The 72,089-nt window shown below is 38.4% G+C and overlaps 1 protein-coding gene across 4 annotated transcripts; it reads left to right on the top strand.

Annotated features, from left to right (window-relative positions):
• The first annotated feature begins 11,526 nt into the window (after positions 1-11,526).
• Positions 11,527-54,631, top strand: LOC149782509 (tumor necrosis factor ligand superfamily member 6-like). Of its 4 annotated transcripts, XM_089933932.1 has the most exons (6): positions 11,555-11,657; positions 46,532-46,731; positions 50,105-50,781; positions 52,566-52,593; positions 53,042-53,155; positions 53,760-54,631. In XM_089933932.1, the coding sequence occupies exons 3-6, from the start codon at positions 50,659-50,661 to the stop codon at positions 54,140-54,142; spliced, it is 648 nt and encodes a 215-aa protein (XP_089790058.1). In that variant the 5' UTR covers positions 11,555-11,657; positions 46,532-46,731; positions 50,105-50,658; the 3' UTR covers positions 54,143-54,631. The 4 variants fall into 4 exon arrangements, with proteins under 4 accessions (XP_089790059.1, XP_089790058.1, XP_089790060.1 ...); XM_089933933.1 differs by lacking the exon at positions 46,532-46,731 and having other exon boundaries at positions 11,527-11,657; XM_089933934.1 differs by lacking the exons at positions 11,555-11,657; positions 46,532-46,731 and adding an exon at positions 46,769-47,891.
• Positions 54,632-72,089: the final 17,458 nt, after the last annotated feature.

Here is a 72,089-nt window from a genome sequence, read left to right as displayed (position 1 = left end):
CTTCTGTAAAATCTAAAATCTGTCGACTCGAGTTCATATGTTGTAAAATCAGCCCATGAAGGTTCAGGTGGTACCGAATGCGCTGGTGGAGCAACTTCAGGCCATCATAACACGGATCTAATTGATGATTAATCTATATCATCAGCGTAATCCAGTGAATTTATTTCTATCGCGGCTAATCGCGTTGACTCATGAACCGTTATAGCTATGTTGGATTCACGTCACGTTACAGATTTTATTCTACGCTGGAATTCATCATTGATTTGTTCAGTCTGATAATTCCCCGTGGGTATTCCAACAACCTGCCAGTCGGGTGTTTCCCTAGTGCCATCGGCACCGGGTTTACTTTTATTTGCAAATGCTAGCGAATGAATCCCAACGAATTATCTGGACCGGATATTGGGCCAACTGTAGTATACTCTCAACTGCGGAAGAGCTATTTCCTTTACTGGAATCGCGTTGGAAAATTAATATTCATTTCAGAGTAGGTTGAGCCTACTGATATCATCGTGGTTTTCAGCGGACTTGTATTTGCGACTATCTGCTGAATTAGTTCTGTCATTATTCAAATTTCCATTTTCTAAATCAATTACTTCATTGTATGTCTTAAGCATCGTGTCAAATTCAGAATTGGATATCGTTTCATCGTTAAGGCTTGATGATATCAACGAAGACAATTTAGAATACGCGTGTGTTGCCGTGTGTAATTTTACAGAATAATCTTGCAATTTTGTGCTCGTGCACGTGGATATCTTTGTCGCGATAATATTAAAAAAACCAACAATTGTTGCTGATGATGAAACATACATTGTCACAACTACTGCTGCCGTTAATGGTGTTATCGCTGATAATACTACGCCAGTACCGGCAGTGATAGCAGATACCGAGTATACAACATCAATGAGAACCGCACGTCTTCGATATTTTTTTACCTCCGTTGTATACTTGTCAACGATGACTTTTAGCGCTGTTTGCCATTCACGTACTTGATCATATCGAAATTTTTGAACGCCTGACTCTGTTGAGGCCATTATTATATTTTACACAGTAACCAACTGAGGCGTTTCAGCAACACATTTCAGACATCGCCAGTAAGATGCTGAGATTAATTTCTCAACATCTGCTTCCAGTATAAACGTTTCTTCGTCCCCGCTATTTGACACAATAGACACAACCATTAAACACTTATCGGTTGAGTGCCGCCAGGGATACGTAGTGTATATACTAAATTTTGCAGCGCTGAACACAGATAGTCTGTACACACCAGTGACTTCCGAGGTATGTTTAATAGTATTATTTTGCTGTGACCATGTTGAGAATCATGATGATGTCGTGTATACTACGTTGATGGTCTGTTTGTGGGGAATTTTAATCAGATCAGTTTTTTAACGATATCAGGAATTACACTTACGACATCTTCTTGTGTTTTCTTAATTGTATCAGTGTTTGTCTTAATATCAGAGAGTTTTACGTCAACAGTCAACGGACTTCCAAAGAAATCATCTGCAATATCATTAAGTTTTCGAAAGTTTCTACGGAGATTTATGAACGCTCTTACGTCATACTCGACCCGCAACTGGATAATTTACCATGTACGTTGTACACATATTTTTTTTTGTTGCGGCATCTCCGGCGGATGTTGAATCTCTTAACACGACTATTTTATTCCCGTTCATGCTAAGTTCACCCGTTATTGTGTCACCGGTATTCTTCAAACGATTAGCAACGTTCTTGCAAGTTCATTTCTGATAGCCGCGATTGATATATATGAGTCTCTGATCTTACCGTCGCTGGTAAACACTGGAATATTTTCCGTGGTAGTACCAAGAACTCTACGAGCTATGTCATTCCACTTGCCATTACTCGTTTTTAAAACACAGTATTTATCCTGAAAAACAACAACTTCATCTCGGTCAACTCCAGAGAGGTTCATAACATCAGCGAGTTAATCCTTTGTCGCGTAATTTGAAAAATGTATTTCGCCGATTTTTTTTTACTCTTAATAGTATCACCGCGGTATCTTCCGTCAATACCTACCATTATTCATTATAACGTCCACTTGTATAATTTTGCACGACTTTGTGAGGTGGCAAAGCTGATTTCGATACAGCGTCGAGTACAGCAATTGCTTCACGACCGCATGTTGATGGATCAGTTAGTGTTTGTGTTGGTAATGTTGAATACCAAACTGGGATTTTGTACGGCGTAACATCGTTGATAAATTCCTGCAGTGGAGCCAACCCATACGAATCGAAATAAACAATTCCACGGGGATCAATCGCGTATGCTACCCAATGAGTTCCTACACCGGCATTATTATCGAGATTAATGATAACTGTCTCAGTGTTGTACGGTCGTTGAGGTAACTGATCGCCCATAAAAACACCTCTAAAGTTTTTGATGCTTAGTTGTTTAACAGCATCAAGTAAATCAAAATTTGACATAGGTGATAACGAAGTGTTACTGGAAGTCTCAGACCTTTTCCGTTTCGAGGATGAGTTCCCGGAAGTCTTAGACCTTTTCTTGTCGCTTTGTTGATGCCATTACAGCAGCTGTTCCAACAGCACCTAACGCAGCTGCTTGTTCAACGGCTGGTGCTTCATCAGCTATTAATGCTGCCATCGCGGCGAGAAATGGAAATATACCGCCGGTTTTAGCACTATCTTTGATGACTCCGGCGGAGAGTTCAAGTCGTATTCCAGTTTTGGATTGTTTGGCTTTATTAAGATGTTTAAGCTGACGTTCTGTTAACGATAATTTATTTTGACCACCTGTAATCTGACTATTTTTAGCGTTATTGTGGCTCCGGATGTTTTTTATTGATGCGGATTGTAGTTATTTAATCTGACCAGGAGTCAGACTGACACTAACATGATGATATGATGACATTTATGACAATATTCGTATTTTTAAATCACTGCGCGATTTCATGTTTTCTACTGGTGCGTCAACAATTCTCAATTGGCCACCAGCACCTTCAAGCAACACCGTGGTGTCGCTGAGTATGACCGTGTTTGCTCTGTAATTAACACCACCAATTGTATTTACGCTGGCTCGAAAGTAAATATCAACAACAGATTGTCTGGATAAATCAAGTTGCTCCAGTGAAAAGTAATATATCGGATATAGATTTTTAAAATCTAGTTGTGATATTTGTAAACCAGTGTCTACGTTTTGATCGCGTCCCATAAACGTCATTAATCGATGATACACACGTTCTATATGATTTTATTCATACTAAAGTAGTATGTTTTCTGTCGGTTCTTATTGTCCGTTTATTCGTAGGGAAACTTCAGTAATACCAATTTTGTCAAATGTCATATGGCTACGATTTTGTGAGCCTAATCGATTATGATTCTGAAACGCAACAAATATGTATCGCGGTGCAGAAACGAGTTTCTGTGATGCTGTATGCCATTTAAATTGTCCGTTCACGGCAGTTTGCGCACTATCCGTGGTTACTGTCAACCATGACAGCAATGATTTACCACCTTGATCCATAAAAGACAGCAGTCGCTGTTCTTCGGCAATCGTTGGAGTCATTACCGGCATCCACAACGAAAGTTTGTCAGTATTACTTTACCAGAAGCACCCATAGGTCTCCAGAGTCCGTCACCGTCAGTGGCTTTTCTAACAAGATAAATTGTGTGTTTAGCTCCAAAGATAACTTTTCTGACATCTCTGCAAAACCCAAAGATGTGTGACAGTGGAATCCCGCATGAAAAAACTCTACGGTTTCCCACCAACATTGCTCGGCGCGTTAAAAATCCTAGGATGAATTCTGGATTAGAACCATGAACCACAGGCCACACATCAGTGTCAGCGTTATCGGCGTTGTTTCTTGATCGTCTTACAATATACTGTACATCGCTAGGATGGTCGGAAGTGTCCTTGGCGAACATCATTGATGGACCGGCTGATCTTGCAAAGTCGTCAGAGTATCTTGCCAATCCTATTATAGTTGTGGCAACGTCGACGTCATTTTGAATTACCTCGATGATTGTTCCATCAAATGAGTATGTAGCGCTCCCAAACAACGTCATTATGCCGTTATTGACAAAATCAATTCTAACATCATCTGCGTACACGGTATTGTCTGTTTTCATAATTTCACCTTCTACCTCAGTGAAAGCCTCAGCGAGTAGAAAGTATTTACTCGTATCATGGACCTGCAAATTAATTTTTCCTTGCCGATCTGGGTCTCGTGCGTAATAAGAATAAAATTGATAATCACGTACCGATTCATCCTTGAGAGCCGGCGCGTCATGTCAAATGCGGTATTGGGCGTGAGTTTGAACATTTTATTATAACCGCGTTGATCTAAATCATGGTCGTCAGGCATGAAGACCACTTCGGGAAACTCATCCTCCCGCTACCAAGCTTGAAGCAATATTTTTTTGCTGCTTCACCAGCTCCTTGATCCATCAACGCTGCTAGTTTTTTATTTGCGGCTTGATTTATTATTTTACTAACATTTGCAGGCATGGTTTCAGTGGATGGTAAAACCGTCTGGGGTAATTTTACCTGTTTTCGCCGTATTAATCGTGCTGTTCTGTCTTTGATTGCCATGAACGCTTTACCAGCAACGTCACTGATTGCACCAGGAGCTTTTTCACGAATAACGTCAATGGCTTTCATTGATAATTGTTTTGCAATTGGTGCTGCTTTTGGAGCCATCCTCGTAAATAATTCTTGAATGACATCACCAACTCCGTCTCCAAACGAGTAATCGTGAGTTTACTACTCTGACCATTACGGGTCTGCGTAGAGAATCGTGTATGATCATCTTATTTGTTATTTATTTATCTAATCACTGTAATCATCAACGAGTTCATCAACGAGAGATCGATAAACATTAATATCCTTGATACCACCTTGAAATAATCGCCGACAAATGTCAGCTGCTTCATTGATTATTTATGGAGAATTATTACCAGCAGGTTTTCCTCCTATGAGAACTTCTAGTCGATGCACGTCATCAAGAATATTATTAGGACCAGCAATAAGACCACTCACTGTAGGCGCAGTCAGGGTAGTAAACGCACTTCCAGTTGCACTGGTGTCAGATGCATCGTGAAATTCTTCTGGAGGTTCTCCATATAGTCTATAAAATTCCTCGTCCGTTTCTTCTTTTTGTTGCAGAGGTGGAGGAAGTTGATAGGAAGACTCTTGCCCTTGCTTTTGTACTTTTTGTCCTTGCTCTTTTCTTTTTGTTTCTGTTCTGTTTCTTTTTGTGTTTGTTCTCGTTTCTGTTTTTTTGTTGTTGTTGTTGTTTTTTGTGTTCTTTTATTTGCTTTTGAAATACATCATTGAGGCATCACTCTCTCTAAAACTTTGCTATAAACATAATCTTGTTTATCTGTCTGATTAATACTCTGTTTTATTTTAAACACCCAATCGATCCACATTTCACGACTTACACCTTTAACAAATTCAGGTTTTAAAAATGTATCTCTCTAAGAATAACCTGAAGCAGCAAATGAACCATGCTCGTCTAAATCCCTATTGGTTTTTATTAGCATATTTTTATTGTATGTGTATCGCCTTCAGTAAATTTCTCCGTAAATTTAATTATTTTTTCGTTTTTTTGGTTCTCCACCAGCAGTACCTTGACGTGTTTCTTCAAGTTGAAAAGATTGGGTTTGAGCTGCAGCTATATCAGCTGAAAGTTTTCGTTAAATCTTTTTTGTTTGTTAGTTTTTTTTGCCGTTTTTTTTCAGTTTGCTCAGCGGTTTGTTTTAATGCTGGAAAAAACCTCCTCAGTAGCTTTTGCGACTCTTTCAGTAACCGCTCTAACAGGCTTAAATAACGGTTCTGCACTTTCTGCGAATTCAACCTGGGATTCTTGACGAGCTTGTAATATTTCTTTGACAGACTCACGGACTGGAAGATATTTCTTAATTGTTTCTAATCGTTCTCGAGATAATCTAGCTGTGTGAGATTCCAAAGCTGGTGCCATTATCTGATAAAATTGTATTTAATTGATAGCAGCAGAGGGGGTGTAACCACAGATAAGCGTCAATGCAGTAAACGCCGTGTATACTTGAAAAAACAATCAACAAAAAAAAGTAACGAAAAAAAAATAACCCGTAAGAGAGACTCTTGTAGACACTCAGAGGGACTCTCTGAAAGTTAAAAGATTCGGTTTCACGTTATCGGCGTAATTTTTTTCATTTTCGTAAAAGCCTTAGTTTTCCAAAACGGACCTTCTAAAATGAGGTGGCTTCACCCTCTCTGCTGCTTTTCATGCATCCAGTCATGACATAGAGCAAGAATAACTCATCATTAAATATGTCTTATTCTTCCTCTTGCGACACAGAACTTCTATGATAATGTCTTCAAAACAACTGAATCGTCTCTACAAATTGACTTTGATTTCCGTTGGCTTAATCTTTTAATTACTCCAAAATTGTTCAGTGAGAAAGAAAGGGACATATAGCCAGTACGAAGATTGCTCTAAAATTTAAATCTGTTCCATTTTAATTCCCATGCTGAACATGTAATAACAGTTTGTTAAAGTTTCTTTTACTTTTATGGAAACTAACTTTCATGACATTTTTTGAAGGGCAGCAAGAGCGGAATGAAATTATAAACCTTTTGTGAATAGAAAATTAACCATTTTCTAAACGTAAATTGCAACTCATAATATGTATTTCCGCACACAGCAAACACAAGATGATATGTTTAATTGCTTCAGTTTTATTAAAGTTCGAATTGTCGTTCATGTTTCTATGGTAGAATTGAGAAATGCGAGGTAAAAACAGTCGAAATATAGGTCAATATAGCCTTCATTACGCTGACCGATTTCGAGTTACATTTTAATAATAATAATAATAAGAAGAAGAAGAAGAAGAAGAAGAAGAAGAAGAAAGAAGAAGAAGAAAAAGAAGAAGCAGAAGAAGAAGAAGAAGAAGAGGACGAGGAAGACGAGACTACACTAATCTCCCCTGATGGCTTCATTTACAATCAGATTATTTAAGAACAAAATGCAAAAACAAACATAAGCAAGGAATAATCATTCATTTACTATTTGCTATACCTATCTGGCTTACATACATAAACATAACATTTGTAACACATGCATTCACGTGCTTTTAGACCCATTTACTGTCAAGCACGTTTAACACTCACATCCAGTACAAGCATTAGTTTAACATAGCACTCCTGTTTCGCTTAAAATTTTTTTATACCTAATCCTACTACAATCTTTTATCTAAAATAGTCAAGAAACAACAGTTGCCCCAAGTGGACGAGTGGTCTAATGCGCTCACCGTTACGAATCACTGCCATCTCACCTCTGCGTGTGTTCGAGTCTCGGATTCGGCCAATGTGGGTATGTGAGAAAGTTTGCCGGTAGCTTCTCGTGGGTCGATGGTTCTTTCCGGGGTTTTCCCCGAGTTCTTCCTCCGCCATTTATACTGGCCGCCTATGTTATGCTGAAAATGGCGTTAAACTCAACAACAACTACCAGAAACAACACTTGCTGCAACAAATTGATCATTTTGTTTCTATGATGACAGACACACCCAAAAATAATGCAAAAGACATACATACATACATACATACATACATACATACATACATACATACTTCTGCACAATAACCATCCAAATGTTGCTATGCTGATAAACACATACAATCCAAGACCAAATGACAGATGAAAGGCGATTTCGTATTAGTGCAGTATCATGTTTGAGAATTACCAAAGAGAGGGAATAATTATAAATGTGGTTCGGCGTTAGAGCGAGTGGTCAAACTTTTATGCAGTATAATTTGCAATTCCAGCGTTTCTCCCCAAACACATATTCACTGTTCCATTAGCCCGGTCTAGAACTGAAATATGAGTCGATAGTAGGTAAGAAACTAGTATCTAATATTGAAGGTCATATGCGATACAATTTATTTCTTTTAAATTAATAATAGATGTCGGAATTTAGTATTGTAAGTCAGAAACTCCCTGAAAACCTTTATTTGTCCAATATTTTATGTATTTATGTTCTCCAGTACTGATTTTTCCAAAATGAATTAACAGAATAATGTCTGACTGCGTGAGAAACCCGCCCAAGATTTGACTGTCTTAGTTCTGATTGGATACCGGTAGTCTCTTTGAAAACTGCCTTGGGTAGTAGCACTGATATATTATAATGTCGGGTTTTCCAGTCTCCAAGCCTAAGCCGACAGTTCACATCAATGGCCGATTGCAAAGCCAGTGCGACAAGTTCTCTTTGAATTAACCGCGAATTTGACTGTGATGCAATGGCTAAGTCACGGACAGTCAGTTTTGTTTTCAGAATAGGTCTAAAGTCGTAATATTATATGACACGTATGGCGCTTGTACTTTTTACCTTTGTGAAACGTCACACGCAGTGATGTCAGTTTCTAAAAATAGCCTTTCGGACAAGGCGAACCGGTGTAATGGCATTCAGTGTTCTTTTCTGTGATATTGTTCGTATTATTGTTCTTACTGAAAACCATGTAACAGACGTTAAATTTGTACATCTGAATACAGATGTGCATTCCAATATTTTGTTACAGTGGTGCTTAAGCCTGCAGATGTATAAATCTGTATTCTTAGATTTGATTCATGTTTTAACATACACACAGAGAGGGATGTATGTAGGAAAGTGACTATTTCTTATATTTTGTTTAGCGCATAAAATTACACTCTGCTTAGTTGATGTGATATTATGCATGTAGAATCTAGAAATGTTTAATATGTATTCCATAAGTTTAAAAGCAATGTATCGATGTTTCGGGGGGGGGGGGAGGGTGTATTATGCATTAGTGATTTTATTAACCTTTTCTGATTCCGATGTGTTAATCGGTAACAAAGCTAAGACAAGAAGAGAGAAAATTTATATGTTTATTTCAATGTCCGTTTTACAAACAAATCCTAATTTTGAATGATAGTTTAGAACATATAAGAATGGATTATGTTCATTAGAGCTATGTTGTTGAAGGGAATAGTACTAGTTGATTATATTTATACTGTGTGAATAATACATTTCCTTAATTAAAGGACATATACAATTACATTTTCCATGAGAACTGCCAGCCCCCCCCCCCCCCGCCGTTAAATAATGTCAGTGAAGTATTCTTATATGTGATTCATGTTTTAAATAGAGAGGGGTGTATATAGTAAGTGACCATTTCTTACATTTTGTTTAGTGCATAAAATTACACTCTGCTTATTTGATGTGATATGCTTGTATACTCTAGAAATGTTGCATAGATATTCCATTAATTTAAAAACAATGCATCAATGTGTGTTTTGGGGTATTATTTGTTTGTTTGTTTGTTTTGTTGGTATTATGCTTTAGTGATTTTATTAACCTTTTCTGATTCTGATGTGTTAATCTGTAACAAAGTTAAGAAAAGAAGAGAGTACATTTATTTTAACTGTTTTACAAACAAATCGTAATTTTGAATGACAGTTTAGAACAAATAAGAATGCATTATGTTCGTCAGAGTTATGGTGTAGAAAAGAGCAGGACTGGTTGATTATATTTATACTACGTGGGTAATACATTTCCTTAATTAAAAGATATATACAATTAAATTTTGTCGGGAGGTATAATTTTCTGCATGTATTCATGGAAACAACAGCACAAAAACTGCTGTCCTTAATGACAACAGCCAACCTTAAAATAATACATATTTTACACACAAACACTAACTGAAAAGAAAACAAAGTAGATATAAATAAATATTATTGGTTTCAACACATTCCTTTGGGATACATACATACATACATACATACATACATACATACATACATGCACATAAAAGAGTTTTACTAAACGAAGATTGGAAAACAATATAAACGGATGACAAAGAAATGAAATGTACAAAATTATTACTGTACACGCTCACATATTATAGTTTAATATATGAAAACATTACATAGTGAGGGAAGTCAAATTTTTTTTTTTTAAATTGCGTATATGTCGCGATTTACTACGTGTTACTAAGCGTCTCTCGGTGCTTTGTTCAAAAACAGTATGGCGGCAACCGGGCATAATGATGTTATGGTCTATTTTTAGCACAAGGTAGAATTAAGTACAAGCGCCATTGACATTACCCAAAGTACCTTGAATTTAGAATTCTATCAGGAGACATGTATAAACATGAGGAAGGAATTGTTAGCAAATTTTCTCATACAACGCGACAGTAATGTTTAACCAAAACGGCTACTTACCGGCAGAAAGCTGCAATTAAAGAATGTTCAGTACTAAAATCCCAAAACATTTTTCATTCATCAGTTGGTAGTGGGGGAGGGGGTTGGGGGAAGGGAATTTTGTTGCAAATTTACGCTTAGTCATACTCACTGTTAATATGGTCATACTATTAGGTTTCTTAATAGTTCTCACTGTTAATATGGCCATACTATTAGGTTTCTTAATAGTTCTAACTTCTGACAGGAGAGGGGACGGTGAGAGGTAGGTCCAATTTCCTTATTGATAGACCCAGGGGTCAATGTCTCTTAAATATCTTAATAAGCGTATCTGTATATCTTGACACTGGCCAAGATACAACCCACTGATTATGTACCTGGAGTGGTGATGGTTGCTTTGTTGTTGTTGTTGTGGGGTTTAACGCCATTTTTCAGCACGATAGGCTATACATGGCGGCCAGTATTAATGGTGGAGGAAGAACCCGGAAAACCCCCGGAAAGAACCGCCGACCCACGAGAAGCTACTGGCAAGCTTTCTCACATGCCCACATTGGCTGAATCTTAGACTCGAACCGCCGCAGACAGAGGTGGGTGATGGTTGCTACATATAGACCTACGGCTCAGTACTTGTTGCACGTCTTAATTTTTCTTTCCATGGCCAATGAATTTATATATGGCTATAGGTTGGGTCCATCAACCGTTTCCAGGTTATGACCCAGGAGTAAGGTGATGTAAGGATAGTCCCAAGGGCCAATAACGACCGCATATCTGAATTTGTCTTTCATGTATGAAAGAACCTGTCCCTGGTTGTCACTTCCATCTGTATAAAATATTTAATTGAACGACATTATGGCAGAAATCGCACCCTTTTGACCTATCCAGATGGTACCGGAGATTTGGGGTGGGTGGAAAGAAGGCCATAGCGAGAAGCAGAAAATTTTTCCCGCCATTTGACATCATGAGGGTACTAATTCACCAATTTTATGAGATGCGTCTCAGAAGGATAGGAGATAGCGTGAGGGACGGACTTCAGGACAGAGACGATCACTATATACCTGAGAAAACATGGTAATAATGATCGCTTTTTTCCAGAGAAGTTCTATTATATAATTCAAGGTAACTGAATCGACACAAAGGACGATTTTCAAAATGTAAGGTTGGAAACTGGAATTATTTTAAATCATTAATTAAAATGCGGTAATATTAAAACATTTGTTAATCAAACTAATTTTTACCAGCCCAAGTTCTCTATACAAACTGCAATTAACTCTAGCCAAAAGGAATTCCCCTATTTTAACCAGGTCAGTAGGACGAGCTCGTTCTCTGAAGCTGTCAGTGATTCCCAGTAAATAGTAAACTGATTTACCGAGTAGTTTCAATAAAACGTTAGCCCCTTGTTTGCATTCGTGTAATGAAAAGAAGTAGAGAAAAGTGTGTGGCATGATTATGTCGAACTAACACGGACTATGCAACTTAGCTAGCGGTGAGTAACTTGTTTGTTTACATATAGAAAAGTAGGTCAGTCAAAACAGACGCGTCGTTGCATGGGTCAAGTACGTTTTCCAAAATCTACTACTTTAGGTACCTCTGCCTAAGTTGGGAAGAACGAAAGAATCTGTAATTGACCCCTGGGTTAAAGGAGACTAGAAATCAAAATTTTCCTTTTACGTATGTAATTCTCTACAGATTTTAATTCGACTGTCATGTTTGTAAATTAAATATCGTAAGCGGGTAGTGATTTTATTGCATGGAAGATACCACTATTCCGTAAATTGCCGAGTTTTTCCGAGTTTTGATGAGACGATAGATCACGTGGTACCGTGACGCAATACTAGCCGGTCCTCGAATACAAACATAAACATTGGCGAGCGAGGCAGACGGAAGGAGACCACGTTTGGTTTGCACATTCAAAACTTGAATCTGCAGTCTGATATAATAGTTTATGTACTGTACTGGTCAGTGCTAAAATAAATGTTTTAGGCACAGGCCCCGGGCTGATGACTTAAATAAACTCAAGCCCTGACTGAAATTCAACAAGCCCGGACAGTTCATACCTGTCAACTCTCAAGCCGGGAGAAAAACCTCCTGAAGCAGCAGAGAGGGTGAACAGACCATAGAATTCCGACAAAACAAATAAAACAAAGAAATAAATCATCTCGTAGAAAGGTCAAGATTTTACAAATGAACTTTTCCTTGAGATGTTTTATTTCTGTAATGGACGATTGTACTAATAAAACCTCAGTTCGAAATAGTATCTGAAAAAATAAAGTACTCTACGTGTTTATTTATTTCTTGTTTATTTTTTTGACGACCAACGTTGGTAGGTACCCTCTCTGCTGCTCCTCTTCTGCTGATATTAATTAAATTATTATGTTATAATAAAATGATACATCCAGAATCTCATACTGCAAGAACAGCACGAGAACGATTAGAAACAATTAAAAAATTTCTTCCTGTCAGAGACTCATTTAGAAAAAATCTGCAAGCGCAGCAAGAAGCAAAAGTTGAGTTTGAAGAAGACACTAAAAAACTATTTAAACCCGTCAATGCAGCTACTGAACAAGTTACAACTGTCATCAAAGAAGATCTTCTTCCGGTATCAAAACAAACTGCGGCGCAGACTGAAAAAATAGCAAGAAGAACTAAACAGGCAAAGAAGATTTTACGAGACCTTCCAACTGACATAGCTGCGGCTCAACCTCCACCTGTTGGTGAGGAAATACTTGAAGGTATTGGAGAACTTCGTACTGAAGTCGCCGATGTGAGAGAAAAACTTGCATCTAAATCCAAATCAGGAGGAGAGAGCTTAAAATTAATTGCAAGATTTAACGAAGGAGTTGTTGAGGAAATTAGAAAAACTGAAAGAGAGAAATTACCTGAGATGATATCAAAAAATATATCTAATAAATCTCATTTTTTAAAACCCTTTTATGGAAAAACAAATGATGATGATTTCATTAAATGGATATATCGCGTATATTACAATAAAAAACAAGCTAGAGGTCAAGAATTTAAAAGATTTAATGAAGAAGTAAATAGACTTAGAGGAAGACGGGAACAACCAAAACAAGGAGAGTTATCCCAGTATCAGCTTGCTCCACCTCTGCAACAAATAGAACAACAGCAATCTTCTTCGCCGCAGCAAAGGTTGAAGTCGGAAATTAAAAAGGCTAAAGAGTCACTTAAATCATACTCCTCGAAGAAAATTCCTTCACCTTTACGTAAAATTTCTGCACCGGATATAACATTTGCACCGATAGATTCACCACATGGATTTCGAGAAGGTGACTCACCCCCGGCCACCACTGAAGTACTTACTCCGGTAATGCAACCACCAGTATTTAAAACACCTCAAGATGAACCTAAAACAGGATCTGGTTTATGTCCTGATAATATCATCAATGACGTGTCACGGTTAGAAGTTCTCATAGGAGGAAAACGTGCCGGAAATAATTCACCAGAAATAACCAATGAAGCAGCTGATATTTGTCGGCGACTATTTCAAGGTGGTATCATGGATATTGGCGTTTACCGAGAACTTATTGATGAGCTCGTTGATGACTAGTTGTTAGATAAATGGTAAATAAAATAAGATGATTGTGCATGATAATCATCGTAAACCCACACAGGTTAGAGCGGTAAACTCACGATTACCAATCTATAGTGTTATTTACGGAAATGGACTTGGTGATGTCATTCGGGGATTATTCACGAGGATAGCTCCAAAAGTAGCACCTGTTGCAAAACAATTATCGATGAAGGCTATTGATATTGTTCGTGATAAAGCTCCTGGTGCAATTGTCAATGTTGCTAGTAAGGCGTTCTCGGCGATCAAAGAAAGATTAGCACGATTATTGCGACGAAAACAACAACCACCGGTGAAACTGGCAAGTACTGAGGTGATGCCCGCAGACGTAAGTAAAATAATAAATCAGGCTGCAAATCAAAAACTAGCGGCGTTAGCAGATCAAGGACTCGGTTAATCTGGAAATAATATCTCAAGTTTGATATCCGGAAGTGGAACTTCCCGAGCTGGAACTTTCCGAATGTGGAATTTCCCGAAAGCGGTGATCAACGTGTTAGACGAAAAATAATTATAATAAAATGTTCAAGCGCGTATCCGACACAGCATTTGACATGGAAGCACCAGTCCTTAAGGATGAATCTGTACGTGATTATCAATTTTATTCCTATGACGCAAAACAACCAGATCAACGTGGAAGAATTGAACTACAAGTTCATGACACAAGTAGATACTTTTTACCCGCTGATGCCTTTCTTGAGGTAGAAGGTACAATTATAAAAACGGATGATACTAATTACGCAAATCCAGTAAAAATTGGTTTTGTCAACAACGGGATCATGGCATTATTTAGTGGCGCCACATATATGATTGATGGAAAAAATATTGAATCAATTCAGAATGATGTCGACGTTGCTACAACAATAATAGGATTAGCAAGATATTCTGATGATTATACAAGATCAGCAGGTCCCACAATGATGTTTGTGAAAGATAACTCCGATAACCCTGAAAGTGATCCGTACAATATAAGACGACCAAGAAATTTTGCCGAAACGGGTGATGCTGACGTGTGGCCAGTGGTTCATGGTTCTATCGAAAATTTCAACTTGGGATTTGCAGCACGTAGAAATATGTTGCTAGGAGGCAATAGAAGTTTTTCATGTACAATTCCACTATCGCATATTTTTGGATTTTGCAGGAATGTTAAAAAGGTTATTTTTGGAGCTAGACACACGGTTGTTCTTGTAAGAAAGAACGATGATAATGATGCTCTGTGGAGACCCGTTGGTGATGCTGGTAAAGTAATATTATCGAAACTTTCACTGTGGATGCCGGTAATGACTCCAACGATCGCAGAAGAACAAAAATTGATTTCTTTCATGGATGCAGGTGGTAAATCCTTGTTATCATGGTTAACAACAAGCACGGACAGTATGCAAACTAACGTTAACGGTCAGTTTACATGGCATATAGCATCACAACAGGGTGTTTCTGCACCACGACATATTTTTATTGCTTTTCAGGGAACTAATCGTTTAAACTCACAAATTCACTCTCATATGATATTTGACCAACTAGGTCTCACAGATATTTCTTTACGGATAAACGGACAACAAGAACCAACGGAGAATATACAACTAAATTATGCACTAAATCACATAGGACGTGCATATCATCGTTTGATGTCATTTATGGGACGTGATCAAAATGTTGATACTGGGTTGCAAATATCACAACTAGATTTTAAAAACTTGTACCCGATTTATTATTTTTCGTTAGAACATCTTGATCTATCAAAACAATCTGTCGTTGATATACATCTCAAAGCAACATTAAATACCGGTGGTGTTGATTACAGAGCGATCGCGGTCATACTTAGCGACAAGGCCATGTTACTTGAAGGTGGTAGTGGTCGAATGAGGGTCGTTGATGCACCAGTGGAAAATATTTAATCGTGTTATTTAGAAAAATATTATTTATATAAAAATGTCGTACAGTCATGTTAATGTTACTCTGACCCCGGGTCAGGTAAAAAAGCTTCAATCAAAAACCGCCAACAAATGCGGCACTAAAATATCACTAAAACGAGATCAGATTAGTGGTGGTCCAAACAAATTATCGTTGACAAATAATCAGATTAAACATTTCAATAAAGCCCTAGAATCAAAAACTGGAGTTCAATTCCATCTCTCCCCGAGCGCCATCAAAGACATGGTTAAAACCGGTGGTATATTCCCATTTCTTGCGGCCATTCCGGCATTAATAGCTGCAGCTGCTCCAGTCGTAGCAAAAGCAGTTGCGTTAGGTGCTGCTGGAGCGGCGGGTAAAAAAGTTTTCGAAAAAGTTACTGGTGGACGATATAACAAAAAAAAGGGACGCGGTCTAAGATTGCCAGGATCTCGTTGGGGGAGAGGCCTAAGGCTTCCAGGGTCACTTCGTTAGACGTTCCAGCATCAAATTTTGATTTACTTGATGCTGCTAAAAAATTAAAAATATCCGCCTTTAGAGGTGTTTTTATGCGAGATCAATTACCGAAACAACCAAACAAACTTGAAACAGGTATTATTAATCTCGACGAACGTTCCGGACCCGGTACTCATTGGGTATCATACGCGGTTGACCCGCGTGGAATTGTTTATTTTGATTCGTACGGGTTAGCTCCACCTGTTGAATTTATCAAGTATGTCGCACCACTCCACGCAACAACCAGAGGTTCCAGAGTTTGGTATTCAACGCTACCCACACAAACAATGACAGATCCGCCAATATGTGGCCGTGAAGTAATTAATGTACTCGACGCTATATCAAAATCATCCAGGCCGCCACATAAAGTCGTGCACGATTATACAAGCAACCGATTTGTTTCGCGTAAGACGTTTTAAACAACGGGTCTTATTATAATGGTTGACATCTACGGAAGATCTTCTACTAGTAAGAAAATAAAATCCGACGTTGATCTGTCGAAGTATGCGACTAAAGATGACCTCGCTGATATTATGAACCTTGCTGGAGTTGACCCAGATGAAGTTGTTATTTTTCAAGATCGATATGGTAAACTAAAAACCAGCAATATCAAATGGAATGATATAGTCCGGCGAGTACTCGGTGCAGTTACAGATAATATTCCCGTGTTTACTGACGGTGGTAGAATCAGAGATTCAAGTATGTCACTTAAAACCATCAGAGATGAAATTGCAAAAAGTGTTGCTAATCGTGTAAGAAACACCGGTGACACAATGACAGGTGAACTTAGCATGAACGGGAACAAAATAGTAGCTGTAACAACTCCAAAATCTGACAACGACGTCGCAAACAAACTATACGTCGACGACGTAGACAGTAAACTATCCACGCTGCGGGCCGAATATGATGTTCACACGGGCGCGTTTACAAGGCTTCGAAGAAATTTTCAGAAAACCGAGGATGCCATAAATAAGTTCTTTGGAACTCCTCCCGTCATTGACATGAAACTCGTTGATATCAAAAGTAACCTAGACACGATCAAACGAACACAACTAAACATCGTAGCGGGAATTCCTGAGATTGTCAGTAAAACCGGTCTGATTAAAATTCCAGCTGAAATAACTCCCGGGCATATCACAAACATCGTATGCACGGTATCATCGGGATTTGCAACATGGTCAAAACAAAATAATACTATCAAATATACCGCAACAAGCACTGGCGTGTACAGGCTGTCTGTGTTTAGTGCTGCAAAATTTGAAATATTTACAACGTTTCCATGGCGCCATTCCACCGACAGGTTTTCCGGGGTTGTATCTGTTATATTAAATATCGGAACCGAGGAAATATTTATTCTGGAAGCAGATGATAAGACATTAACCGCAACATCTTACTGGTGGTGTTTGGAATTTGTAGCTGAAGCACATCAATTGGTTACTGTATAAAAATATATATGGACGGTGCACAATACAGATACAATCAAGCGCGTGAATGGCAGGCTGCGCTAAAAGATCAAGTCGATCAATATACAGTAAAAGTAAAAAAATATCGACGACGATTGGTTATCGTTGATGTGATTGTTTATTCAGTATCCGCTGTTGTTGCTGGAACCGGTGTAATATTATCAGCGTTGACAACGATGGCACCAGTAGCTGTAACTATTTGTATTTCAGCAGCAACAACTATTGCAGGTGTGCTTAATATCATCACAAAAAAAATATATACTTGTACGAACGAAAAATTATCCGATTACAAAATAAAATTACATACAGCGACGGTAGCATACTCGAAATTATCCTCGTTGTTATCAGCAAGTCTCAGTGATGGAATTATATCTGATTTCGAATTTTCAATGATAACCAAAATATACGACGAAGGTATCGGTATTAAAGATACAAGTATCAATAATGACAGAATTACTCCAGCAGATCGTGACCAACACAACTCCGCCAAAGATAACGATGATCTCGGTAAGTTCAATTAATCCTGAATTTAGTGTTAATTTTCCCACTGCAATTCCAGTAAAAGAAATAGCACTAGCACAATTACGAGTATATTACAGCTGGCCAAATATCAGATCAAAATCATTTAATGGTACACCAGCAAATAATTCGCTCGTATTTGCTAACAAGAACAAACCCGATGGAACACCTGACTGGGTTGTTGTTGGAATACCAACTGGCAGTTACGAGAGTGAAGAGATCAGTGAGGAATTTCAACGTAGAATAAAATCAATAACGGGAAAAGAATCAAAAATATCAATTAATGTTCATGAACCCACCCTGTCCTCGACGATTGAAATAAACTCGCCTGATTACGTAGTTGATATTTATAAATCTTCAATCAGATCCGTGCTAGGATGGCCTGAAATTCCCAGGGTGTATGAAGGACCACCAGAACCAACGAGGGGTGATTTTACGTCAAAGACCAGTCTTCGTCATGATATTAAAATGAATTCAGAATGGCTAGATTACATAGAAGTAAAACCAGGAGGGAGTGGGAGGGCACCTGTATATGATCCTAGAGCTCTTTTGTATAATCTTAATGAACGTGTTATTGCTTTTGATATTGATTCTATATTTGCTTCAATAAACTTAGACCATGAAATACAGGTAAATAATTTACGTGATAGTTTTCAAGAGTATTTATTTGATTCAACATCTGCGCGCGATAATATTATTAGGTACATAGAAGTTTTAAATTATATAGTTAATTCTTCTGAAGTTATCTATAATAGAATTAAAGATATGGTTCTTAAGTCATCAGGCAATTATAAAAAATCCTTCGCAGCCGAGTACAAAATACCCGAAGCTGACATTGTAACGTTTAAGTTTCCTGATTATAATCCGGATAAATTAAGAAAATCTGTCAGTGATGTCATTGATGAGTTTTTTCCTAAAATACATGATGCATGGAGAAAACTAGCACCATATCCAACCGTTCTCAGATATGATAATGATCCACACGGCGGCGGAAGACACGTATCTCCGGGAATCGTTAATATAACACCGACGGTCGCGGTCAATCTGGTTTGTGACGTAATCGATGGCAGCTATCAAATAGATCTCGGAAGATCAAATCAGGCTCAACAAGGATACATCCTGTACACGTTCACACCACAAGTTCCCCCTGGAAGTTTAATCGTGCAAGAACCAACTAATCCCGTGTATTTGCGGTGTCACAATAATATGTTAACACGAATCAATTTTAAACTCACAGACCACCTTAATCGCTTAATTGACATACGTGAAGAAGAGCTTGTAATAAATCTGTATGTGAAATCTTAAGGATTTCTGTCCTAAGGATTTCTGTCCTAAGGACTTTTATCGTAGATCTTCATGTAATGGAGGGTTTTTTACACACGAGAATTTCTTAACAGTTAGAAGAACATTTGTAACAGAGATCAGACTCAAATTCGATCAACTTAAAAAAATAAATAAAAAAATATTTTATTATTACTGGCACAAATTTGTGTTTGGTACAAATTAATCGGCCTAGGCAACTAAAAAAGCTGGTCGATGAAAGTAAAAATTAAAATTTCTATCACAAAAAAAATAAGATTTATTAATTTTCCTGATTTTTACTGAAATTGTACGAATTACTTGATTTTGACTACCAACTACCCCGTCAGAAACATAAAAATGTACGAATTACTTGATTTTGACTACCAACTACCCCCTCAGAAACATAAAAATGTACGAATTACTTGATTTTGACTACCAACTACCCCGTCAGAAATAAGAAATTCTAACTTTGTCAAATTGTTCCTAATAAATTTTATTTATTATAAATTAATTTTATTTATTAATAATATTATTTTTACTGAGATTTTTATTTTTTTTTACTAAAATACAACGAAATTGCTCAAATTTCCTGATTTTGACTACCAACTACCCCGTCAGAAATCAAGTAATTCGTGCATTTTTCTTTGATTTTGACTACCAACTACCCCGTCAGAATCAAGTAATTCGTGCATTTTTCTTGATTTTAGTAAAAAAAAAAATAAATCCTCGGTAAAAATAATATTATTAATAAATAAAATTAATTTATAACAAATAAAATTTATAATAAATAAAATTTATAATAAATAAAATTTATTAGGAACAATTTGACAAGGTTAGAATTACTTGATTTTGACTACCAATACACGTGGTCAGCGTTGACATGGACCCCAGTTACCAAAACTTTCATTTTCATTATCACCAGTAACGAAGTTACTCTGGACCGTTTCACCAGTAACGAAGTTACTCTGGATCGTTTCACCAGTAACGAAGTTACTCTGGATCGTTTCACCAGTAACGAAGTTACTTTCTAACATTATTTTTCTTAATAGTCTTATGCGAGTACTAATCGTTTTCTTTGCCTCATACTCGTGGGATAATAACGATTTAATTCTTTCTACGGCGGCAGAGAGAGGAACGAACTCCTTCACATGATCATCTTCTACGGTAGCTAGCGACTGAAACATTGCCGCCTGAATCCGTTTCATGAGCCTGTATTCAGATGATAGTGTGTGTGTCCCCTGGGTTTTACGTTCTTGTAAAATCTCAAAGTCAGAAACTATTTTTTCAGGATTTAGTTCATCAGATATATTAATTCCATCTTTTTTCAATTTTTTAATAGCAACAATTACATCATTGATATTTTCATGGTTCATTATATAATATATAAATCTTTAAAATAAAAAAAAAATATCCCTAGAACACCTATCGAGTGTTTAGCGAGTTCGTCGGGATGTTTCAGGGACAGCACAACCAAGAACTCGTAGCTTGCCACCGCAATCTACCAAGTTCATTAGGCAAATATTCCCTCTACGAGAGCCCCTAACCCGCCAAACAACGGTCTAGAGGCCCAAGAGGGAGGACGGCACAATCCTCATTAAACTCGTAGCTTGCCACCGCAATCTACCAAGTTTAGAGGATATACACATAACATATAACTAACTAAGGACGGCACAAGGACAGCACAATCCTCATTAAACTCGTAGCTTGCCACCGCAATCTACCAAGTTTAGAGGATATACACATAACATATAACTAACTAAGGACAGCACAATCCTCATTAAACTCGTAGCTTGCCACCGCAATCTACCAAGTTTAGAGGATATACACATAACATATATACAATGAAATGGTTATATACAATGAATGAAGAGCCCCTATCGAGTGTATTAGCGAGCTCAGATTATGAATGAAGAGCCCCTATCGAGTGTATTAGCGAGCTCAGATTATGCATTGGACGGCACAAACATATAACTTAACTAAGGACAGTACAAACATACACGCTCATCAAAAACCCACCCACAATAATTAATCCAGTGGGTGATACGAAAATATGTATCACCCACAAGTCAATATTGTGGGTGGGAATTTTGCTGAGCGGGGGGGTTTTTGCGGTTCCCCCCACTATTATAAAAATCGCAATTATGCGTACACCACCGACAAATTGTCAGCCATGGGGGTTTGATCCTGGACCGCGAGCGTCACAGTCCAATACCATACTGATTGAGCTATCAAACCTTGTTACGAACATATGTTTTGGAAGTTAATATATAGTTAGCTATATAGCTAAGGAACCAATATTTACACTAAACAGCGGTTTCTGAATAATAACAGTTTCTGAATAATAACAGTTTCTGAATAATAACAGTTTCTGTATTTATAACAGTTTTTGTATTTATAACAGCGGTTTCTGAATAACAACAGTTTCTGTATTTATAACAGCATTTTTCCTAAGCAGACTGAGAATCAATAATAGCAGTGGCATGAACACACCTGCAGATCGATTAGCATGACAACGGTTTCTGTTCTACACACAGCTTCCTAGGGATCAATAACATTATCATGATTTCTCGTAATGTTGTATAATGGGAAATATTTAAAAACCATAAATAATACTTCTACGAGTAATTAATTACGATGTAATTAATTACGATGTAATTAGTTAAACTGACTAATTACGATCATAAAAAATCAAAAATCTACGAAGAAAACTATATATTACAAAGTAATCTCCCTTTTATATAATCAAAATTCAGTAGTGTATGGAGGACCTACTGTGACATAAATTAAAAAAATTAATTCAATGTGGTGATGATAGTTAATAATGTGGTGATGATAGTTATTGATACTGAAAGATGATTTTCTGCTTATATTTTTTCGAGAAAGTAGATCTGGTTATATTTTCTGCGACGTATTTTACCACACGCGAGTCAATATCAAAATATTTAGCAGCTGAATACATTGAACGAAATATAACTTTTTCGCCAGTTTCTGTGTTTGTGGAAATTACCGCCCTCTTTCCGATTGTCTTACATCTTCCTGTATTACCACATGCAGAGTTCACGCTTCGAGTGACAACACGAAGGTTGTGTAGGGAGTTATTTTGAGTATCCCCGTCAATATGATGAATAACAAGACCGTCTTTGATCACTCCGAAGAAACATTCGTAGATGAAACGATGACAATGATATCTTTTCTTTCCAACTGTAAATCTAAGATAGCCAGTATTAGTAACATTACCAACTGGTTTTTTTAACCTACAGTGTCTGATGATACCATTAATATTTGATTCATAGTTTGTTATGACAGGATGTGGGACAAATATATTTTGCTCCATTATAATAATATTATACGTTTAAATCATTGTTTGTCTGAAATCTTGATATATAATCCTCCACGGATTTTATAGCGTTTTCACCGCTATTATTTTTTTTGTCATAATATCTTTTAAGTTCTCTGAACCGTTTTCCGCCGCACTTTCCACATAATTCTGTTTTTCCTCGCACTCCAATACCACACCGTAGACATGGTATTGGTCCTAGACTTCCTCTTCGTATGTTTTGTGAGTGCATCCAACAAAATTCCTTTCTACAGGATTTGTTGCATCGATTTACTGAGCCGATCATCAACCATCTGCATTGAGACATTGTATATATATATATATATATATATAATTTTCTTTATTTAAATATTTGTTTTAATTATATGAACGAGTTTGAGAGATTATCCCAAACTAGGCCTGTTAAATATAAATTCAACCTTGACAGATTATCTTCTGACTTGCCAGTACGAGATTTGGTTGATCCGAAAAATAAAAGTTTGATCTCGAAAATTCACGACGCCAAGAAAGAATTTTACACGGATGGTGCATCTCATACATGGTCAACGTTCAAGATCATACGCAACACTGTCACGGACGCCACAATGAACGACAAGCGAGCGGCAACTATCATTAACTACATCGCTGAATACGAGGGCAATCAAAAATATTTCTTCAGAGTAAAATTTATTGTATTAACAGAAACAGGTTGTTGGATTATCCGTGACAAATATGATCCTGTCCTTGGCAATAATAAAACTATCATATTAAGTAAAAATTCCAGACCGGGTCTACTGACGGGTATTGACAAACCGTATTATGAACGAGCGTATCCTGTAACAGCGGTTATTTATGGAATTTATGAGATAAATAAAAAACCCAACGTTGATAAACTAGCGCCGATGAAATTTTCAAGGTTAAATTGTGTGGCTGAACGAGTAATAGAACACTTTACAAACGCGATGCGTGGAAATGGATTAACTGATTTAAGGCGTGAAAAAATAAACTCGTGGGCTGATTCAGTTAAGGATACAGGTGCTACAATAAAAGATGTTGCTGAGTTAGGAAAAATATTAAAATTTCCAATAACTGTGACGACAATAACGGGAGAAGTACTGTACCAGTGGAAATATAAATCGAAGGGAGCTCCAATAAATATTATCGATCATAACGCGCACGCATGGACTAACGCGGTAACAATATTTCCACGTGATCGAACTGTTAGATTTTACCCCACAGCTAGTATGTTTGATTTTATCAACGAAATAAGTAAAACCGATTCTGTATCGGTATGGTTATTTAAAAGTAATGAGGAGGGTGAATTTGATCAGTTTGTCAAACCGAACGGTGAAATATATCGCACAGAATCCCTCCATGACGAGATGAAAAATCTTGCGACGTTTTTCAAGTACAAGCACGCGGAAAATACTGACAAATTACTAACTAATTGTTTTACCGTTCCATCTGTTGCGGCTCATTTCGCCAGAGAACGAAATTCATGGAAACCAACACGATTTGATTTACTCGAGGACGTACGCGCAAGTTGCGTCGAATATGGACATGGCGGATTGTGGAATACCAAATACAATTACAATGATGTCATTTCGGTTGATATGGTTGCATGTTATCCAGGAAGTTTTCTGGGATACGGAGATTGTTCTACGTACTTTGAAAGATTTGGTCACCCTACAAACGAGATGACGCGAGTGGCAATTAATGGACCATTACCTGATTTTGATCTGACTGGATTCGCCTGTATTGAATCATTCGAGTTTAACGAAAATCTTCACAAGATTTGTTATGTTTGGTTTGGCAGACATTTTTGTGAAAAACGTTGGGCACCTATAGTTTTGTTGCGATATATGCTAGATTGTGCGATACTGACATCGTTGGTGGTCAGTGAGGCAATTATATCATATCATGCACAGACCAAAGTTTGGTTGCCCATGTCAGATTCTGAAGTTATTAGCGAGCTTAAGGATGTTTTCGAAGATGATATTCCTAATAAACTCAAAACCGCAAAAGATCTCGGTAGAAAAATTATAGGTAAATTTACTCAAGGTGGTGCATATGATTATAAAAGACATCACGCACGATTAATTCTAGATGATGCCGAGTACGATTTTATAATCGCTGATACAACGGCGAAAAATATATTTGTAAATCGAGAGAGTGTTTATTTATCCGACGGAACAAAATTAGGTACGATCGTTAGTTACATAAATGACGTATCCCCGCAATATACTCATCTAAGATCTTCCATGTTGGCTTATGTTTCCATAAATTTATTATCGATGATTAATAGATTTCCTAAGACCGCAGTCAGAGTCACAACAGATTCGTTTTATATTTCAAGTAAATATTTAGAATCTGTTATGAAATTTACAAGTAATGATGAACGATGGGGTTCGTGGAGAATAAAAAAGGAACTATTACACAATTACACAGAATCAGCAGATGTTCCAATGAGAGATTTTTATCGTGAGGGTAATAAAATATCAGAAATGTCGAAGGCACCATCGTTGAGTGATCCAATAACCAGATATAAGACAGTATATCTCAATGGACCTGGTGGATGCGGCAAAACAACTCGAACGATTAATGTTTTTAGAAATTCAGATATAATCGTGCTGACACCCACACATAGACTTGCACGTGAGATGAAACAGCGGCAAGTACAATCGTGCACGTATCATAGTTTCTTTCGGTGGCGCGGAGATACATGGACTCCTGAACGGATGGGAGAAAAATATATACCTAAAATAATTATTTGGGATGAGATATGCACGGTGTCATTGGATACATTAAAAATGTTTCTTGATTGGTTGTTGACGAAAAATACCGCTATAATAATGTGTGGCGATCATGGTCAACCGCCGCCCTTTGTTGGACCATCTCCACATGATTGGTTAAAAAATTTCGTTGATTATTACGAAGAAATAGATGATGATCATAGAGCTCTTGATGCAAATTTGAAGGAGTTTAAAAAATTAATCAGATTACAATCAAACAAAATTCAGTGTGAAATAATACGTGGAGTGATCTCAGAGACATCAATGAGTGATTTTTTGAAATTATGGAGACCCACCGATTTGATCGTAGCAAGTAGAAAAATAATCAGAGACGCTTTACAACAGCAGTTATTTCAACTACATAAAGAAAAATATTCAGAATTACCCGTACCGTTGTGTTATAGACCATCAGATACACGAAAACAGAATATTAATGTTGATATTCCAGGACAGACTGAGAATCAAAATCTCGTATTAAATGATATTGTCGCCGTTGATATCAGTGTGGTTGAAGATGCAATACACGCTGACAAATCTCCATGGGTGTTGGGATACGCCATGACAATCCACTCGTCTCAGGGATTAACTATTTCTGATACACGAGTTTGGATTGTAGACGATCACATCGCGTGGTCAAATTTAGTTTATTTGGCGGTATCGAGGGTCAGAAATATATCTCAATTACGTAGAATTATAATTCCTGAAATCGTTGATAAATTTAACATCATCGATGATGATATAATAAGAAAAAAATTAATCGGATACAAACAATCTGATAAAAAAAATAAACGTGACTTTGATCTTGATGTTGAATTTATTACTGAGTTAAAACAGCAGCAGAATAATCATTGCACCAGTTGTAATTGTATAATGTTATGGCGGTATTCGAGTAATGATTCAAGACAATTTACCGTAGATAGAAAAGATAATAGTCGCGGTCATACACGAGAAAATACCATGTTGACCTGTCTTGAGTGTAATCGACGTAGAGGCGCTAGTGCTAGTTAAGTGATCGAAATCACCGGAGTGATTTTGGTGGTAGTTGTGTATCCGCGTGAATTATTTGTAGTTGTTCACGTGTAAATCCACGTTGAGGAGCGGCCGAATCTAATCTGTAGATTGCAGGTCTGGAAACGCCTACGTTTCTCCCGGTGGATCTTGTCACGGTAGATATTTTGTGTGTGGTAACACTCCAAATAGGATCAGTTGCTCTCGCTTTACCACCTTCAAGTTCACCAGGCTCATATAAATATCTGACTGTGACATCACGTAATATTTTTTGTTTTCCAACATCTTTTCGTTGTGTTGGTATATTTATTTTTGTGACCGCGCTAATGGGTTTCATGTTGGTTGTTCGTGTGATCTCATTATTTAATGCAGCTATCACGCCTGGTAATCTTGCCACCCATTCGCGAGATCTTTTATCCTGAATAAATTCCCTCGCGTATTTATATCCAAATAACCGTTCAGCAAGTGTTCGATTAAATCGCTCAACAATTGCTTGATCACGGTGAATTGCAGTATGACCTCGTCGTATTTTGGTATTATGTTGTTTCATCAACGATGATACTGGACCAAGAAATTCCTTGCCAGGATCAACCTGTAGTAGCTGTGGCCATCGTAGACCACCTCGTGGTCCACCACCTCGTTGATAAATTCGTTCAAACGCATCGGCTACTTCAGATGATGTTTTCGCAGATAGCGGCTCTGCTTCTTTATATCTACTTGCAACATCAACTACGGTTAGCGCGTATTTGTACGTTTTTCCACGCACAGTATCATGCGGTAAAAACAGAATATCAGCTTGATGAACTTCATTAGGAACACTGACATCGAAATACGCGTACTGAATTTGTTTAGGACGTGGTAGATAAATTTGCCATATTGCTTGTTTGGATAACCACGTTTTAGCAGTAGAATGTTTAACCGCCGCTGCATCAGCGAGTTTACCAATTGCTGCTTTGCCTCTCCAGTATCCTCTCGGTGAATAATAAATTGATTCCATTATTAATTACCAGCCCCAATCGCTAATTTACCTTTCATCGAGGATCTTACTAACCAATCAGCTAATGATTCTCTAATATTTTTATTTTTTATAGAATTTAATGAATGAATTAATTTTACATCTGCAATATGCCTATCTTGTAGATTTTGACTTTTATAAGCTACATCATGAGCATGACAAGCTCGATCAATAGCGTTTATTGGTTCCTCGCCTGGTTTTGGTTGATCTTGATTATCGAGCCTGATATCGAGTCGAGTACCAGGACCGCAATAATTATATCCTGGTAGATGTTTTTCTCCACTGTATTTAGCCCATGGAGCACCTGGAAACTTTGACATCAAATTAGCAATATCACCACCGCGCTTATTAGGTAAAAACGAAAATTTCTTTCTACCGCACATAGAACATTTTCCACCGTACGCTATTTTTATATTTTTTGTTATAACCGTAGCTAAATCAGTGGTTGGAGTTTTAACTCTACAGCGTAAACAATATAAATTCATGTTATAATATATATGGATATAATTGATTTCTCAGCAACTCGGCAGCGAGAACCTGTTAAGCATCATCCTGCGCTACCGAATTCCATCAGAATGATTATCATAGGACCATCTGGATCGGGTAAGACGCAATTATTACTTAATCTGATAATGAGATGGTTGAAATGGGATAAATTATATTTAGTAGCACCATCCGTTGATGATCAGCGATGTTAAGATGTACTTAAAGATTTCAATGAAAACGCACGATTACTGGATGAAGATAATGATGTTATAGAGTTTATAACCGATATTGATGAAGCACCATCCGTAGATTCCATAGACGGATTTATTAATAATTTAGTTGTATACGACGATGTGATGCTAGATAAACAATCAAATCCAGCCAGAATATTTTCCCGAGGTAGACACAAAAATACAGACGTGATCTATGTTACTCAACGATATACACAAATTCCGAAGGTGATCAGAGACAACTGCAACATTTTAGTTGTGTTTAATGGCGTAGACACACACACGTTGCGAAATATTCATCAAACTTGGTGTGGTGGTGACATGGATATAATTAAATTCAAAAATTTCTTCTCACGAGCGCAAGCTACTCCGCATGGATTTATAACAATAAATTTACATGATCCAAGAACAAGATATCGTGTGGGTCTTGATAAAATATTTGGGTAACAGGGGTGATGATAAAATTAAATTTAATTAAACAGATATCATTAATATAATGAACAAGTGTGCGTGGCTACGTCAAGGAACAACAGATAAATGCAACAAAAGGTGCCGTGGAGAATATTGCAAGAAACATAATTATCTTATAAAGATAAACCTTCATGCTGGTCCACGAAGTTGTGTTGGTTGTAACAACGGTGTTAGAGGATTATATCAGATTTGCAAAAATTGCGGTGGAGATCGATACAGAAGTTTGATGATATATTATAAACACAGAAAGAACATAAATCCAAAAATAGAAAAACCACCATCAGAACTTGAATATTACTTGAAACATAGAACAAATTCCGAAGATTCAGATGAAGATGAAACAGATGAGGAAAAACGACAGCGAGAACGCGTTGAAAAATATTCATCAAACTTGGTATGGTGGTAAATTAATAGCAGCAGAGAGGGTACCTACCAACGTTGGTCGTCAAAAAAATAAACAAGAAATAAATAAACACGTAGAGTACTTTATTTTTTCAGATACTATTTCGAACTGAGGTTTTATTAGTACAATCGTCCATTACAGAAATAAAACATCTCAAGGAAAAGTTCATTTGTAAAATCTTGACCTTTCTACGAGATGATTTATTTCTTTGTTTTATTTGTTTTGTCGGAATTCTATGGTCTGTTCACCCTCTCTGCTGCTCCTGATTTTTGGGGTATTTCCTCATCTACATCCCGATCTCGTAATATCTCTAAATTTTTCGCAGCGAAGTCCCGATTATTACATTATGTCTGTCAATTTTCATTTGTTTGAAGAAAAAAAACCAACCCCAAAACATTTATAAATAGATATAACGTATGCAATCCACAGTCTAAACTGCCACACTGCAGACATCGTAGTGATATGACTGAAAAATTGTTAAAGCTACGTTAAAAATTCAAATCACGCGCACACACGTCTAAATCCGGCACTGGACGAAATAATCAATATCACACAACAGTTTTTTTCTTCTTTTTTTTCTTCTTCAGTAAATAGAACGTGAAAATTAAACATTATTCAAGTAAATTTCAGATGTTTTTAAACAACTACAACAGTACTATAGTATACAAAAATTAAAAGAATAAAATTGTCACCAATTAGCTTAAATGAATGATCACTGTGAAATTTTCTCTGCAAACAAAATCGCATCTCCATTTCCGCCAAAGAAACTCGGCCAGTTAACACCTGACATTCCTCTACCGTATATGTAAAGTTTAATTACCATGATTAAATTACAAGGAATAAAACAAAATATACCATGCAGTATATGTGGCCCTAAAGAACTAATTGTGAATAAGTATTTTGTTCAGCAAACAGTGTTACATGCATTAAGACTTAAACCTCGTAAGTAACAACAAAATAGGCATCGTTTATTTGGCAATCAATTGCTGGTGCTTACACATACACACACTGTCGAACATGGTTTCTTTGAAGTATGTCCGAAGGGCAGTCCTTTTCACAAGATCAATGCAAGGATAAGGAGTATGTTCATTAGTCACACCGGCTTTATTGTTTGCGTACTTAAATCAAAACTTTAGCTATTTTGCAATTTAGCCAGAGCTGACCAGAATATGCAAAATGGGCTTGTCCTGGGGGAATAATAAGGCGTATCACATGGAGAAAAGGTACGTCCCATGGGCGCTCGCACATTGGGGCAAGGAGTTGGGGGCTGGATCAATAGTCTCCCCCCCCCAGTTTCTATTGTCAGCCATTTAATGTGAAACTTTGACCTCTTTTCTTTTAATCGCTGCTATTTAAACTGCCCAAGGAATAGTTTTATATCAGTTCCAATCATTACAGATTACCGTTTATACATACTACATGTATACAGTGATTTTTTTTTTAAATTTGTAATTTTTATAAGATTACTGAAAATTGTGTTTTCTCGAAACACGACAGGTTTAGAATCTTATTTTTGCAAAACCTCCATTTGATTAAAATCAAATCTAAATTTCACCTAGGACAGTAGTGATTTGATTTAGATTGTGCCATGTTAAGGCATGTATGTCAACATCTTGAAAATACATTTACTCATTTCAAAAGTTTCCTCAGGTAAACAATTTTTGTTTCAATAAGCCTGACGGGCACCTCACTTTGAATACAGGATGGGTCGGAACTAAAACCAGAGGGGCCCAGGGTGTCGGGCTATCAGATTTATTTTTAGCACTGCTGGTGTAGATAAAAGATCTGTGAATTGATTGTTGTATTTTGTGGTCACTTACTCGGCCAGCAGCGGGGGGGGGGGGGGGGGGCGAATCCGACATTTTGTCCAAACGTCATTTGGCTTAATTAATACTTTCTGCACTCAGCGGATCCGGTGTCGTCAGCGCCTGGTAAAAAAAAAACGACGTCGTCGTCGTTGTCATCGTCGAGGGGCCAAGTCGACAATTGTCCGTACGTCATTTGGTTTAATTGATACCTTCTGCGCGCCGATCCCAGCGTCGTCAGCGTCCGGTAAACACAGCGACGACCGCGTCGATGTCATCGCCCCCCCTGCTGCTATGATCTTACAAACAGAGTGATCACTAACTCCTCCTCTTGCAGATCAATTAGGTTATTTGACTGATCGGTAAGTCTGAAATTAATTCTCGTTAAAAGCCGATTATGGCATCGCATATAGACCGGATTAATCGGACTCTCAACGATTAAAAATCCCGGAGGGGCTGTTGGTGAAAATGAATAAAGGATATACCCCTGTTGAGCCTGATTTGATTGCTTGGTATCCACCTGGTAACTCCCTTCGATAACATCACACACTAGATTAATCGCTATCACCGATGCAATATTTACGTTGTATGGAGCAATATGCCTACCACCATCTCCGTTATCGTGTCTGAGGATAGTTGATGGGGGGGGGGGGGGGCGTCCGCGGGTGGATTCTTAGGCCATCCTAGTATGGTTCTTATTGAACTGTTATAAATATCAACCATATACCCCGGTGTGCTTATTTCAATCGTCGACGATAACGTCGGTTCATGAACCGTAATAGCGATTTTTGATTCTTTTCCTGTGATCGATTTTATCCTGCGTTGAAATTCCTTATTGATTTGTTCTATTTGGTATGACCCAGTTGGTATTGTAACCTCATTCCAGTCTGGGGTCCCATCGGGCTTATTTGTCCATGCAAAAACCAGCGAGTTATTAGGTTGTTGTCCGTTAAATGCGTCCGCTCGGATATTAGGCCAACTGTGATATACTCGCAATTTTGCCAGCGCTATTTCCTTCACTGGAACCGGCGACGGGAAGTTCACACTGAATTCTGGCTTCGTTGACGTTATCGATATCATATTTGTTTGTACCGGAGTGGTGTTCTCCGCGATCCGCTGAAGTAATTGAGACCCTTCGGGGTTCAGCGACATTATTATTATTCGTTGTTTTTAGTGTCTAATTTCAACAACCAGGTGGTTCCGGCTTCCAGTTGAAAATCCTCGATTTTTGACATCGCGGAGCTATACAACTGGACCATCGTGGAGAATTCAACATCGGATATGAACAAATTATCAATCGATAACGAGATCAACCCGGATAATTTCGAGTACGCGTCGGATACTATTTGATGTTTTACTGTATACTCGTCGAGTTTTTTCTGAAAACACGATGATATCTTTTTAGTGATTGCGTTGGCGACTCCAGCAATTGTTGTCATCGCGGAGATAGCGATTGGAACAGCGATCGGGGCTATCGTGGTCACCGTGGATAAAATAACACCGGTACCGGCTACTATACCCGACACCGAGTACACGACCGCGTCGATGGTGGTTATTTTTCTGCGGTATTTTTTTATTTTTGCGCGGTATTGTTCGGAAAGCGTTTTCAAATTCGTGGAGAATTCTTTTGCGGTATCGAATCGATATTGATGTGGCGTCGGTGATACCTCTGATTCAATTACCCTGGTGGTCATTTTTATTTTAAAAGAGCTAGTGTTTTTAATTACTTAGATTCGCTACAAATTCCACATACCATGTGATGTTTGTCCTAAATAGACTGCTATCAACGGCCTTAATTATAAACCGTTCAATTGTATCCTTGTCAATGATTGTTGACACTGTATTGTTAAACCCGGATGAACTCGACGATGATATACTAAACTGCATCGCCGAAATCAATGTCAATCGATAAATGCCCTTAACAGTTGCGGTGATATCTACTGTATTCTGTGTAGGAGTCCAATCGAATGATCCATGCCGAATTGTGTATACTATGTTGATGATGTTCTCATGAGGGGTTTTTATTTTTTCGAATTGCTCTGCTACTCTCGGTAGTCCGTCTTTAATCGCTTCAACATCAGTTCTGATTATTTCTATTTCCTGCCGACTCGCGTCTATATTCCTTTTGTTCGCTGCAACATCAGTTCTGACTGTTTCTATTCTCCATCCATGCGCGTCTATATTATTCTTGTTCGCTACAATATCAGTTTTGATCGTTCCTATTCTCTGTTCATGCACGTCTATACTTTTTTTGTTCGCTACAATATCAGTTTTGATCGTTCCTATTTCCCCTGTATGCGCGTCTATATTTCTTTTGTTCGCTGCAACATCAGTTTTGATCGTTCCTATTTCCCCTGTATGCGCGTCCATATTTCTTTTGTTCGCTGCAACATCAGTTTTGATTGTTTTTATTTCCCCTTCATACGCGTCTATACTTTTTTTATTCGCTGCAACATCAGTTTTGATCGTTCCTATTTCCCCTGTATTCGCGTCTGTATTTCTTTTGTTCGTTGCAACATCAGTTTTGATCGTTCCTATTTCCCCTGTATTCGCGTCTGTATTTCTTTTGTTCGTTGCAACATCAGTTTTGATTGTTCTTATTTCCACTCTATACGCGTCTATATTCCCTTTGTTCGCTGCAACATCAGTTTTGATCGTTCCTATTTCCCCTGTATGCGCGTCTATATTCCTCTTGTTCTCTGCAACATCAGTTTTGATTGTTTTTATTTCCTGTCCATTCGCGTCTACATTCTCTTTGTTCGCTGCAACATCAGCTTTGATTGTTTTTATTTCCTGTCCATTCGCGTCTACATTCTCTTTGTTCGCTGCAACATCAGCTTTGATTGTTTTTATTTCCTGTCCATACGCAGTGATATCATTTATAGTTGTTGTAATCTCATCCAGCTTGACATTTTTTTTACCAAAGAATTTATCAAAGTTGTTATCGATCCTGTTAACATTTTTTCGTAACGTGTAAAATTGGCCCGACAGCGTTGTAAACTCCGAAATAGTAGTTTTTATCTCCGCAAGATTCGGTTCGGTTACCGTCGGGGTCCCGAAAAAACTAGCGGTAGTGAGTTGTATATCGGTGATAGATTTTTTCACCTGCGCGTCAAGTTCGGTCACCGATTTATCCAACCTTGTAAAACCGTCTCGGATTAATGTTACCGCCGATATATGTTCACCCGGTTTGAGTCGTCCGTCGCTGGTATACAACGCGATAGTGTCTTCGGCGGCGTCACGCTGTCGTGTTAAAACGTCATCCAGCGACACATTACTGGATTTCAATTTACCCTGGCGGTCTTGAAATACAACTATTTCACCTGGGTCAACACTGGTTAAATTCAACGTATCAGCGATTTCATCCTCGATTAGTTTTTTTATGTCATCGGTGGCGGGCGTTTCCGTGGGTTTTTTCAGCGCCGAAACCGGTCGTCCCCAAATATCAATCATCGTTATTGTAAAAAAAAACGGCGTTTCTAATTAACCCGCCGGGCCTCTACGACCCCACTAGTGTATTCGTTTACAACCACACGAGGTGGTTTTCGCGATGATGAAATCGCCGCGAGTACGTTTAATACCTCACGGCCGCATATCGGCGGGTCGCTTAACTGCTGTGTTGGCAACGTGGAATAAAAAACCCGGGCTGAACACGCCCGGGCTGAACACGCCCGGATATACCGCATAAACTCGATCGGCGGAGCTAACCCGTATGAATCAAAATAGACGATCGCACGCGGATCAATCGCGTACGCAACCCAATGAGTTCCCGCTCCGGAGGACCCATCGAGGTTAATTATGCCTGTTTCAATATTCCTTGGTGCCGCCGGTAATTGATCCCTCATAAAAACACCTCTGAAGTTTTTTATCGCTAGCGCGTTCGCGGCGTCTATTAAATCAAAATTAGACATAGGAGTCATTGACCCCCGGGTCAATAAACGGTTCCCGGTAGTCTTAGACCCTTTCCCGAGTACCATGAATACGGGGTTCCCGGTAGTCTTAGACCCTTTCCGGCTACGGGTCGTTTTTTTTTATAGCCTTTCCCGGTTGCCTTTTTCAGTGCCATTCCCGCCGCGGTACCAACGGCCCCTAACGCAGCCGCCTTAGCCACTGCTGGGGCCGCCGCGGCAATCAACGCTGGAATCGCGGCTAACAGCGGAAATATCCCACCGGTCTTTTCCATGTCTTTGATCGCTGCGGCCGAGAAATCTACCTGAACACCCTTTCTGTTCTTCATCGCATTATTGAAATGTTTTATTTGACGCGCCGTCAACGATATCTTATGATTACCACCTGCCATCTGTGACGGCTTCAGCGTTATTGTGGTCCCGCATTGTTTAGCCGACTTTGATCGTAATTTCTTGACTTGACCATCAGTCAACTCTACACTGACGACACTATACGACATTTTATTGTAAACGTGTTTGTGCTTTCAATTACATGTTTTCCACTGGCGCATCAACGATTCTCATTCGTCCACCAACGCCTTCCAACAGCATTGATTTATCGCTGAGAATGACAGCAATAGCTCTATAATTAGCAATAGTGCCGCGAGTTACATTAGCTCGGAAGTGTATATCAACGACGGATTGTCTTGTTAAATCAAGATGTTCCAGCGAAAAGTAATAGATCGGATATAGTTCTCTGAAATCATATTGTGATATTTGCAAACCAGTGTCGACGTTTTGATCACGACCCATGTACGACAGCAATCGATGATACACACGTGCGATATGGTTTTGACCGTAATTAAGTTGTATATCCTCAGATGGTTCCTGCTGGCCGTTTATTCTCAGCGAGACGTCAGTAACGCCTAATCGATCAAATATCATATGGCTGGATAATTGATTATCAACTCTCGTCATATCCTGCAACGCAACAAATATATGACGCGGAGCCGAAATACCTTGTTGTGATGCCAGGTTCCATGTGAATATACCATTGATATTTGATTGCTTAGTATCTGTTGTTGTTGTTAGCCAACTTAGTAATGATTTTCCTCCCTGCTCCATGAAGGATAGCAATCGTGCCTCTGTGGTAATGGATGGAGTCAACACCGGCATCCACAATGACATTTTAGTTAAAACGACTTTACCAGGGTCATTATTTGGATTTGCAGTATCCGCTAGAATTCTCCAAATTGCATTTCTATCATCACCTTTTCGCACAAGTACCACGGTATGCTTTGCTCCGTAGATAACTTTTCGCACGTTCCTACAAAATCCAAATATATGATGCAGTGGAATCGCGCATGAGAAAGATCTACACGGTCCTGTTAACATTGATATGCGTGTTACGGCTCCGATGTTGAAATTAGGATCGCTGTTTATAATCATATTCTCAACATCAGCATCAGCGTCACCAGCATTTTTTTTTGGTCGTCTTACCACAAATTGCGAGTTTCCGGCAGTGTTTCTAGTATCCTTTGCAAACATCATAGATGGACCCGCTGATCTTGTGTAATCGTCGGAATATCTTGCTAGCCCGATTATTGTTGTAGCAACATCAACATCGCGTTCTATAGACTCGATCTCTCGCCCGTCAATGAGATATTTTGCGCTCTCAAACAGCGCCATTACGCCGTTATTGACTAAGCCAACTTTGGTACCATCTGGATACGGTGCTGGTACAGCAGGAGTATCGGCCTCTGTTACAAGTTCTCCTTCGATTTCAATAAACGCTTCACACGGTAAAAAGTATTTACTGGTATCATGGACTTGAAGTTCAATTCGCGATCGTATGTCGGGTTGTACTGCATGATAGGAATAAAATTGATAATTACGGACAGAATCATCCTTGTGCACTGGTGCGTCCATATCAAACGCCGGGTCAGCTGTTCGTTTAAACATTTTATTTAATAATACGCTGATGCATCTAAATCATCGTCGTCGTTTTAAACCACTCCCCGCTATTATGTTTGCGGCGTCATCTTGATTACTGTTTACCAACGACTCTAGTTTTTCTTCCACGGCGTTATTTATTACTTTACTGACATTTGCAGGCATCACTGTCGCTGATGGCATCACCGGTGGTTTTTGCTTTTTTCTCCTCACCAACGACATTAGTTTGTCCTTTGCTGCAGAAAGCGCCTTTCCGGCAACATCTCCAATAGCACTAATACCCTTATCACGAATAACATCAATAGCCTTCATTCCTAATTGTTTGGCTAACGGCGCTACTTTTGGAGCCATTCTTGTAAATAACCCCGCAATGGTGCTACCGAGACCATCTCCATAGTACGCGCGGTAACCAGGCAATCGCGAGTTTACCACGTAGACGAGTACTGGTTTATCGTGGTTGTAGTGTATGATCATCTTTATTATAAAAACACCGGTTTTTCAATTAGTGATTGTGATCATCACCCCCCCCCCACCTCCGTGTGGAAAACCGGAATAAATTTTATCAAAATTTCCTGGGGTTTTTGCCCTCGATAAAAACCCGGTTTTTTTCCGGTTTTTTCCTGATTTCTAGTCATTTTTGGTCGTTTTTTGTTGCCTATAGTCGTTTTTTTTCGTTTTTTCAGCAAAAACATCGATTTTCTCTAAATGATTTCCTGGGGTTTTTGCCCTCAAAAAACGGTCAAAAAATGGCAAAAAACGACCAAAAACGACCAAAAACGGTCAAAAAACGACCAAAAACGGTCAAAAAACGACCAAAAACGGTCAAAATTAACAAAACGATAATTTTTTTAATCATCCACGAGTTCGTCTATGAGCGTTCGATACGCACTAACGTCCATGATACCGCCCGTAAATAACCGCTTGCAAATATCAGCGGCCTCATTGATTATTTCCGGAGAGTTATTTCCGGCTCGTTTTCCTCCGATTAGTACCTCTAGCCGTGATATATCACTGAGAACACTGTTAGGACAGGTAACGCCGTAGGATTCTTTACCAACAGAGTATCCTTTTCCTTTTTTTGGTATTCTACTTTTTACTTTATTGTGGAATGCGTCGTAATCGGGGCCATCACCACGTAGTAATGCATTCTTGTATTTACTCGCTAAATACACCATTCTTGTCCAATCCCTTAACGACTTTATATTTTTCTCGTAGCCGCTATTGATATGCCTATCTCGTAAATTCTTAGCAAAATTGTTGGCGGCAAAATCAATTAATTCTTCATCGCTGAAGGGCCTGATTTGATCTATTGTGCCCTTCTTGAGTATATTACTGGGTATATTCCTCTCTCTCTCTTTTTCTTCCGATGTTTCTTCCGATGTTTCTTCCGGTATTTCTTCTTCTGGTTCTCTTGCGGTAGCACCTAGTTCTTCTTCGTCGGCCATTGTAACATAAGGTTCTTGTGGTTCGGTTATAGCGAGTGGTGGTGGCCTCCGTGTTGTGGCAGCCGCTATTTTTGCAGGGAGTGTTTCTAAAGACCTTTTTGTTTGTTCGGTCTGAGCCGCTATCTTTTCAAGCGCATCGAGGACGGGTACAGTTGCCGCCGTAACATCTTTGGTCGCTTTAGTTACCGGGGCAAAGAGTTGTTCGCTTCCAACAGTAAAATCGGTTTGTAGTTGCTGCCGCGTTTGAAGTTGTTCTCGGACCCTGTCTCGTAACGGTATGAACTTTTTAAGCGCTGCTAGCCGCTCTCTGGCTAGCCGAGTAGTAAGTGATTCGCCTACCATTATTGCAATTGCCAAGCAATTTCTAATTTCTCGCCGGAGTTTTCGTCTATAATCCTTCTAATGTTTTTGATCTTACTAGGAATCTCCCGGCGTCGTTCATAAACACGTCCGAGTTTTTTTCGTATTATTTCAACGGCAGTGAATAGTCCAATGAATGCATTTGCGTCATTGTGGTACAAGTTTTCATTGATCGTATGTTGTAATCGTTTTATAAAAAAGTACTCGCGGGCCAGGGTAAAACGCCCCCGTTTCGATTGTTCGTTAATAATCTCATAATCGGATAATATTTCTTCACTGTCGAGACCATCAGATAATTCAATTCCTTGATTTTTTAATTTTGAAATCTCGGCTAATATATTATTGATGTCTTCGATATTCATTATTCTTATAGAACATCTTGTTTTTAAATAAAAAAAAAAAAAGAAACCCCGTGTATCAATCCCGAGGTGTTCAACAATACTGAATACTTTGTTTTCTTCCGGAATGGACAATTTATTGTCATGGCGACTTCGTCAGCGCCATAGGCGCCGGTGACTTCGTCACTCGCTGCTATTTACATATGAAAATCGAATTCTATGCCCGGTCTTTTTTGAGATTGCTGTTTGATATACTCGTTCTGCTACTTTTCGTATTGAGGCGATACAAATGTCAAAGTATCTACTGGCTTCATTCATCGACTGAAATATTTTTTCCTCGTGAGTTGTTGTATCAAATGACTTTACGGGTTTTGCTTTCTTTGGGTATTTACCGGTTTGGCCTTTTTTGGTATTTTGACTCTGCGAGACAGCTTGCAAGTTTGTAAGAGAATTATCAGTCTTATTATTATTAATATGATCAATCACAAGTCCATTTTCGATTAATCCGTTGAATACCTCAAATACCGCCCTATGAACATGGTACTTCTTCTTTCCGGCACCAAACATCAGATACCCCTGATTACTTACGGTACCAACCGGCTTCTTCAGTTTGCGGTTTCTAACAATGCCGTCGCGAGATGCCTCGTAATTGACGAGCACAGGATGCGGCTGAAATTCTTGGTCCATTTATATAATAATACTACTTGTCTAATTTATTATTTGGTTTAATTATGAATCTTTCAACGTAGTCTTGGGGGGTTTTGATGACGAAGTCAGCGGTGGGGTCAATGACGGCGTTTTTAATTCGCTTGTCATAATAGCGTTTTAGTTCCCTGTATCGCTTTCCGCCACAATTGATACACAACTGCGATTTTCCTCTTACACCGACGTGGCAAACCAAGCACGGGAGGGGGCCAAGAGAACCATTACGAACGCTTTGTAAATGATACCCGCAGAATTCACCTCTACATGATTTATTGCACGGGGTTATCGACCCAATCATCAACCATTTGCAGTGATTCATTATACTATATTCTTTCATTTAAATACTTGTTTTAATTATATGGATGAGTTCGAGAGATTAGCAGCAATTAAGCCCTGGAAAAATATTAAGTTCAATCTCGATAGAGTCCTCAAGGACGCACCAAAAGCGTTAATAAACGATAGAACCCTGTTGAGTAAAATACGCGATTGTATCAATGAATTCAAGCGTGATGGCGCATCTCATAGTTGGTCAACATTTCGAATTGATGGCGTTGTTGATGCTACCATGAACGACAACCGCGCAGCAACGATAATATCACAACTTGACGGTAAAAGGTATTTCTTCAGAGTAAAATTCATTGTCCGGGTGGAATCAGGTGATTGGATCATACGTGATAAATTTGAACCAGTTCTCAGCGACAAGAAAACAGTCATTGTTAGCCGCGACTCCAAGCCGGGGCTGTTAACCGGAATTGACAGACCATACTATGAACGAGCGTATCCTGAAACAGCAGTTGTTTATGGAATATACCCGTTAAATAAGAAACCTGATATCGGAAAACTGAAACCAATGAAACAGTCAACGGGGATAAATTGTGTAGCAGAACGAGTAATAGAGCATTTTACAAATGCGTATCGAGGAAACAAATTGACTGATTTACGACGTAGCAAAATCAACCAGTGGGAACTAACCGTAAAAGAGCGTGGAGCGACCATCAGCGACATAGCGAGATTAGAAACGTCGTTGAGATTTCCAATAACCGTTACAACGATAACCGGTGAAGTATTATACGAATCAAAGTACAAATCAAATGGGGCCCCAATCAGAATTATTGATCATAACGAACACGCGTGGACGTCCGCGATCACAGTATTTCCACGGGATAGAACAGTAAAGTATATCCCGGGGGAATTCCTGGAAGAGAACGGGTTTCTCGCGGAGAGGAAACTATTTGATGCTATTGCTTGTTTGTGTAAAAACGACCCTGTATCAGTGTGGTTACTTCGCAGCGCTGATACCTTTGATCAGTTTGTAAGACCAAACGGCGAATTATATCGCACTGAAGCATTTCACAACAGGATGAAAAAAACCGCCATGGAATTTGAAGAGCATGATGAACAACTGCTAACAAATTGTTTTACGATTCCATCGGTTGCGGCTCATGTTGCAGCGAGGAAAAATGCGTGGAGTCCAACGCGCAAGGAATTTCTACCGGATGTACAATCCAGTTGTTTGGAATACTATCACGGTGGACTATGGAACACTGAATACAACCGCGACGCTATGATTTCCGTTGATATGGTTGCCTGTTATCCAGCGAGTTTTCTCGGGTATGGATCCGCCGCTGAGTATTTCAAACGATTTGGACACCCCAGACATGAAATGACTCGTGTTGCTATTAATGGACCACTGCCTGATTTTGATTTAACCGGATTCGCTCGCGTAGTATCATTTGAGTTCGCGGCAGGACTTCATCGCTGTTGCTATATTTGGATCGGTAGACACATGGCTGAAAAGAAGTGGCTGCCAATAGCGCTGCTACGGTACATGATTGATTGTAAAATGCTAGTTTCGTTGATTGTCAGTGACGCGATTATATCATACCGAGCGCAGACTGAAGTCTGGTTACCAGAACCGGAGCGTCTAGATAGCATAATTGACGAGTCCAAAAAACACATTGATGCCGACGAGGAATATATCGTCGAATGGTCCAGGAGGATATTCAACCAACGAAACCGCGAGGCAAAAGATCTCGGTAGAAGAATAATCGGTAAGTTCACACAAGGTGGAAAAAACTGCGATTACAAACGATATTGCTCACGGCTGATTATAGATGACGCAGAATATGATTTCGTAATCAAGGACGCAGTGGCGAAAAATAGATACGTGAACTGCGAAACAGCTTTCTTGTCCAATGGAACAAGGTTGGGTACAGTTGTTACCTACAGCGATGGAGACAGCCCGGCATACCCGCATTTGAGGGCGTCTATGCTGGGTTATGCCGCTATCAATTTATTCTCGATGATAAATAGATTCCCCGACACCGCGGTTAGAGTAGCCGTTGATTCGTTTTATGTTGACGTAGCGTATAAGGAAAACGTAGCCGGGTTTACTAGTCCGGACGAGAGTTGGGGTACATGGAGAATTAAAAATGAAATACGACGCGATTATTCCCCGTCAGCAGATGTCACCGTTGAGAACAATTACCTACGCGGCGATAAATTGTCAGAATGGTCTAATGCACCACCGTGTTCTGATCCAATTTGTAGACACAAAACAGTTTATTTAAGCGGCTGTGGCGGGTCAGGAAAGACGACTCGGGCAATTGAATTATTTCGAACGCGGGCAAGTATAATCGTGCTTACACCGACCCATAGACTAGCGCGAGAGATAAAACACCGAAATGTTGACGCCGTTACTTATCACAGCTTTTTTCGATACAGAGGCGGAGAGTGGACTCCTGATCGAATGGGTGAAAAATTTATTCCTGAAGTTATCATCTGGGACGAAATATGTACTGTTTCGTTAGATGTTTTACAAATGTTTCTTGAGTGGTTACTGCGCGCGAATACAGCGGTGATCATGTGTGGCGACCATGGCCAACCACCACCATTTGTCGGCGAGGGTCCACATAATTGGTTGAGCGGGTTCGTGGACTATTATGAAGAAACCGATACTGATTACCGGGCACTTGATGAACAACTGCGCGGGGTTAAAAAATTAATCAGATTACAGCCGGATAGAATTCAATGTGAAATAATCCGCGAGGTGATTCCGGAAACGCCGTTAAATGAATTCTGGGAAACATGGAAACCAAACGATTTGATTGTAGCGAGTAGAAAGATAGTCAGGGACACACTTCAGCGGAGGTTGTTTACGTTGCATAAGGAAAGGTTTCCAACGCGTCCAGTGCCGTTATGCTATAGACCCGCGGATACACGGCGGCAGAACATTGAAGTTGAAATCCCGGGCCCGACAGCGTCGGGGACAAAAAAACAAATTCTCGTGCTGAATGATATCGTGCTCGTCGATATCAGCGTCGTCGAGGACGCGCTACGTGCTGATAAATCCCCGTGGACGCTAGGATACGGAACGACAATACATTCCTCGCAGGGACTAACTATCACGGACACAATTGTTTGGATGGTTGATAATCGCATCGAATGGTCAAATCTAGTCTATCTTGCGGTGTCCCGAGTACGGAGGATAAATCAGCTTCGAAGAATTGTTATTGACGGAGTCAGTGACGGAGTCACCGACGGAGTCACCATCGATGCAAGCGTCATTGATAGAAAACTCTCGGGTTACCGCCAACAGGATAAAAAAAAAACAACGGCGTTTTGATATTGATGCCGAATTAATAATTGCGTTACGACAACAACAGAATAATCACTGCGCGAGTTGCAATTGTATAATGAGTTGGCGTTATTCGGATAAAGACGCTCGCCAATTTACCGTGGACAGGATCGATAACAGTCTCGGTCATGTCAAAAACAATGTGAGGTTGACCTGTCTTGAGTGCAATAGACGCAACGGCGCTAGTTAAGACCACGCGGGGGTAATTGAGTATCGTCAGGTATCACTTGTAGTTGCTCGCGTGTAAACCCCCGCTGTGGGGCAGTTGGATCCAGTCTATAGATCGGTGGTCTATTAGTTGATCGTGTTATCGTTGATATGTTATGTGTGGTAACACTCCAGATAGGATCAGTAGCTCTTTTTTTACCGCCTTCAAGCTCTCCTGGTTCATACAGATATCTAACAGTGACATCGCCGAGAATCGGCTTGGAAACGCTATCTATTTTTGATCTTCCGGGTATATACTCGTATTTAATCGCGTCGCTGGGCTTCATGTTGATTGCTCGGGTAATCTCGTTATTTAACGCTGAAATTACGCCTGGCAACCTTTTGACCCATTCACGAGATCGTTTTTCTTGGATGAATTCCTTCGCGTGTTGATATCCAAATAACCGTTCAGCAAGAGTCCGATTGAATCGTTCAACAATTGCCTGATCACGATGTAGCGCAGTATGACCTCGTCGTACCGCGACGCTATGATGTCTGAGCGTTGATAAAACAGCGCCGCGAAATTCACTACCGGGATCAACTTGTAATAGATTTGGCCAGTGCAGAGGACCTCTTCGATAAATCCGCTCAAACGCAGCGGCTACTTCAGTTGCTGACTTTGTTTTTAACGGCTCCGCTTGTTTATATCGACTCGCAACATCAACTACGGTTAGCGCGTATTTGTAACCGTTGTCATGCGGCAGAAATAGTATATCAGCCTGATGAACTTCATTAGGTACGCTGACATCAAAGCGCGAGAAGTTGATTTGTTTAGGCGGTGGTAGATAAATTTGCCATATAGCCTGTTTGGATAACCAATTAGCCGCAGTGGCCTTTGTTACCTTTGCAGCGCTTGCAAGCTTACCAATTGCGGCCTTCCCCTTCCAGTATCCTCTCGGAGAATAATAGATGGATTCCATGTTGTTATTATAAACGCTAGCGTTTTCAATTACCAGCGCGAGAAGCTCCGCTTCCAATCATTAACTTACCTTTCATAGCCGATTTTACCAACCATGAAGCCAATGTTTCTTTGACGGATTTATCAGGAATAGCATTTAACGCGTGAATTAATTTTACGTCCGCGATATGACGCTGTTGCAGATCGCTACTTTTGTAGTAGGCAACATCATGAGCATGACACGCCTTATCGATAGCGTTTATTGGATACTCACCGGGTTTGGGTTGATTTTGATCATCGAGTCTGATATCTAATCGTGTTCCGGGGCCACAGTAGTTATATCCTGGGAGGTGTTTTTCTCCTGGATACTTTGCCCACGGGGTTCCGGGGAGTTTTGATAACTTGGCTGCAATATCACCTCCTCGCTTTTTTTTAAAACATCTCCGGGTTTAATAGAAATAAATCTAAATTTCTTTGTACCGCATTGTGCACACTTGCCAGTAAGCGCCGATCTATTATTTCTTGTTGTAACGGTTGTCATATCATTTGTGCCAGTACGCACTCTACACTTTACACAATATAGATCCATAATTTATGTATAGAGACATGAATATAATTGACTTTTCAGCGACTAAAACAAGAGAACCAGTTAAGCATGTTGCAGCGTTACCAAACTCGATCCGGATGATTATCATCGGACCATCTGGATCCGGCAAGACGCAATTGTTACTCAATTTAATAATGAGATGGATGAAGTGGGATAAGTTGTATTTGGTTGCTCCTAGCGTAGATGATCAACGATGCTACGAGGTGTTGAAAGATTTCAACGAGAATGCATCAGCGATCGCTAAAAAAAATATTATTGAGTTTATTACAGATATCAATGATGCACCAGGTATCGATGATATTGATGGCGACGTTAACAATCTAGTCGTGTACGATGATGTTATGTTAGACAATCAAAAAAACCCAGCTAGGATATTTTCCAGAGGCAGGCATAAAAACACTGACGTGATATATGTCACTCAACGATACACTCAGATTCCAAAAGTAATCAGAGACAACTGTAATATTCTTGCTGTATTCAACGGCGTTGATACACACACGCTACGAAATATCTGGCAGACATGGTGTGGCGGTGACATGGACTTTAATGTTTTTCGAAACTTTTTTAGTCATGCTCAGTCGACCCCACATGGATTTGTAACGATAAATTTACATGATCCTCGGACACGATATCGTATCGGACTTGACCAAATATTCGGTTAAATCATAGCAGCGGGGGGGGGGGGGCGGCGATGACATCGACGCGGTCGTCGATGTGCTTACCGGACGCTGACGACGCTAGGATCGGCGCGCAGAAGGTATTAATTAAACCAAATGACGATTGGACGATCCCCCGATGACGACGTCGTCTTTTTTTTTACCGGACGCTGACGACACCGGATCCGCTGAGTGCAGAAAGTACTAATTAAGCCAAATAACGTTTGGACAAAATGTCGGATTCGCCCCACCCTGCTGCTCGGCCTTCTGCCTATTTTCGTAACTCGCACGTTTAACACTTTTCCTAGGATTTAAAATATTCAACGTTATGTCTGGAACAGCGCCAACTTTTAGTCTAGGCCTAGCATTTGCGTATCCTTGAGCTGCCATTTTTTCAGAATCCCTCTCGTAACAGTCCTTTGAGAAATGTAACGAGCACAGAGTGCTGTATGGTGTTGCTTTGAAATCGACTCGTTTGTAATAATGTATCCATTCTTTCATTATGCCTTTATCTTTCGAAAAAGAAAAACAATGTTGTCCACATGCTTTTCTTAATGTTCTATTACACCAGTAAGCAACGCAAAACGGTATTGTCTTTTACTCTTGCAACTCCCACTTGGGCCGCTGGAGTCGCTACTATGACGTCACATCCCGAAAGTAACCGAATAGGCGCGGAAATTTTGCATACCAGGTCACGGAAATTCAGCTCCTAGAAGATAGGCCAATATTTTAATATTGGTATTACGGTCGCAGATGATACTTCAGAATAAGGTTTTCTGCTACAGTACTTTTATTATTATGCTATATTTCCATTGGTTTCTGGTCTCCTTTAAATTAACAATTTAAATTGTTGTTGTTTTTGTAGGGTTTAACGCCATTTGTCAGCACAAAATATGCGAGTATAAATGGAGGCCAGTATAAATGGTAGAGGAAGAACCCGGGAAAACCTGGAACGAACCACCGACCCAAGAGAAGCTACTGGCAAGCTTTCTCACATACCCACATTGGGCGAACCTGAGAGTCGAACTCAAGCAAACAGAGGTGAGATGGCAGTGATCCGTAACGGTGAGTGCTTTAGACTACTCGGCCACTAGGGGCCCATGTTTAAATTGAATGAGAACACGAAAATACTTCTTTTTTAATTTAGTGTATTGCAGTGTTTGAGAATCTGTCCGAAGGTTCAATCGATTATGATTCTTATCAGCTTTCATAAATGATACAGCGCCTACCACGTAGTTTTCTCAAGTTCGTTTGAGATAACACGGGATATGTGAATGAAAATATGCCTGCCTGCATGCATGCATAATACATAAATACATACATACATATGAAACCTTTGGTGCCCCCCCCCCCCCCCCAATAAACCCCAACAACAAACAAACTGTACGAAAGCCATGCAAACATACATACTTACCTGCCAGCCTACTCACCCACCCACTTACCTACCTATCTATCTACCTGCATGCATGCGTACATACATACATACATACATACATACATACATACATACATACACACATACATACATTACACAGTGGATTCACAAATGTCGTTTATGAGACATTGTTCCAATGATATAATATCAGTTTTTAAATTATAGATTTTGTGTTCAGTCCCTTTTAGATTAAAATCATGCTTATCCATGCATGCGCGAGCAAGTTTTAGTTTCTTTCATTTGGTCTTGGAGGGGCTACTTCCTATGTAGGAAACCTTAGGATAGTTTTGTATTTTGACACCACCACCCCCAATTTATAAGGTAGAAGGCATGAACCTAATTATCACAAGTATAAATTCACACATAAGCTAAATCTATAATGTGGTTTAGATTTACTCTGAGTTAGGCTTGAAAACAGGTTGGCTTGTTGGTGACTGCCTGTCACAGTTAGATGAACATTGTAGATCAAATGCGTAACTTGGGCCGCAAATGAGCTGCCGACTTGGCTTACGTATTTATGTGTATCTGCTACAGAGTTAAATATCTAAAAAGCTAGATGGTTGAGGGGTGATGAAAAGTATGCTAATTTGTTATTGTACTAGTGAACTTTATTCATGCATAAGGCACATAGGGATTCTTTTAGCTGCCTTGTCACAGGAAAATATTCAAAATAGCTATTTCTCGTCAAAAATGAATGTAAAATTTAGGGATTGGTGGCAGTGTTGGTTCAGTATAAAAACCACCAGTTGCATCAGGAATTAACCTGGTTACTGCAGTCAACATCTCACAGGTATGCTTTCTACAAAAATCATTAGTTTGTTTTTATTTGTATCTTCAGTGTAAAATTATTCTTATTTTTCTGTAATTGGTTACTGTTGGATGAAAATTCACCAAATAAACTGTCCAGTGAGACCTTAGTTAGTTTACTCGATATTAGTAGTGTCTAAAGCGAATGGTAATTTACGGCGAACAAGCAATCATAATATCACAACTATGGCAGGAATTGCTCCCACAGTTCATAACATACTATTTGAAAATATACTCAGGACTAACTCCTGATGTGTAAAAAGGCATTTTATTTCTGCAGATTAAAAACAGTGAACATGATAAAATGGAAGAGTAATCGTATTATCCTCGGTGTTATTATGTGAAATTAAAAGCGCAAATTAGAGATAGGCTTTTGAAACACCAGCAGTATGCTATAGGTATTGATTGACACTGGTTACATCGTGCCTACACTAGAAAATGGATATCGGTCACTAGCGTTCCTACCATTATTATCTCTCCAAGTGAGTCTTCGTCCCATCAACCCACAACGACATATGTATCTTGTCTGGAGGGGGTGTGGGTGGACCATAAATATAATATTTGTTTTTCTGAATGGAATATGACAACCCTGTTGAAAAGAAACTATATATAAGTATAAAGTATGTTTAACTATAGGTTGATGATCATACTGCATTACGCAGGTGCTTGCAGGCACGCACTCACAGACTTAAAGAATACATGTATAATCACGTCTTTTCATCAGAAAGCTCTTACCGATCAATTAGTGCAAGCCAGTGCATTAAACATTCTGAATTCTAACAGCCTGATAGAACTGTGCCCACATTTACATGAAATACATTTGAATCCTGTTTCGCTGAGAAAGGGTGACATGTTAAAGCGGAAGTGTTTCTTTTGTGCTCATGACTATCATATAATTACAGTCAAATCAAATAATAATAATAATAATACTCTTTCCAGTTTTGCTACTATTTGCATATTAAAGATTACAAGATCAAGTAAATAATTTTACACATGATCGTCTATAAGTTATTGTGTAGGAAATGTAGTCTAGATGTTCTAGCTATTGTACTGGTTAATGAAGAGCCCGTACCATCTGTTGCTGTCAGTGTAGTATCCGTCCACCTGTTGAATTGCCATCTGTAATGCTTGTATTGGAGGATATAAATACCAGCGACTTCAGGATTTCCAAGAATTATGCATGATATCAAAATCAGAATAAAACGCAAGTCATGCTGTCAAATTGCCTGTTTCTTCTTTCGCCGAGGAGATTCGTGGACTAAAATGGTATTGGACGCTTCAGTTACCTCTGTTGTTTTACAAAGAATTACCAAGACTTATACATACTTTAAATTTATCACGAAGTAATGAACAAGTCATGGAAATGAAGACATCAGTAGTAATTTGGGAAGATAAAGTTAGAAATTATCTCTGCCTATATTGCAAAGGAATAACGCTACGATATCGCAAGTTACCAAAATATATAGATTAATTCATATTGAGATTCAGTAGCCTTTCAGTCTTAGCAAAATGTTTCAAAAGGACATTACAATTTAAAATAGTTTGCATAAAGCACAACGAACTAAATCATCATTTAACCAGAATGTTTAGTTTTCTTTAAATTGTTTCTGATGACATTTTTAAAATCAGTTTGTGCAGCGATTATTCTTGACTAAGATGGATTGAACAAAATGACAAACTGGATTTGTTTGGTGAAATAGCGAGTTACGTTTGCGATAGTTGTACGTTGACGTGCTTTCAAACAGAATGATGTGGATTAGTTGAAAATTAAATTTCAGTTTGTTTGTGCCTTTGGAATAAACATTACGCGTGCTAGTTTTCTAAATAACACTTGTATATGTTAAGGCTTGGACGTTTATACAAATACTCGTATATGTTAAGGTTTAGAAGTCTTTATGACCCAGTACAAACACCTTACCTCAGATGGACAGCTGCTAACCCATGTATAAGATACTTTCAATAGTTTGATCAGGGTATATTATTCACTTTTCCTGTACAAAACTAGATAATAAGATATATGACTTACAAGCATATATACAAAATTTGCATCTCATTATAGTATATGTCAGTAGAATAAGTTACCCTTATTGACATTTTACGTAACTAATGCCATTTACTCAGCAATTATGCTTAGGTGCATTAGAAATCTCGGTAACATTTTTTTAAAAAAAAAGAATATTCATTATATTGAAACAGGAGTTGGATCACAGTCAGTCTGAAGTAATAAAAATGACACGAAGAATTAACGATTTGTCACAGGGACACACGGAACCTGGTCACCCTAACATACGAGAATGCTAAGATGACGATGCGTTCTTTATTAAAAAGAAACATGTTAATTATAGGCCTGTAAAAAAATGCCATTATTCCGAGGACGAAAGCAAAAGGTATGATTCTAGTGACAGTTCTGCAGATTCTGGCATCGGAAGCAAGGATGATAATCAGTGTCTATCAGAAAGAGAAATGACGAACGAAAATTCCACCTTGACAAGAGGACTGAGCGCAGAGCGCAGAGTTCGAAAAACAACGATTCGGTATGATACTGAACAGGAATTAAGTGTAGATGGGATAAAATATGTAAGAAACCGAATTTTAGTCCTATATTCCTGTCAATTTCAATTGCGGGTAACATTGTGCTCGTAGTAGTGGTGATACTTCTTGCTACAAGACTTGGAGTAATTTTGGGGGCAGACGAAATAAAATGTCCTTTACAACAATTATTGAAAGATGGTGTACAGGACTCGTTGTGCATGCCTTGCGACTATCTGGGGTCACACGTGACGGCAGAAAACACACTGTTTAATACAATTTCGTCTTGTGGAAATAAGTTTTGCTGTGTTAGAAATGCTGCTTTCGAGAAATTTTTCCTTCTGGTACGTTAGCCCATTCCCCCCTGTCTCTGTCTCTGTCTGTCTGTCTGTCTGTCTGTCTGTCTCTCTCTCTCTCTCTCTCTGCGCAATAAAGAATGTCTTAATACAAAAATAAAACAAAAGGTATGGAAGAGGCTAGTAATTGTTTGTCAGTTTCGTTTCCTAGATTGATATATTTGTAGCAAACACTGTAGCTCATAATCACACACATGAAATATAATAACTATGATAATCTTTTTGCAGTGGAAAAATCTCAGTTATAAGGTTGATATATATAAATATTCACGCGTCTTTGGAACAATGCGGGGTATGATTTTTCCCAACCGATAATCCTATCTACACCTTGGCGGATCGAACAGCTATATTGGTGCTTTGTCCTAGCCACATTTGTTGGATTTCATGTGCTGTCTCCCTTAGTATGCTATGCCAACTAACCAATAGCTTTGTGCGTCGTACATCGGCCGAAAACGGTGGAGGCAGTTGACCTAAAATGGATACTTTGTAAGTTTAAAATCGAAAGTATGACTATGTACCAGAGGGAAGCCATTACAGGTGTATTTGAGTAAAAGATATTTGTGCAAACACGGACCGGCAGTTGAAAATTGTTTATTTATCAGTCCATTCAAGTTGTGTGCTCCCTTTGACTCGATCACGCGTGAACAGTGTTCAAATTGGAACAACTTAATTTTGATTGGATGCGGTGGCTTGCCGCCGCATCCAATGAAATTCACAGACCCGAAGCACAGAAATGTATGTTCGATACGCCAAGCTGTAGATAGGGCTATCGGAACCTTGGCTAGCGAAGATGCGACGACGTCAAATGTACTCTCCTTTAAGGCACTGGCTCTCTAGCAATACCAAGCTGTTTCGTGACCTTGAAAGCTGTGATGAATGTAACCTGATTGCGCAAGCCAATGTATGAAACATGAAAAAGCAAATAATAATTTAAGTAATATTTATTTGCTAATTAAGGGACAAAATGTCATTATGACTGAAAGTAAATTATAGTTCCAATTTCTGAACACCAAAATATAAAAAGAAAAATGTTTTTCACCGTGGCCACGCAAGTCTACAAGAACAAAGGAGTAATAATCCAATGCTTCAAACAGCATGGGAAAAAAGACATTACAATCGGTTTGATTTGTAAAATTATGTCGCTCAAATTAAAATCAAGTTAGGATCTTAGAATCTTTAGGAAGTGTGCGTCGATAATCCTTTTTGCTATTATATATTTCATAGTGAAATATTTAAATATACCGGTGGGAGAAAACAGAGTGGCAACACCATTTGTATCGCCACGGGGCGAGATCACTTTTGGAACTACGTTTTCCCATTTAGGAAATATATTTGTATGTACATATTTAGGTTTATATTATCGGTTTTCTTCTTCTTCTTCTTCTTCTTCTTCTCTCTCTCTCTCTCTCTCTCTCTCTCTCTCTCTCTCTCTCTTATATAAAGCGTCAAATAGGCTGCTTAAAATTTCATAAAGTATTGTCATTGAGATTCTTATTTTTGTAGACTTGTATAACTAACACATTTTATTCGGATATTCCACGATAATCCTGTAGTATTAACAATTAACAATAAAATTTATTCGAACTCGTGAACTCTGGAGAAAATGTTCAGCTGACGTCATATGACAGCAACATTCCTAATGTAGACCGGTAATAATCTTATTCTTTTATGTATAATTTGCACATTACTAATCACTGGTGAATTTTCCATTTTATGCCAAGATGTGTAATGAAATTTATCAGTGATTCACATTCACATTGCTTCATTTATAGGTGATACAAGAAGGATACACAAGAGATGGTAATTTACGTTTCCTGCTTATCTTTTCACACTTGCATAAAAACCTTAATACATATAACATGATACATGAAAAGAGAAGACCAAAAATGTTGCTAAATATACATAATGGAAGAAAGTGCATGAATAGTATACTATTTATCTGTAAATATTGAATAGATTTCCATAACAATATAATCAGTAGTGAAACAATTAAGCATACTGTCTGTAAAATGGTTACTTTTTATATTGCAACACCAAATATTCTTTGTTAAACATATCAAGTCGATTTATTTGATATTAAAAAGGTTAAAATATATTATATGAATATATAATTTCTGAAACAACCACAGTCCTTTGGTAAAGTTCGTTGATTTCTTGCGAGTGAATCTGCACATGAAAAAACATGTGAAATATATTAATTATTATTACTATTATTATTATTATTATTATTATTATTTGCAAATTACAGTTACCACTGAGCGCCTTACTTCACAAAACCACGAAGACGTATATAAAAGCCTGGAAATCAGGCGTTCCAGGGAAATAGCAGCTCACCTGTATGCAAATGTTACGTCATTACCAGGTGAGATTACTAGAATCCGTCAGATTCGCTGATGTGTAATTGAGAAACCTCGCTATAGGTTGTAAACAAGAGCGAGGTTTTTCCAATTGTTACCCAAAATCTCGCATTAATACATATAAATGAGTATGTTTCACTAAATGTTTTGTCAAATATTTGCTAAAATCATATTGTAAGACTAAACGCCATACATGTGTGCAGTAAATGTTAATGGAAATACTTGGAGTCAGAGACAAGAGGATTTATGTCATCGCGTCTATGTTTCTAAGGTTCATATTACTCGTTGGGCATGTTCAGTATACTCATATCGCTTTCGTATGTGATAATTGTTTATCATCGCACCTGCCATATAACCTTCACAGTTCAAAGTATCATTCGACACATTTAAAACAACGTAATGTTATCGAGGGTTATTACAGCTATAATGCTGTGAAGTCTACCTGATTCTAACCGAACATGAAATCGCTCCTAATGTTGTTAAACTATCATAAGATTGTTGTGTATGTATATATTATGTTGTGTTTGTCGTTTCTATTCTTTATAATGTCTTCTTCTGCTTGCATATAAATTATTATTATTATTATTATTATTATTATTATTATTTCAGAAAAACTGACATGGCAGACTGAAGATGGGTATGGGTCCGCATTCATGTTGGGATTAACCCTGACACCCGAGTCCAGACTTAAGGTGCCAGAAGCTGGATTTTATTTTATCTATTCTGCAGTTACATTTAAATGCCAGCTGGGATCAAGGCCTCTTACCCATATGATAAATCGACAACACAGAGGTCGTCCGAATGCGGGTGTGCAGCCGCTTTTGTCGAGTAAGACCAGTGAGTGCGGACCTGATGGGTTCTACACCAGCTTCCTTGCGAGTATGCTAAAACTGACGAGCAACGATGAATTGTCAGTTAATCTGACAGACATTTCACTTTCAAATGTGTATAGAGCGACACATTCTAATTACTTTGGTGTTTATTTATTGTAACATAATGTACTTGTTTTTATTCAACTTAACTGATGGGGGTGGTAGTGGTGGGTGGGCATACATTGCCCTCATGTGCATGCTTGACTTTTGTGATTTTCTCCTTTCTCTCTCTCGTTTGATTTAGATCTTCGGCCAGAAACTGTAATGAAAAGTTGAAGCCATTCTTTCATTGATATGTAATTTAGGCACTGAACATGTGAGAACATTTTGAATTACAACAATCAGAGAACATGTATGTGTTTGCGAAAAGAGGAATGGATGTAAATCAATGACTCTTGAAACATACAATAGTGGCTTTATACTTCCCATGCACAGAATGGCCCCTTATCATTATGAACAATGGTCTTCCTGCAAACAAGGCATGATGCTTATTTGTAATATTGTACTAGTAATAATACTTGCTGAAAGGTTCCCAACTCCGAAGCTCCTGTTGCGGCTGATGATAGTTAGTACCTCACATTTACAATAAAGATGCTCTTCGTGACCTTAGTTAATCTTTCAATTGCTTTTCTAATGTAATATGCACATGTCCGAATTTACCTGGATGATGCTACACGGGCGCTCTTTCAAACAATTACATAGAAATGAAAAGACGGGTAAATCAGTGCGATAAGATTCAACCGTACTTTTTCCAGTCTAATTGACCGAAGTCTAGAAATCAGGTAATAAATAAGTAGGTACCAATATAAGTGGAATGTGGGAAAGAAGTGGTATGGGACATTTGTATTTGAAATCTAATACAACCGCGACAACTCACTTCCCTCCAGTAAAATTAGATCATTTCTTAAACTTAAATATGTTTAAATACTTAGAATCTCTGCGAGATTTTAACGAACTGATGTTAAACACTGTACTTTAGTTAAATCTGTTGCAATAAATATTTATTCCTTCTAAAGAATGGTAGTTTTAATTTTAACGATAGTCAGTCGAAGGGACTGAACTAGCTAACGTAAGAAATCTATTGATGAACACACTATGTAAAAATACTATCCATTTGGGAGAAGTAGATATAACAATAATTTTGAAATAGCCACCATGGTGGCCATATTGAGGTTTGGTCATTTTCGTCAAGGACCAGCTAGATACCATCAGAACTCTTCTGATGAAAGCCTAATATCAAAATGAAATTCCATTTAAGAAGAGTTGCGAAACAAGATTTTCATGATCGCAGTATACTGGATGTCAGATCAGCACAATTTTAATTTAGGATCAACAATACATGCCCGGAGTGGCCGAGTGGTCTAAAGCGCTCTCCGTCACGGATCACTGCCATTTCACCTCTGTCTGCGTGTGTTCGAGTCTAGGGCTCGGCCAATGTGGATATGTGAGAAAGCTTGCCGGTAGCTTCTCGTGGGTCGGTGGTTCTTACCGGGGTTTTCCCGGGTTCTTCCTCCACCATTAATACTGGCCGTCATGTATAGCCTATCTTGTGCTGAAAAATGGCGCTAAACCCTATAACAACAATAACAACAACAACAATACATGACTAGAACTTTCACTGAAATACCATGCTGACACGATCCTTCATTAAAACGTAGTGATAACAAGATTTTCATGCTGGCCATTGTTTCAGCTATAGCAGACATTATATCAGCACCATTTTCATTTATAACACAAAGCTAGACAGTGACACTCCCATGCTGATATGACAATCCATTCAGAAGCAGTGTCGATAATAATATTTTATAGACAGCAGCATGATGGCTGTATTGGACTCCAGATCGGCTCCATTTTCAGTTAGAATCAAGCATACATCATATAAAGTCTTTAGTGAAAGCCCCATTTTGATATGATCATATTTTCGAGTACATTAGCGATAACAATATTTTTAAAATAACATCTGCATCGGCCATATTGAATCTCCGAGCAGCACCATTTTCATCTAGGACTAACTAGACCATGAGATGAATATGTGTGTAAGGATTCAAGGCAATCCTCCAAGCAATTTAGAAGGAGCAGCGATAACTGGCTTGTGCTAACTGACCGACGGAAGGCGACGCACAAAAGACCATCCCATAAACTATTCTGGTATATGACCAGTGGAACTAAAATTGGTCACTCCGCATGAAAAGTACGTCAGTGGAATTCTCATTACTTTTGGTATTTATAAATGAAAATAGATTCCTGGAAAAGCATGATCATCGTTATCATGAAAGATCAAAACTCACACTTTCAGGATAGTTCGTAGAAAGTTAGACGTGTATTCTGACGCTCTGAGGTTCGCTATCCGTTCATGTCAGGCTGGGGCGACTGACTTGGTGTGTCCTTGAGAAAGGCATATAGCTATCATTTCCTTTAGATGATATAGACATTACAGTTTTGAGAATTGCCTTAAAACCAACAAACATAATTTCAAATATATTCTTCGGAATGGATATGGTATCGAATAGAAGATTTATTTTTTCTAGACCTGTCTACACAATAGCGCGACCAAAGGAGGTGAGCAATCCGTGAACATCACATATCTTTATCAACATAGCACAATATAGTAGCAACAGGGGATGATTTTTTCATAATTATAGAATATATAAAAATGGAATTTTTTCTGCATAATTTGAGTGTGCAGATTTCAAAAATGAACCAATCTTTATGATGTCTTTAAAAATAAAGTCACAGGAAGCATTCAAACACATGTACCGTCCACCATTTTTAATATTGGTCTTTGGCAATTTTTTAAAATTCTTGACCTCATGTTATTTCAAGCTGAAATTTTCATATTTCTTACATATAGTTTATATAGAAATGTTTTGTGAACATACAGCTTTAAGAATAAATTGACTTTTTATGTTCCAGTAATTCAGGATCCCCTCCGTGCCTTTTTATCACCCCCCCCCCCAACTTTTTTGCATGAAATACTATATTTTTGAGTCATACACAAGTTGAAATTATATGTTGCTTTTAAAATGGAATATTTTATGCTTAATCTGAGTGTGCAGATTTCAAAAAATGAGCCCATCTTTTTGATATCTCTTCAAATAAATTGACAGGAAGCATTCAAACACATGTACCATCCACCATTTTTAATATTGGTCTTTGGTCACTTTTTGAAAATTCTTGACCTCATGCTGAAAGTTGCATAATTTTTACATATGGCTATATATAAATGTGTTGTGAACATTCAGCTTCAAGAATAAATTCACTTTTTCTATGTTCCATGTACTTCTGAGGACTTTCTGTGCCTTTTTATCACACGCCCCCTAACATTTTTGCATGAAATAGCATAATCATGAGTCAACCAGCAGGGAGGGCGAATCCTACAAGTTTTTAGGCCAAAAAAAATGGCGAATCCTAAGGTTCCAAATGCCGAAATAAAACCGCGAATCCTACAAGTTTTCAGGCAAATAAACCCTTTAAAAAACCGCGAGTAAACACAATTGTCGCCGTCGTTGCCGCGTTTTGTTGTCGTCGCCCTCCCTGCTGCTGTGAATGAAAAATTTAAGTTAACAATAATGACCAACATCGGAGAAGCACATTCCGCTAGACTAGCTCGAGAGCGACTAGAAGCAATAAAAACATTTCTTCCTGTGAGAGATTCTGTAAGACAAAAATTACAAGCGCGGCAAGAAGCACAAGTTGAATTTGCGACAGGTGCAGAACAATTATTTAGACCCGTTACAACAGCTACTGAAAAAGCTGCGGTGGTCACTGAAAGAGCTTTACTGGGAGATCCTAAGGACGAAACAAAAGGTATTCTTCCAGTGCTAAAACAAACCGTCGCGCAGACTGAAAAAATAGCAGCGAGAACTAAAAAAACAAAAAAAACTTTTACGAGACCTTCCAACTGACATAGCTGCAGCTCAACCTCCGTCCGTCGGTGAAGAAATACTTGAAGGCATTGAACAAATTCGTACTGAACTTGCATCTAAACCAATAAAGGAAAATATTGGACTGATTGCAAAATTTAGGGAGGATTTTATCAAAGATATTAGAAATACTAAAATAGAAAAATTGCCTGAAAAATATTAATTAGTATATTTAATAAATCTAATATCTTAAAACTCGGTTCTGAAAAGTAACTGATGATAATCTTATTAAGTGGATGTATCGCATATATAAAAACAAAAAACAAGCCAGAGATGATGATTTAGAATACAGAAGTCTTGATGAAGAAGTAAAGAGACTTTATAAAGAAACGCTGAAACAACTAGAAACCCAGCAAGAGCCTGCGTATCAACTTCCTCCACCTCTGCAACAGATAGAACAACAACAGTCTTCTTCACCTCTGCAACAGATAGAACAACAACAGTCTTCTTCACCGCAGCAAAAGTTGATGTCGGAACTTAAAACGTCTGAGGAGCTACTAAAAAAAGCAAGAGGAGAAAGATCGCCCTTAAGACTATTTAAGAAAACAACAGAAGAAGGAGCAACTGGCAGTGGTTTGGGAATTACTTGTCCTGATAATATCATCAATGATGTATCACGGTTAGAAGTTCTCATAGGAGGAAAGCGAGCTGGAAATAACTCGCCAGAAATAATTAATGAAGCAGCTGATATCTGTCAGCGATTATTTCAAGGTGGTATCATGGATACTAGTATATACCGAGAACTTATTGATGAACTCGCGGACAGCGACTAGTTAAATAAATAACTAATTAAATAAAATGATCGTACACACTTCTCATCGTAGACCAGTTATGGTCAGGGTTGTAAACTCACGAGTACCCGTATACAGGATGACTTATGGAAATGGTTTCGGTGATGTCGTTCGGGGTTTATTCGCGAGGATTGCACCTAAAGCAATACCAATCGCAAAACAATTATCAATGAAAGCTATTGACGTTATTAAAGATAAAGCTACTGGCGCTGTTGGTAGCGCTGCCAGTAAAGCATTTTTGGCAATTAAGGATAGACTAGCACGATTAATACGCAAACCTCAAAAAACTCCACCGGTAAAATTACCAGCCACCGCAGACATGCCTGCAAATGTTAGTAAAGTAATAAATGAAGCCGCAAATCAAAAACTTGCAGTCCTGATAAATTAAGGGGCTGAACAAATAAACACAAGTTTGGTGGCGGGAAGTGGTCTTCGTTTTAGACGATAACGTTTATAATAAAATGTTTAAACGGGAATCCGACACAGCATTCGACATAGACGAACCGGTTCTTAAAAATGAATAAGTGCGTGATTATCAGTTTATTCTTATGACGCACGAAACCCAAATCAACGAGGACGAATTGAATTACAGGTTCAGGATACAAGTAGATATTTTTTACCCACTGAAGCATTTATTGAAGTAGAAGGTGAAATTATAAAAACAGATGATACAGTTTACGGGAATGGTGTTAAAATCGGTTTTGTCAATAACGGAATTATGGCCTTGTTTAATAGCGCCATATATATGATTGATGGAAAAAATATCTAATCGATTCAGAATGATGTCGATGTTGCTACAACAATAATTGGTCTAGCAAGATCTTCTGATGATTATACAAGATCAGCTGGTCCATCAATGATGTTTGCCAAGGACACTTCTGATTATCCTAACAGTGATCAGTTTATTATTAGACCACCAAAAAGACCGCGCTCCTCCTAATCCTGCTGATATCGACGTGGAAGACATGATTATTAGTGCTAATACAGAATTTAATTTAGGTTTTCATACACGTAGACAAATGCTAAGCGCTGGTCGTAGAAATTTTTCATGTGCCATTCCGCTGTCGCATATCTTTGGATATTGCAGAGATGTCAGAAAGGTAGTTTTCGGAGCAAAACATACGGTTGTGCTGGTTAGAAAAAATGACGATAATGATGCTTTATGGCGACCCCTAGGTGACGCTAGTAAAGTAGAAATAAAAAAAAACTATCACTGTGGATGCCGGTAATGACTCCGACAATTACCGAAGAACAGCGACTGCTTTCTTTTATGGATCAAGGTGGTAAATTGTTGTTATCGTGGCTTACAACAACCACAGATAGTATTCATAGTAATAATAATGGTTTATTTACATGGCATATAGCATCACAGCAGGGAGTTTCTGCACCGCGACATATTTTCATTGCTCTTCAAGATGTTACACGAGTAAACTCACAAGTACGGAGTCATATGATATTTGATCAACTTGGTATCACTGACGTTTCTCTGAGAATAAACGGACATCAAGAACCGTCTGAGAACATACTGTTTATTTTGGTAATAATCATGTTGCACGTGCATATCAACGATTGACGAAATATCTAGCGCGTGATCTAAATATCGATACTGGTTTGCAAATATCACAATTGGATTTTATATCTCATTATCCAATCTATTACTTCTCACTAGAGCATCTTGATTTAACTAGACAGTCTGTCGTTGATATACACTTTCGGGCTACCGTGAATAGAAATGTGGCTGACGTACCTAATTACAGAGCAATCGCTGTTATACTTTCTGATAGAACAATGTTACTTGAAGGTGCTGGCGGCCGAATGAGATTCGTTGATGCACCAGTAGAAAACATGTAACAATTAGATCAATCTCGCATTAAATAAAATGTCATACAGTCACGTTAATGTCACTCTGACTCCTGGTCAGGCTAAGAAATTACAATCGAAAAACGCAAGCACATGTGGGGCAACGATAACACTAAAAAATGATCAGATTACTGGCGGTCCAAACAAATTGTCGCTGACTAAAACACAACTTAATCATTTCAATAAAGCAAAACAAGCAAAAACTGGAGTTCGACTTGATTTCGCTCCAAAAGCTGTCAAGGACATGATTAAAACCGGTGGTATATTTCCTCTTCTTGCCGCGATACCAGCACTGATAGCTGCTGCTGCCCCAACTGTCGCTAAGGCCGCCGCGTTAGGAGCTGTTGGAACAGCTGCTGGAATGGTACTGAAGAAAGCAACTGAAAAAGGATACAAAAAAAGGACGGGGTCTATGACTTCCAGGAACTCCGCCATCATGGTACCCAAAACGGTTCTAGGTTTTACCCCGATGTCAAATTTTGATTTACTCGATGCCGTTAAACAATTAAATATAAAAAATTTCAGAGGCGTTTTTATGAGAGATCAGCTACCACAACAACCGAATAATCCAGAAACCGGAATTATTAATCTTGATAACAGTAACGGTCCAGGAACTCATTGGGTTGCTTACGCGATACATCCACGTGAAATTATCTATTTCGATTCGTATGGGTTAGCACCGCCAGTTGAATTCCTGAAATATACAAAAGACATCCCCGCGTCAAAAGTTTGGTACTCAACGCTACCGACACAAACACTGACCGATCCTCCGATATGTGGTCGTGAAGTATTAAATGTCCTCGATGCGATATCAAAATCAACCAAACCACCTCACAAAGTCGTGCATGAGTATACCGCGGGTAGATTTAAACAGTTTCCTATCAAATAATGGTTGATATTTACGGAAGATCTCTTCTCAACAGAAAGGTAAAGCGCGCCGACATAGATTTATCAAAATACGCGACCAAAGATGAAATCGATTATCTTTTAAGTCTGACCGGGATAGACCCAGATGAGGTTGTTATTTTTCAGGACCGACACGGAAAACTAAAAACCAGCGATATCAAATGGCATGAAATAATTCGTAGGGTTATTGGAGCTACTCCGGGTAACATCCCTGTGTTCACTGATAGCGGAAAAATCAGAGATTCACTGATATCAATTGCGGCGCTGCGAGATGATGCGCAAAAAGCTGCAGGGGAACGCGTAAAAAAGACCGGTGATACAATGACAGGTGAACTCAGCATGAACGGAAACAAAATAACTGTGTTAAGAGATCCAACATCCCCGGAAGATGCCGCGACAAAAAATTATGTTGACACCGTTGACGGTAAACTATCCACGTTGCGAGCCGAGTATGATGTTCATGTAAACGCGTTTACAAATCTCCGTAGAAACTTTAGAAAAACCGACGAGACCACAGATAAGTTCTTTGGAACTCCTCCCGTCATCGATATGAAACTTTCTAATATCAAGACCAACATTGACACGATCAAACAAACACAGCAAGATATCGTAAGTGGGATTCCTGAGATCGTTAACAAAACCGGTTTGATTAAAATCGCATCTAGAGTTACTCCCGGGCATATTACCAACATGGTATACACAGTATCATCTGGATTTGCAACATGGTCTAAACAAAATAATACTATTAAGTATACAGCAACAGTCACTGGAGTGTATAGACTGTTTGTGTTCAGTACCGCTAAATTTGAAATTTTCACAACGCATCACTGGCGATATTCCACCGACAAGTATTCCGGGGTTGTAACTATCATATTAAACGAGGGAACTGAAGAAACATTTATACTGGAATCCGCCGACAAGAAATTAACCACAACATCTTACTGGTGGTGTTTGGAATTTGTAGCTGAAACGCCTCATTTGGTTACTGCGTAAAATAATAAAATGGCATGGGATGCTCAGCAATATATATATGATCAAGAACGCGAATGGCAATCAGAGTTAAAAAATACCATTAACGAATGCACAATAAAAGTAAAAAAGTACAAGCGGAGTGTAATCATCCTAGACACAATAGTGCATTCAGTATCCGCGATAGTTGCATCTACGGGAGTATTATTATCAGCTCTAACACCAGTGACAACTGCAGTCGCGGTCACAATTACAGTTTCAACATCAACGACAATTGCAGGAGTTGCTAATATTATCGCGAAAAAAATATCTTCATGCGCGCTAACAAAATTGCACGAGTATGAAAAGTTAAACAATGCGGCCACGGGCGCCTACTCGAAATTGTCGTCGCTGATATCATCAAGTCTCGACGATACAGTAATATCAGATTCCGAATTCGCGCAAATGGCAAAGATGTATAAAGACTACACCGGTCATTTGAAGCGACAAAAGATAAATAACAACAATGTCGGAATTACTTCAACAGATAGCCACAAATACAAGCCCAAAACGAACTTCTTCAATAACAGTAATCTCGACTAATCCAGAATTCAGTATTAATTTTCCAACTGCGATTCCAGTAAACGAGATCGCGTTAGTACAATTACGAGTATATCACAACTGGCCCAATATCAGATCAAAATCGTTTGGTGGATTACCAGCAAATAATTCGTTTGTGTTTGCACATAAAAATAAACCCGATGACATACCAGACTGGAACGTCATTGGAATACCAACCGGGTCTTCTCAAATCGAAGAAATCAATGAGGAATTACAACGTCGAATAAAAAATATCACAACAAAGGAATCTAAGATAACAATAACTGCTCATGAGCCAACGCTGTCTTCTGCCATCGAAAGAAGCACCCCAGACTACGCCGTGGATATAAATCAGAGTTCGATCAGAACAGTGTTAGGATGGCCTGAAGTCTCCACTAGCACAACCAATACCACCAGAACCTAAGAAATCTGACTATGTCACTGATAAACCATCATATCACGAAATTGACCCGTTGTATAAAGATCGTCTACACGATATAAAAAATGCAACGTTGGGTAGTCAGTTGGACTTCTTTTTTGAAAATAATTTTAAGTGGTTGTTTACTGATGAACGAAGTCACATCGAAGGAAGGGTCTCTATTACCACAGAAAATATTATTGAATATTTTGAAATCATTAATCAAAAACATAAACACACACTAGAACGACTACGGCAACTTTTTCAAGAGCATCTTTTTGATACATCGCTACGCAGCGAAATCATTAAACACATTGAAATAATAAATCAGCTTGTATCCGACATGGAATATATTACCAGCGGGTAATTCAGGCAACAATTGATCACACCGACGGTGACAGACATCGCCCTAAACAAAGTTTCTTAGAAAAATATAAAATAACAGAAGCCACTCTGCCGAATTTTAAATTTCCCGGGTATAATGTAGCTGCGTTAAAAAAATCAGTCAACGATCTAATCAATGAATTCTTTGATGACATACTCGCACAGTACAGAAAAACACTACCGGAGCCAACTATCCTCAGACACAACAATAACCCAACCGGAGAAGCCCGCATGTATCTCCGGGCATCGTAAATATAACTGAAGTGCTCGCGGTCAATCTTGTGTGTGATATCATTGATGGCAGTTACAGCACATATACGACAGTATCAAATCAAGCCCAGCAAGGATTTGTTCTTTATTCATTCACCCCGAAAGATGTACCACCTGGATTTCTGATTGTGCAAGAGCCGATCAATCCAGTCTATCTGCGATGTCACAATCCGTGGCTGACCAGAATAAATTTTAAACTAACAGACCAGAGTGGTCGCCTTCTTGATTTACGGAATGAAACACTACATATTAATTTACTTGTGAAATCTTAGAGACTTTCAAGGTGGACTGTATACATATCGACCAATTTGATAGGGTGTTTACTTGCTAATTTAGTAAAGTAAAAAAAAATTATTTTTTACTGAAAAATCGTTTACGATTTAACAATTAATCAATCGAGTATTATATAATGTATCACCGTGTAAAATGTTTCATACATAACAAAGAACTTCTTGATGAAGCTGTCAGTACCGAAAAAGTTACCCCGGAAAAAATAATTATTGATGAATACGGCACTGACGATTTTATACTGACTGATACGCAACTACAAAGACTAAAAAAAGATCATATTGTGATCGCGCATTGCAGTATACCTCAAATTTTAGAATATATACGCGTATTTAGATCTTGAAATATTTAAATATGTACCACCACATAAATGTTTTCGTGTATGACAAACAAGCGCTCGAGCAAGCAGTTAGGGTTGCATTTACCCAAAAGAAATTAACGTTAAATTTATTATTGACGAATACGGAGACGAAGATTTCTTACTAACACAGCAACAGTTAGATAGTCTCAGACGCGAGCATATTATTTCAATTGTATGCGACCGAGATCAAATTCTCAATTATGCGCTCTCCTGTATTAAATCCGGCCGACTAAGGGAAATATTATCTAACTCGGACTGATACAAGTCTCCTTGATGAGGAAGTAAAAAAAAAATGATATATTTTTTTTTACTTTCAGTTTCATTTCCAAGTCCTTGATTTCATCAAGGTGACTTTATTTCTAGGTATTTACTTCCTCGTCAACGGACATACGATGTTTTTAGCTTTCTTACACGAGTATTTATCATTTTCCTTGTTTCATATTCTTGAGCTAATTCCAACCTAATTTTTTCAATTGCACGAGACAATGAAACAAATTCATTTATTTGTGCTTCTTCTACTGTAGCCACCGATTTATATAAATTTGTCTGGATCCTCTTTAAAAATCGGTACTGAGCAGGCAGAATATAACGCCCTGCGCATTTAGCTTCATGTAGTGATTCAAAATCAGACATGATTGTTTCATGATTTAGTTCATCGGATATATTAAATCCGCGCTCTTCTAATTTTTTAATAGCAACAGTCACATCATTGATATTTTCATAATTCATATATATATATATATATATATATATATATATATATATATATATATATATATATATATATATATATATATAAAAGAAAAAAATGCACACCACATCTCCTTGAGTCTCTAGGGTGTCTTATGACATCCTACCAAACTCAGGAGCTGAAACACAACCCCCATGTGAGCCCCTAACCTGTCAAATAACAGTCTAGAAGGCACAGAGGGTCTGTTTGCGAAAGACGAAACATTACCCATGTTGAACCTCTAGCTTACCCAAATGATATGCTAGCGGGTTCAGAGGAATACAGATATACATACATTTGTAAGCTTCTAAGGTGCCATCGCATCTTAGCAAGTTTATAGTAGGACAGTACAACATATAGTTTTGTAAGCTTCTAAGGTGCCATCGCATCTTAGCAAGTTTACAGTAGGACAGCACAACATGTATTTTTTAACTAAGGACGGCACAACATGTATATTTTAACTAAGGACAGCACAGACAGATACGGGGTTATATTGTACGCTCAACAAAATTGCACACCCTCCACCAAAATCAATCCCGTGAGGTGTAAAATGTCACCCCGTCAGGGTGATAAAGCGGAAAGTTGTGTAGCTTTGTTGGGTTTCGAAACCCCGTACATAATTCGGACGCTATAGTATATAAACTGACTAATACTTGGAAGTTCAAAAATAGCTCACTCGGTTTTTCGTACTTGTTTTCTTAAATATAATCGCAGAAAAAATACAGATGAACCAGAAAACCAAACGAATTTAATAAAACAAGGATTTTATCTGTGAAAAAAAATACTATTTATTGTACACCCGCCCGTGTGACAGTTTTTGATAAAATCCTTGATAAAATCAACGGGAAGTAATTGGAGACCCTGTTGTGACCGTAACACGGAGAACTGTTTACCCGTTTGTAGTGTATATCGTTACAGTTAACAAGTTCTACTAAACTAGATTTTAAACACTGAATTTAAATTCTGAGCTGGATTCTAAATTTAAGTTGGATCTAAATTTTAACAAAGCTTATGAAAAATAACACTTACCTGTACTGACAAACGCGGAAGTGTTATAGACTGTGACGCAGTGTGTATACATTTGGCTGTATACCGCTCTGCCGCGCTGAATAAATTGACATCTCAAGGAGTGTTGCGCAAGGGGAAGGCATGAGATATGCTTAACGGAGTTATCTCCCATTTACATTAAAAAACTTCAGGATTTTAGTGAAGTAAATAATGAAAAACTATCCTTGCTTATTATATTTTTTTGAGAGGGCAGATTTGGTTATATTTTCTGCGTCTCTTCGTACTGAGGGCATGCAAATGTCAAAATATTTGTCAGCTGCACGCATCGATTAAAATATTATTTCTTCATTCGTATCTAAATTTATGGATACAACTCTCTTGGCGCTCTTATCACTACGACCAGTATTACCAGATTTACAATTTTGGCTTTGTGTCACAATTCTCAGATTGGATAAATTATTGTCGAGTTTGTTGTTGTTGATGTGATCGATCACAAGATCGTCTTGGATCACTCCGTTAAATACCTCGAACACGAAGCGATGATTGAGATAATGTTTCTTTCCAACAGTAAATCTAAGATAACCAGCATTACTAACAACACCAACTGATTTTTTCAATTTGCAATGTCTGACTATTCAATTACGATTCGCTTCGTAATTCTTAATGATAGGATGTGGGACAAATTCTTGGCTCATTTTATATAATAATGTATTTGTCTAATTTATAATTTGTCTGAAAACTTAGCTAAATAATCGCGCTCACATTTTAGCGCAACATCGTTATTTCTTTTGTTATAATATCTTTTAAGTTCACGGTATCTCTTTCCCCCGCAACTTGCACATAACTGTGTTTTACCCCTGACCCCAACACCACATCGCAGGCAGGGTATTGGTCCTAAACTCCCCCTTCGGACGCTTTGGGAATGTTCCCCGCAGAATTCTTTTTTGCAGGATTTATTACAAGGAGTTACAGATCCAAGTTTAAACCACTTGCACTGATTCATTATATATATAATATTTCTTATTTAAATGTTTGTCTTAAATATAATATGGAGGAGTTCGAAAGATTATCTGCAATCAAGCCCTGGAAAGCTTCTAGATTCGATCTTGACAGACTAACCCCTGGCTCGTGGAGACGATCCCTGACTGATCTGTTTGATATTATCAGGAATGCCAAAAAAGAATTTCGTAACGACGGCACATCTCACGTATGGTCCACATTTAAAATTATACGCGACACTGACTCTGTCATTGATGCTACAATGAATGATGCACGAGCGAAAACAATTATCGATTATCTCAATCAGAAATATTTTTTTCGGAATAAAATTTATTGTGCAAGCAGATTCCGATACGTGGATTATCCGTGATAAAAATGACCCTGTCCTTGCTAGTGAAAAAACCATTCTGTTAAGTAAAGATTCCAAACCAGGAATGTTGAATGGGATTGATAAACCATATTACACTCGAGCGTATCCTGTGACCGCGATCATTTATGGAATCTATCCGATAAAAACACCAAAAATCAATCAACTCACCCCAATGAGATTCTCAAAGCTGAATTGTGTAGCCGAGCGAGTAATGGAACATTTCAAAAATGCGATGTGCGGAAACGGTCTAAGTGATCTAAGACGTTCCAAGATAGCAGCGTGGGCTGAAAAAGTCAAGGATACAGGAGCGTCAATAAACGATGTTGCCGAGCTAGAAAAAGCATTGAGATTCCCCATAACCGTAACAACGATAACAGAAGAGGTTTTATACAAATCGAAATATAATCGAAACGGAGCTCCAATAAATATCATTGATCATAACGCTCACGCTTGGACTAACGCAGTTACGATATTTCCGCGGGATCGTGTTGTGAAATATTATTCGGGAAATATATTTGATTTTATTAAACAGATAAGCAAAAACCACCCTGTGTCGATGTGGTTGTTTAAAAGTTCCGAAGATGGCGAGTATGATCAATTTGTAAGATCTAACGGTGAATTATACCGGACGGAATTTCTGCAACAACAAATGAAAAAACTCGCAGAGAAATATTTAGAAAACACTGAGCAGTTATTAACTAATTGTTTTACAGTTCCGAATGTTGCCGCTCACGCCGCCAGAGAAAGAAATTCATGGAAGCCAACCCGAAGTGAGTTTCTTGAAGATATACAATTGAGTTGTGTCGAGTATGGACGTGGCGGTTTGTGGAATACCAAGTATGACCACAAGGATATCATTTCCGTGGACATGGTTGCGTGTTATCCGGGAAGCTTTCTTGGGAAAGGAGAGTGTAGTGGATATTTTAGAAGAATTGGACATCCCACGAACTCGATGACGCGAGTTGCTATAAATGGTCCTTTACCCGATTTTGACCTGACAGGATTTGCTCGTGTGACGTCGTTTGCGCTAGCTGAAAAACTTCATCCGATTTGTTATGTTTGGTTTGGCAGACATTTCTCAGAGAAACGCTGGAGACCAATAGTGTTGTTGCGATATATGCTTGACAGCCGAACATTGGTATCGTTGACGGTCAGTGAAGCAATTATATCATATCGACCGCAGACTTTGGTTTGGTTACAAACACCGGAGCGTATCAGTCTCGATGAAGTCATTGAAGAATATGCACGAGAGTGTCTCCATCAGACCATGGATGTCATTAACAATAACGCTCCTAATATCCTTAAAATTAAACTCAGCAATAGTGAAAAAACAGCAAAAGATCTCGGTAGAAGAATAATCGGTAAATTTACTCAAGGTGATGCATATGATCATAAACGACATCACTCACGATTGATTATTGATGATGCTGAATTAAGTTTTATAATTGCTGATGCCGCTGCGAGAAATATATTTTGTAATCGGGAGTACGCTTTTTTGTCCGACGGAACATGGTTGGGCACAGTTGTAAGTTATATTAATATAGAATCACCTCAATACACACATTTAAGATCTTCGATGCTGGCTTATGTTTCTATAAACTTGCTATCGATGATAAAACGATTTCCCGACACTGCAGTTAGAGTTGCAACGGATTCATTTTATATCGCTAAAAGATATTCAGAATCACTGGCTCGTTTTACAAGCAACGATGAATCGTGGAGTTCGTGGAGAATAAAAAAGGAAATGCCACATTGTTATTGTGAATCCGCTGATGTTGCTATCAAAGATAATTATTGTAAATCAGAATTATCAGAAATGTCGTCGGCGCCGTCTGTGAATGATCCATTCACTAGACACAAAACCGTTTATTTGAACGGACCGGGAGATTCTGGTAAGACAACTCGAGCGATTGAATTATTTCGTGGAAAATCTTCAGATATGATTGTGTTAACACCAACACACAGACTCGCCAGGGAGATGAAACAACGAGGAGTTTATTCTTGTACTTATCACAGCTTTTTCAAATACAGCGGTGGTGTATGGACTCCAGATGGAATGGGAACAGAATACGTTCCGCGGAATATTATTTGGGATGAAATAGGCACAGTGTCGTTAGATATATTAAAAACATTTCTCGATTGGCTATTAACAAAAAATACTGCAGTCTTTATGTGCTGCGATCACGGTCAGCCACCACCTTTTGTTGGTCCATCTCCGCATTTGTGGTTAAAAGATTTTGTAGATTATTATGAAGAAGTGTCTGATGATTATAGATCTCTTGATGCAACGTTGAAGGAATTTAAAACATTAATCAGATTACAACCGAATAAAATTCAATGTGAAATTATGCGTAAAATGATTTCAGAGACTTCAATGAGTGACTTTTGGAAAACGCGGAGACCAAACGATTTGATAGTGGCAAGTAGAAAGATAGCCAGAGACACACTTCAGATGAAATTGTTTTTACTGCAACGAGAAAAGTTTCCAATGTTGCCAGTGCCATTGTGTTATAGACCAACTGATACGCGGTTACAGAATATAGATGTTGTTATTCCTGGGAAAACAGAGAAACAGAATTTAGTATTAAATGATATTGTCACAGTTGATGTTAATGTTGTTGAAGATGCGCTAAAAATGAACAAATCCCCGTGGACGCTAGGATAGCAATGACGATACATTCATCTCAAGGACTAACTATTTCTGATACAGTTGTTTGGATCGTTGATGATCGCATCGAATGGTCAAACTTAGTTTACTTGTCAGTGTCTCGAGTCAGAAGAATATCTCAATTGCGAAGAATTGTCTTGGAAGAGTCAATGGCTGATGATAATGAAAACAACAGTGATATAATAAGAAAAAAATTAACCGGTTACAAACACAGTGACAAAAAAAATAATCGCGATTTCGACCTCGATGTTGAATTTATCATGACACTGAAACAACAACAGAATAATCACTGTGCGAGCTGTAATTGTATAATGTTGTGGTGTTACACTAATAAAAATCCAAAACAATTTACCGTAGAAAGAAAAGATAACAATCTTGGTCATACACGACAAAATGTGATGCTGGCATGTCTTGAGTGTAATCGAAGTCGTGGCGCTAGTTAAGTGATTTGGGCGGTAATTTTGTGTCTCGGGAATTACTTGTAATTGTTCACGTGTAAATCCACGTTGAGGAGCAGTTGAATCCAGCCTGTAGATTGCTGGTCTACCAGTAGATCTAGTTATGTTAGATATCTTGTGTGTGGTGATGCTCCAGATAGGATCAGTCGCACTTTTTTTTACCACCTTCAAGTTCACCTGGTTCATATAAATATCTCACAGTGACATTGCCCAGTATTGGTTGCGCTGAAAAATCACGTCGTTGTACGGGTATATTTTTTTTGGTAATTGCATTAATAGGTTTCATGTTGGTTGTTCGAGTTATTTCATTATTTAATGCAGTTATCAGGCTTGGTAATATTGCAACCCATTCACGAGATCTCTTGTCTTGGATAAATTCCTTCGCATACTGATATCCAAATAACCGCTCAGCAAGTGTTCGATTAAATCGCTCAACAATTGCCTGATCAGGATGAATCTCAGTATGCCCTCGTCTGATAGTGACATTATGTTGCTTCATTAGCGATGATACTGCACCCTGAAATTCTTTGCCAGGATCAGCTTGCAATAGATTTGGCCATCGCAGAGATCCTCGTTGATACATTCGTTCAAAAGCAGAAGCAACCTCAGATGCTGTTTTAGTCGTTAACGGTTCTGCATCTTTGTAATTACTTGCAACATCAACTACAGTTAACGCGTACTTGTATGTTCGACGACGAACGGTATCATGTGGCAGAAATAATATATCAGCCTGATGAACTTCATTAGGAACACTAACATTAAAATGTGCAAAATTAATTTTCTTAGGACGCGGTAGATAAATTTGCCATATTGCCTGTTTGGATAACCAGTTCTTAGCAGTATCACGTGTGACTTTTGCTGCAGTGGCACGTTTACTAATTGCTGCGCTACCCCTCCAGTATCCTCTTGAGGAATAATAAATCGACTCCATTATAATTAATCACCAGCGCCTAGCGCTAATTTACCTTTCATCGCGGACTTTATTAACCAACTGACTAACCTTTCTTTGAGAGGTTTATCAGTAATAGAATTTAGCGCGTGAATTAATTTCACATCCGCGAGATACCTATCTTGTAGATTTTTAC

The sequence above is a fragment of the Sinohyriopsis cumingii genome, chromosome 15 (genome assembly GCF_028554795.1).
Source record: "Sinohyriopsis cumingii isolate HCF-2022 chromosome 15, ASM2855479v2, whole genome shotgun sequence".
NCBI classification, from domain to species: domain Eukaryota; kingdom Metazoa; phylum Mollusca; class Bivalvia; order Unionida; family Unionidae; genus Sinohyriopsis; species Sinohyriopsis cumingii.
This window is presented reverse-complemented; position numbering and strand designations above follow the sequence as displayed.

What these genes read in the sequence shown, in the direction of transcription:
- LOC149782509 (XM_089933933.1), top strand. Translation starts at nt 50,659, where the DNA reads ATGCCTTGCGACTATCTGGGGTCACACGTGACGGCAGAAAACACACTG. An exon ending in AGAAGGATACACAAGAGATG is followed by an intron (nt 52,594 to 53,041) that starts GTAATTTACGTT and finishes TGCAAATTACAG; the next exon opens with TTACCACTGAGCGCCTTACT. An exon ending in AAATGTTACGTCATTACCAG is followed by an intron (nt 53,156 to 53,759) that starts GTGAGATTACTA and finishes TTATTATTTCAG; the next exon opens with AAAAACTGACATGGCAGACT.